This window comes from Narcine bancroftii, chromosome 5 (assembly GCF_036971445.1).
Source record: "Narcine bancroftii isolate sNarBan1 chromosome 5, sNarBan1.hap1, whole genome shotgun sequence".
NCBI lineage: Eukaryota > Metazoa > Chordata > Chondrichthyes > Torpediniformes > Narcinidae > Narcine > Narcine bancroftii.
The window spans coordinates 227,315,789-227,387,877 of NC_091473.1; the positions used below are offsets into that span (position 1 = coordinate 227,315,789).

At 43.1% G+C, this 72,089-nt stretch overlaps 2 long non-coding RNA genes across 2 annotated transcripts; one reads left to right on the top strand and one right to left on the bottom strand.

The window, feature by feature from the left end:
• Positions 1 to 2,421: 2,421 nt before the first annotated feature.
• Positions 2,422 to 21,911, top strand: LOC138762936 (uncharacterized). The gene is made up of 3 exons (XR_011357247.1): positions 2,422 to 2,481; positions 15,475 to 15,568; positions 21,629 to 21,911. It is a non-coding gene; the product is annotated as an uncharacterized lncRNA (long non-coding RNA).
• Positions 21,912 to 25,904: 3,993 nt separating this feature from the next.
• LOC138762937 (uncharacterized) lies at positions 25,905 to 48,284 on the bottom strand. The gene is made up of 3 exons (XR_011357248.1): positions 48,190 to 48,284; positions 39,883 to 39,961; positions 25,905 to 26,062 (listed from the first exon to the last, which is right to left on the bottom strand). It is a non-coding gene; the product is annotated as an uncharacterized lncRNA (long non-coding RNA).
• Positions 48,285 to 72,089: the final 23,805 nt, after the last annotated feature.

Sequence of the window (72,089 nt, forward strand, 5' to 3'; positions counted from 1 at the left end):
AACCTCCACGACGCGCAGTTCTTTTCTAAAGTCAATTTGGTGCGGGGATACCACCAGATCCTGGTTCACCCCAACGACATTAAAAAGACCACCATTATCACCCCTTTTGGCTTATTTGAGTTCCTCCGGATGCTATTCGGGTTGAAAAATGCAGCCCAGACATTCCAACACCTCATGGATGCGGTGGGTAGGGATTTGGACTGTCTTCATCTACCTGGATGACATTCTGGTGGCCAGCCGCAGCTGTGAAGAGCACAAGGCCCATCTCCGTACCCTGTTCGCCCGTCTGGCAGAGTTCAGCCTCACAGTCAACAAGGCCAGTTTGGGAAACAAACATTGCAGTTCCTGGGCAACACCATCTCAGCGTCTGGGGCAGCTCTGGCACTGGAGAAAGTGGCAGCCGTCCAGCATTTCCCCAAATCCTCCACCCTTAAAGGCATACAAGAATTTGTGGGGATGGTAAATTTTTAACCATTGATTCATCCTCAATGCTGCCCACACCATGCACCCTCTGTTTGCACTGATCACCGCGAAGACAACCCTAGCCTCGTCAGAGGAGGCAGATGAGGCTTCCACTGTTACAAAGCAGGGCCTTGCCGAGGTGATGCTACTGGTACACCCGCGCCCTGAAGCACACATGGCACTCTTGGTCAACGCTTCCACTACGGCAGTTGGGGGGATGGGGTGGGGGAAGTACTGGAACAGTAGTTGGATGGGCAATGGTGCGGCTTTTTTCAGTAAGCAGTTGCGGCTGCCGGAACTTAAATACAGTGCGTTCGACCGAGAGCTCCTGGTGCTGTACCTGGCCATCCGCCACTTTGCTATTTCTTGGAGGGCAGGACTTTTAATGTTTTTACTGATCATAAGCCCCTCACCCAAGCACTGGCAATGGCCAAGGATGAGTGGTCGGCCAGGCAACAGTGTCACTTTTCCTATGTGTCTATACACCGTGGACATCCAGCACAGGGCAGGCAAGGACAATGTGGTCACGGACGCATTCTCCTGCCCGGCCTAGACTACGCACTACTAGAGCAGGCCCAACAGCATGAAACCGAAACACAAGCTCTCTGGACTGCCATCTCAGGTCTGCACCTCGAGGATATCTGACTTCCTGACTGCCCAGCCGCTGCTCTGCAACACCTCCACTGGTTCACCGCACCCGGTAGCTCCACAGGGGTGGAGGGCAAGGGTCATCAGCTCCATCCACGATCTCGCCCAGTCCTCAGTAAAGGCAACCATGAGGATGGTGGCGTAACTATTCATCTGGCATGGACTCAAGAAAGAGGTGGCAGCGTTAGCCTGCAAATGCATCAGGTGCCAGACATCTAAAATTCATAGGCACTTATAGGCCCCTTTCAACATTTCGACTTGGCAATGCGGGGGTTCCAGCATATCCACGTGGATGTCGTGGGTCCCTTGCCAGTGTCCAAAGAGTCGCACTACCTGTTTACTATAGTGGACAGAGCAAAGAGATGGCCAGAAGCCAGCCTGGTCCGCGAGGCGTCAGCGAGCCAGTGGATCACTTGTTTTGGGATGCCGGCACTAATCACAAGCAACAGGTGCTCAGTTTACCTCCACGCTATGGACTCACCTGGCGAGACTTTTAGGGATAACACTCACCACACCACGGCCTAACATCCACAGTCTAACGGGTTGGTAGAGAGGTTCCACTGCCATTTGAAGTCCGCTCTGATGGCAAGGCTTTTCAGCCTGGACTGGGTAGAAGATTTGCCCTGGGTCCTCCTCAGGATCAGTACAGCACCCAAGGAGAACCTGCAAGCCTCGTCAGCAGAGATAGCTTACGGCCCGCCACTCTCCCTGCCAGGAGAATTTTTCAGCCCGGAGGCTGATGCGACACACAAGGAAGGTGAGCGGCTCATGGACCTCCACAAAAGACAACCTAATCCCACCTCCCCATCACACCACGGCACCCGACCATCCCAAAGAACTGGATGTGGCGCAGTTTGTATTTGTCCAGAGAGGACCACAGGGGGCCTCTTTGCAGCACCCGTACGAAGGGCCATACAAGTTTCTCCAGCAGTCAGGTGGAACTTTCACCTTAAATGTTGGGGGGGGGGGGGGTGGGGGGGGAAGGGAGAAGAACTCTTTACGTGGACTGCTTAAAAGCCACTCATTTGGACTTATCCCAGCCAGTGCAGAAGGCCGTGCCCAAGCGCCAGGGCCGACCGCCAAAGCAGCAGGATGTGTAGCCAATTCTGGGGGTTTTGTGGCAGCGCAACCAGCCCTGCACGTATCGCCACATGGCAGGGCAGCCATGGGGAGATGGCATAGTCAGGGGTTCTCTGATTCCAGCCTCCCTTCCAGCACGTGCCCTGGGCAGCCATTATGACATCACACATGTGGTGACGGAGTCCGAGCTGCCCTTAAAGGGGCACGCAATGAATTTGAATAAAGTCGTTAACGATCTTTGAGGTGGTGACTGCATTTTTCTCCAGCTGCTCACAGCGCCACAAGCCAATGGTAATCAAAATGTAGCATCTTAACTGCCTCCAGCTGTTAAGCAGGAGGCATTCAACAGAACTGAACAGAGCGAAGGATAAAATTATTATTATTTTCTGTTCTGGGACATGCATTCACTTGTTTTAAAAAACAAGAGTAAACCTCACACCATTTACAACGAAGGCTTCATTTTGTGAACACCAGAGAAACCTGGGAAAATTCTAAGAATTTAAAATACAGATTCCAGGTTCTCATCTTCAAATCATATTGTTCTCTGTATATTCCATGCATTACTGCTTGACAAATGGTTTGTGTTGTCAGCAGAATCACAAATGGCAGTGAGAAAGTGTGCAGGAGGAAAAATAGATGAGCTCGTTGAATGGTGTCACATCAACCACCTTGCGCTCAACATTAGCGAAACCAAGGAGATGATTATGGACTTGAGGAAGGAGTCAGGGGAAGACAACCCAGTCCTCAAAGGCTCTGTAGTGTAGAGGGTCAAGACTTTCAAATTCCTGGTGTCAACAGCACCGAGGATCTGTTCTGGAGCATCCATGTTGATCCAATCATGAAGGTGGCCCACCAGCAGCTATACTTAGCGGTGCTTAAGGAGATTGGTATGTCACCGAAGACTCTCACAAACTTTTATATTTGTACCATGGAGAGCATTCTGGCTGGTTAAATCACTGTCTTGTTTGGAGGTACCAACAAGAAAAAACCCCAGAGGGTTGTTAACTCAGCCTGCGACAGCACAGGGAAAAAACTTCACTCCATTAAGGACATCTACATGATACGGTGTCTTTTAAAAAAAGCAGCCTCTATCCTCTATCCTCCAGCCACCCAGGCTATGCCCTCTGCTACCATCAGGAAGGAGGAACAGGAGCCTAAAATCTACCCCGCTGCCATCAGATTCCTGAACGATCAGTGAACCAAAAGACACGGCCTTACTTTTCAAGCACTATTATTTAAAAAAAATAATAACATGGTTGTAAGATTATTCATAATATGAACGTTTGCTGTGACGCTGCCACAAAACCCAAATTACATAATAGATTCTGTATGTGGAAATCCCTCAATTTCCTACCCACCTTGTTATGAAAATAAGGTTTATTTTGAATGTTCAGGGAAAAATACTTTTGAAATGATTCTATAGTAGGTTAGCATGTTGATTATTATCACTGTGACCCAAAAGGACCCAATGCTTAATCATTACCGTACGTTAGTGTAGCCAGTAAAAACACGGTACTCCTTTCATTGGCAAAATTCTGACAAAAGCTCAATTATTTGACCAATGATTCACCAAGGTGGAGGTTAATTATTAGCTACTGATTCAGTCAGGCCAGTATTATTCCTAGCTTGCTCACTGCACAGCTTCTGGCAGCATTCAGATCATTCCTAGTTTCTCAACGTAGCTGCACACAGAACAGCAATGGAACGGGAGATTGTATGGGGCATTCTTTGAGGTTTTGATTTCTTTTTGCACAAGACAGGCAGCCCATATGGCCATCAACAGATAGATCGGTGCAGGAAAGGGCTCAGGCCCAAAACATTGGTTACCCTTGTACCTCATGCAGATGGCGTGCAACTTGCCGAGTTCCTGAAGCACTGCAATCGCAGCATCCGCAGAGATTCCTGTTTAAATCTGGTCAGAGATGGAGGACTTGTTTGGAATCTGGTTGGCAGGAAATTGAGGTCTTGTTGGAATAGGGGGAAAAGTGGACCTTTGGAGTCTGGGAAGTTGCAGGCCGGACAGAACAGGAGGTTGGTTGGATGGCGGGGGTGGGGGAGGGTGGAGAAAGAGAAATCCACGATTAGTTAAAGAGTTGTGGAGAGGAGGCCAAGGCTCCTCCAGGGTATGAGAGAATGGAAGCCTGTATGGATTGAGCAGTCAGGATGGAGGCTTCAGATGGCAGGTTGGGAACATGGGGAACACGTAACTAGACTCTCCATGGCGAGGTGGGTGCATTATAACCAAAAACTGCTCATTTGGAGAGTGAGCAACCCAAAATTATTTTCATGCCTATGCAGCTTTGCATGGTCTCACCTGAAGCACATCTAATATGGAAATTGTGTCAGAAGCACATGAATAACTTGACGCCAGAATGTCTGATCAAATTTCTGGTGTAGCACGATCCAATTCAGAAAGAGACAATAGTTTTCTGCTCCAAAGAATAATCAATTTTCAAACATGCATCACTGAAAGAAAGATTACAGGTAATGCTTCTGAGTGCCCAGATTCTATTCTTCACCTTGTTATCACTAAATACCTTGACAGTCTGCATTGATTCCTCCAAGGAAGGCAAGTTCAAAACAAAAATGAGCCAAACCCACTGAATCCATGAGATCTGTGGAGCCTTATCAACTCCGTGCCCTACCTCTCATTTGACTAACATTTTATTATTTGACATATTCAAATCTTGGAAGCAGCAAGTTACTTTCAGTAAATTAAAGATTCAGATTTAATACTGTTTACATACACAAGAATAGTTTTCCTTTGTTTGCCCTCCAAAGGCGTGCCATTAAAAGTACAAAAACTGCGCAAGAGTCCCTTTCAGAGATCTTAGTGACTGTGGCTCTCAGCACCTGCTTTAATGTGGCCTGTTGTTCAACAGTGAACCTGGGTACAAGGCCCTAGATCCAGTCCATACCTCCTCAATACCTGGTTCCAGATCCCAGAATCATTAAGAAGCTGTCAAGTTTTACATTGAAAACTGAAGTGCAATCTGAGTGACCTCCAAAGAGATGCTGCAGATATGAATTGTTCCTGCAAAAGTACCTTCCAACATGCACGTCTTTCGAGTTTATTTGCTCAGCAAAATAGTTTACTTACAAATAATCGTCAGCATTTGGAAAAAGTGCATTCTTGGTTGGGTGGCACTTGTATAAAGAGGCGAAGAAAAAAAATCATTTCAGTTCATTTAATAAATGGAATAGCCTTAAATCATCACCATTTCTGTGTAACTCTAAAGGAGGTGGATATACATTTCCAGTCAACAGCACATACCATGGGTGAGATTTCAGGCTGGGGCATGTAATATTGCCAGAACTTCATTGAGGCTGTGGAAACTATCAAGTCTGGTGTGCATCCAAAAAGAAAATTCAGTGTTATAATTATCTGATAATTTGCTTTATTTGGGAAAAAGTATCTTTTAATTTAGGGAGTAAAACCTAAAAGTCTACAGACACTGATTGAACAATGCTGGAGAAACTCAGCAGGTCAAACAATGTACTTTATATAGCAAACATACAGATACATAGGCTCAGGCCTGAAACGGTGTTTTTCATCAAGGTATGGATGAAATGTAGGTATCACCCCAGACAAAATGGTGGGGGATGGGGGGGGGGGGAAGAACACCTGCCCACAAGCAGGAAGCAATAGGAGGATAAGGGAGGGCAGGCACACTACTCAATAGGGGAGGGGGGAATGACTGAATGGAGAGCAAAGGCATGGTGAGCTGAAGGAAAGTCAGAAGGGTAGGGAAGAGAGGGAGAAGAGGAATGAGTTTGATTATTTAATTTAGGGACTTTGCATGCAGTTATAACATGTTCAACTTACTTTCTGAAAATGAAAGTTCACCTGATAGTGCGCAAAATATCCCATTGTTATTCAGTGCCATCTCTATTGCAATTAATGAGCAAGAGTGAATTTTTTTTGTTGTGGGTAGTTATCAGACTTCCAAGTCAACAAAGGAATGAGACAAGTGATTTGTACCTCAGGTCTTTGCTCATTAGAGATTGTTCAAAATTCTATGGAGAATCAGAAAATTTAACTGTTATTTTTGTAAAAGATTAATACAGAAGATTTGAAATTAAGGGATGGATTTCTATTCATATTGGGCACCTAATGCGAGAAACAAAATACTCTGTAGTTTAAGAATGGTGCTACAAAGCGAGAATGGGTGGTTACGGCCTGTGAGGCGGTGCAGAGTGTTACAATTAGGAGCGCGCAGTTACTTGTCTCCAATAGATCTGCAATTTCCAACTTGCGTAATGTTGGCCTGCTGCCGATTGAATGTGGAAAGGTCTTTCAGCCCATCATCATCCATGTTAGCTCTTTCAAAGCTGCCCTACTCATTCCCTGGCATTCTTACTTGTTTGGAGACTGTCCATGCCAGGAATTCAAACGTGGTCCTTTACTTCATTTTCTGGGTATTAAATAACAGTAAATCCAAAGGTATGTAGGGTCATACGAGTAATGTCTGAATAGGTGCTCTGCGCCCAAGGTCTTGGAAGCCACATTTTATGGTAATTGTGGCAAGTTACATTGGGCATTTTTAAAAATCACATTTTGCAAGCAGATCAAGACAATTATTCCAATAGATTTTGGAAAGGCTATTGAGAAAGAAGCCGTTTTGAGATGGGAAGTTGTGTTTGCATGCAAGTGTTAAGATTGACTCAAGAGGCTTTGGCAAGGAGGGCGAGGGTAAAGCAAGAAAAGATCACAAGTTAAAGAAACAGAAGTAGGCCACTTGGCCTATCAAGTCTGCTCTGAAAATTCTCCAAAATAAACTAATCACTTTTGTTCCAATTTCCTACCTTGTCCCCATATCCCTCAATACCTTGACTAATTAGATACCCATCAATCACCCCTTTAAACTCTCCCAATGATCAGGCCTCCACAAATGTATGAGGCAACAAATTCCACAGATCCATGAACCTTTAGCTCAAGAAATTTCTCCTCATCTCAGTTTTAAATGGGTACCTTCTAATTCCAAGACTGTGCCCTCTTGCCCTGGATTCACCCATCAAGGTAAATGTTTATTTATATCTACTGTCCAATCTCTTCAGTATTTGATAGGTTTTTATGAGATCTCCTCTCCTTCTACCCTTGCCATTTCTAACTCAACTCATGAATTCTACTGCATCTGACCCCATGTCCCTTCTTTCTAGGGATTTAATATATCACTGCTTACCACCAGGGTCATGTCACCCACTCTACCTACCTGGCCATCCTGTACACCCTTGGACATTCAGCTCCCAATCACATTCATCATTAAACCATATCTCAGTGATGGCCACAATGTCTCATCTTTCAATGTGGTGCTGTCCAACAAGGTCCTCTGCTTGATTCCTAATGTTCTGTGCATTCAAGTACAGTACTCTTAAACCAATATCTGTCACTGTACAATAGTAAGACAGCAAAATCAGCAAGTTGTCCCATCTTTTCACCTGCCTGTCTTTGGCCTTTTTTGCTGCACATTTTTGACCAACTTTTCTTGACCCCCAACTCCCTTCTACCCCGAGCTCTACACTCATTCTGATGCCCAACCCCCCATACACCAAACTAGTTTAAACCCTCCCCAATCACTCCAGCAAACCTGCCTGCCAGGATATTGGTCCTCCACCAGTTCAAGTGCAGCCCATCCTTTGTGGAGAAGCCCAACCTTCCCCAGAAGAGATCCCAATGATCCAGCAATCTGAATCCCTGCCCCATCTTTCTTCAGCCACACATTCATGTTCTACAATATACTGTTCGTACCCTCTCTGGCATATGGCAGCGATCCTGAGATCGCCCTTTGTCTTTTTAAAAAAAATATACAATCTCTTTCCTAAATCCTTGTATTCCCTCTTCAAGATCTCATCTATGTTATTAGTCCCCACATGGACCACAACACCCAGCTGCTCACCCCTGCCCTTACAGAATCTGACCATGACAACTGGAGGTAACACACCATTCAGGAGCCTCAATCTCATTCATAGAATGCTCTATCCAATCACCTAAGAAAGAGTCCCCAGTTATTATAGCTCTCCTCTTCTCCACCCTTCCCTTCTGAGCCAAGGGGTCAGCCTCTGTGCCAGAGACATCACCACCTCTACTGGTCCCTGGTAGGTTATCCCCACCAATAATATCCAAAACAGCATACCTATTATGAGTGGGAACATCCACAGGGGTACTCTGCACTATGACTCATGCCCTTCCCTGTCCTGATAGTCAACCAGCTACCTGCCTTCTGAATTTTAGGGGTTAATGTCTCCCTGAAACTCCTGTCTACAATTGCATCCCTCAAGATCTGCAGTTCATCCAGCTCCCTAACTCAGAATAAAAGGAGCTGCAGCTCTTACAGGTGCAGTCATCTGGGACAACCCCCCCCCCATCCCTCCCACGTTTTTTCTCTCCCCCCCCATCCCTCCCACGTTTTCTCTCACCCCCCATCCCTCCCACGTTTTCTCTCTCCCCCCCATCCCTCCCTCGTTTTCTCTCTCCCCCCATCCCTCCCTCGTTTTTTCTCTCCCCCATCCCTCCCACGTTTTCTCTCTACCCCCCATCCCTCCCACGTTTTCTCTCTCCCCCCCATCCCTCCCACGTTTTCTCTCTCCCCCCATCCCTCCCACGTTTTCTCTCTCCCCCCATCCCTCCCACGTTTTCTCTCTCCCCCCCATCCCTCCCACGTTTTTTCTCTCCCCCCATCCCTCCCACATTTTTTTCCCCTCGCCCCCATCCCTCCCACGTTTTTTCCCTCCCCCCCATCCCTCCCACGTTTTTTCCCTCCCCCCATCCCTCCCACGTTTTTTCCCTCCCCCCATCCCTCCCACGTTTTCTCTCTCCCCCCCATCCCTCCCACGTTTTCTCTTTCCCCCCATCCCTCCCACGTTTTTTCTCTCCCCCCATCCCTCCCACGTTTTCTCTCTCCCCCCCATCCCTCCCACGTTTTCTCTCTCCCCCCCATCCCTCCCACGTTTTCTCTCTCCCCCATCCCTCCCACGTTTTCTCTCTCCCCCATCCCTCCCACGTTTTCTCTCTCCCCCCCATCCCTCCCACGTTTTTTCTCTCCCCCCCATCCCTCCCACATTTTTTTTCCCTCCCCCCATCCCTCCCACGTTTTTTCCCTCACCCCCATCCCTCCCACGTTTTTTCCCTCCCCCCCATCCCTCCCACGTTTTTTCCCTCCCCCCATCCCTCCCATGTTTTTTCTCCCCCCCATCCCTCCCACGTTTTTTCTCTCCCCCATCCCTCCCACGTTTTTTCTCTCCCCCATCCCTCCCACGTTTTTTCTCTCCCCCCCATCCCTCCCACGTTTTTTCTCTCCCCCCCATCCCTCCCACGTTTTTTCCCTCCCCCCCATCCCTCCCACGTTTTTTCTCTCCCCCATCCCTCCCACGTTTTTTCTCTACCCCCATCCCTCCCACGTTTTTTATCTCCCCCCATCCCTCCCACGTTTTTTCTCCCGCCCATCCCTCCCACGTTTTTTCTCCCCCCCATCCCTCCCACGTTTTTTCTCCCCCCCATCCCTCCCACGTTTTTTCTCCCCCCATCCCTCCCACATTTTTTCTCCCCCCATCCCTCCCTCGTTTTTTATCTCCCCCATCCCTCCCACGTTTTCTCTCTACCCCCCATCCCTCCCACGTTTTCTCTCTCCCCCCCATCCCTCCCACGTTTTCTCTCTCCCCCCATCCCTCCCACGTTTTCTCTCTCTCCCCCATCCCTCCCACGTTTTCTCTCTACCCCCCATCCCTCCCACGTTTTCTCTCTCCCCCCCATCCCTCCCACGTTTTCTCTCTCCCCCATCCCTCCCACGTTTTCTCTCTCCCCCCATCCCTCCCACGTTTTCTCTCTCCCCCCCATCCCTCCCACGTTTTTTCTCTCCCCCCATCCCTCCCACATTTTTTTTCCCCTCGCCCCCATCCCTCCCACGTTTTTTCCCTCCCCCCCATCCCTCCCACGTTTTTTCCCTCCCCCCCATCCCTCCCACGTTTTTTCCCTCCCCCCATCCCTCCCACGTTTTCTCTCTCCCCCCCATCCCTCCCACGTTTTCTCTCTCCCCCCATCCCTCCCACGTTTTTTCTCTCCCCCCATCCCTCCCACGTTTTCTCTCTCCCCCCCATCCCTCCCACGTTTTCTCTCTCCCCCCCATCCCTCCCACGTTTTCTCTCTCCCCCATCCCTCCCACGTTTTCTCTCTCCCCCATCCCTCCCACGTTTTCTCTCTCCCCCCCATCCCTCCCACGTTTTTTCTCTCCCCCCCATCCCTCCCACGTTTTTTTTCCCTCCCCCATCCCTCCCACGTTTTTTCCCTCACCCCCATCCCTCCCACGTTTTTTCCCTCCCCCCCATCCCTCCCACGTTTTTTCCCTCCCCCCATCCCTCCCATGTTTTTTCTCCCCCCCATCCCTCCCACGTTTTTTCTCTCCCCCATCCCTCCCACGTTTTTTCTCTCCCCCCATCCCTCCAACGTTTTTTATCTCCCCCCATCCCTCCCACGTTTTTTCTCCCGCCCATCCCTCCCACGTTTTTTCTCCCCCCCATCCCTCCCACGTTTTTTCTCCCCCCCATCCCTCCCACGTTTTTTCTCCCCCCATCCCTCCCACGTTTTTTCTCCCCCCCATCCCTCCCACGTTTTTTCTCTCCCCCATCCCTCCCACATTTTTTCTCTCCCCCCATCCCTCCCACGTTTTTTCTCTCCCCCATCCCTCCCACGTTTTTTCTGTCCCCCATCCCTCCCACGTTTTTTCTCTCCCCCATCCCTCCCACGTTTTTTATCTCCCCCCCATCCCTCCCACGTTTTTTCTCTCCCCCCCATCCCTCCCACGTTTTTCCTCTCCCCCCCATCCCTCCCACGTTTTTCCTCTCCCCCCCATCCCTCCCACGTTTTTCCTCTCCCCCCCATCCCTCCCACGTTTTTCCTCTCCCCCCATCCCTCCCACGTTTTTCCTCTCCCCCCCATCCCTCCCACGTTTTTTCTCCCCCCATCCCTCCCACGTTTTTTCTCCCCCCCATCCCTCCCACGTTTTTTCTCCCCCCATCCCTCCCACGTTTTTTCTCCCCCCCATCCCTCCCACGTTTTTTCTCTCCCCCATCCCTCCCACGTTTTTTCTCTCCCCCATCCCTCCCACGTTTTTTCTCTCTCCCCCATCCCTCCCACGTTTTTTCTCTCCCCCATCCCTCCCACGTTTTTTCTCTCCCCCCCATCCCTCCCACGTTTTTTCTCTCTCCCCCATCCCTCCCACGTTTTTTCTCTCCCCCATCCCTCCCACGTTTTTTCTCTCCCCCATCCCTCCCACGTTTTTTCTCTCCCCCATCCCTCCCACGTTTTTCCTCTCCCCCATCTCTCCCACGTTTTTCCTCTCCCCCCATCCCTCCCACGTTTTTCCTCTCCCCCATCCCTCCCACGTTTTTCCTCTCCCCCCCCATCCCTCCCACGTTTTTTCTCTCCCCCCCATCCCTCCCACGTTTTTTCTCTTCCCCCCATCCCTCCCACGTTTTTTCTCTCCCCCCATCCCTCCCACGTTTTTTCTCCCCCCCATCCCTCCCACGTTTTTTCTCCCCCCATCCCTCCCACGTTTTTTCTCCCCCCCATCCCTCCCACGTTTTTACTCTCCCCCATCCCTCCCACGTTTTTTACTTTCCCCCCATCCCTCCCACGTTTTTTACTCTCCCCCATCCCTCCCACGTTTTTTTCTCTCCCCCCATCCCTCCCACATTTTTTCTCTCCCCCCATCCCTCCCACGTTTTTTCTCCCCCCCATGTTTTTTCTCCCTTCCCAATCCCTTGCACATTTTTTCTTCTCCCACCCCCCCCACCCATCTCTCCCAATCCAGAGCAATTCACTGCCCTAGCTAAATCCATTATCTAAATTAAAGTATTAAACTGACTTACCTCTCTGGTGCCAAATAGGCAGCCTCTGCTCATTTAAACTCCATCTCTGGGTACTCATTTTAGCTATTCCTCCTTTTATTGGACCCTGCCAATTAATTCAATTACCCACTCAACACAAACCAAAACTCAGCTTAACCCTTTGCCCTCTTTGCCCTTTTAAAACTGTTCTCCAAACACCAACCACTGCAGCACCTTCGAATGTCCGCCTGTAGTCTTGGTGGTTTAGTGATGGCATGTAGGACAGTGGCCAGCTCCTCCTGCAGGACATGTGAGATGAGGGAAACCACCTGGTGACTTTAGCTATGCTCATTTCTGTTTGACCTTTCATAGGAAGTTTATCATTCAGCTGGAGAGAGTGCAAACAAGATTCAGGAGAACTGGAAGGCTTGAGGTATCAGAAGAAAGTGAATAGTCTTGGACTTTTTCCCTTGTTGTGGGGGAGGGTAAGATAGATGTATATAAATTCATGTGAAGCATAAATAAGGTGAATAATCATCATCTTTTACCTGGGGTAGGGTTGTTTAAAACTGGAGGGCATAGGTTTCAGATGAGAAGGGAAAGATTTAAAAAGACAATCAATAAGAAGCTGGAGAAACTCAGCAGGCCAGGCAGTATCCATGGAGAGAAATGGCCAGTCAACATTTTCAGTTTACACAAAAATGATGGAGAAACTCAGCAAGTCACACTATGTTCTTTATGTAGCAAAGATAAAGATACATCACCTATGTTTCGGGCCTGAGCCCTTCACCTAGGGATGAGGAGAATGCAGGCAGGCACCCGAATAAAATGGTGGGGGAGTGGCAAGGGAGGGGCACATGTCCACATACAAGAGGTCATAGGTTGACATGGGTGAGAGGGCACAAGATTAAAAAAATAAAAGTGTTAGAGGAAAGAGATAACTGTGAATGGAGAGGGGGAAAGGGAGGAGAGCTGGAGGAAAGGAGGCAGAGGGATGGGGAAGAAAGGGAGCTAGGGGAGTGGTCTAACAGAAACTGGAGAAGTCGATGTTAATAACTTCCAGTTGGAGAATGCCCAGGAAGAATATTAGGTGTTGATCTTCCATTATGGGTGGCCTCGATTTGGCAGTGCATAATTCATAATTGAAATGTTGCTTCACTTGGAAGGACTGTTTGGGACCCCGAATGGTAGTGAGGGAGGAGGTGTGGGTGCAAGTGCAGCATTTCCTGCGGTCACAGGGGAAAGTACCAAGGGGGTGATTGGTGGGAAGGGATGAGAGTGGATGATGAAGTCACGGAGGGAGCAGTGCCAGCAAGCCAACATTTCATATTAGGATTAGGATAGGATGGGGATGGGGGGAATCTAGCATATTGGGGAGGGGCTGTGGAGGGGGCATATGTTAATAAGTAAGAGATTGTTATTTCTTGGTAAGAGGAGCCATAACTCTATTAGAATAGTAGGAGACATAAAGTCACACAATGTGGAAACAAGTCCTTCAGCCTAATCTGCCCACACTGACCAAAATGTTCCACCCACATTAGGCTCACCAGCCTGCATCCATATCCTTCCTACATTTTCCCATACCTTAATGAAGGACTCAAGCTGGAAAAGTCGGTTCTGTATTTTTACCTTTGCTATATAAAGGACATTGTTTGACCTGCTGAGTTTCTCCACCTTTGTGTGTTTTTAATTCAACCACGGTGTCTGCAGATTTTCGTGTTTTACTTCTACCCGTATCCCTCTAAACCCATCCTACCCTTGTGTCCATCTAAATGCTTCTCCAACATTGTAATAGTGCCTGCCTCAATCACTGCTTCAGGCAACTTGTTCCATACACCAGCCACCCTTTGTGTAAAAAGTAACCCCTCAGGTTCCTTTTAAATCTCTCCCCGATCACCTTAAACCCACAACTATAGAACAGGAGAGTAATAGTTCAGAAGTTAAACAAAGGCAAGATTGGCTTCGATGGCATTTGGTGGAACATTGCAAAGTTTAATTATGAGAGACTGTTTTCAGTAAAGGGGCATTTGGAAATAGGAAGGCCTTTAAAAATCAGGTAGGCAAAGTTCAAGGCCAACCTGTTCCTATAAAATTCCTGGTAAGGCTAGCAGGATTAGGGATGATGAGGGATATTGAGGTTCTGGGCAGGTAAAATGGAGGTATATGTTTATTATAGGCAGCTGAGTTCAAATGAATACCTTAAAGAATATTAGTGATGTAGGGGTACACTGAAGAGGGAAATTAGGTGGGCAAAAAGAGAACAGGTGATAGCTTTGATAGATAAGGTACAGGACTGCTGTCAGGTCCTCTCCACAAACGTTGACTCTCACTTTATGTGCTCAGGTGCTGCCTGACATGCAGAATTCTTCCAGCAGTTTGCTTTTCACAGTTACTAGAATGGTTGCCCCTCTGCGCCAGAGACCTGGGTTCAATCTTGACCTCAGATACTGTCGGCATGAAGTTTGCAAATCCTCCCTGAGGCCATGGGTTTCCTCCAGGCACTCCAGTTTCCTCCCGCATCTCAAAGGCGTCCAGGTCGGGACATTAATTGACCACTTTAAATTGCCTGAATGCGAGTTAGAACCTGGAGGAGTTGAATAGAATGTGGGAACGTGTGTTTTAAAATAAGATTAATCTGAGATTAATATAAATGGGTGGTTAATGATCAGAGAGGACTTGTTTGGCTGAAAGGTGGCTTTTCTCTTTGACTCTGTGACTCTGTACTAAGTTCTAAACTATATGTTACCACACCTTATTGCTTCAATCCTTGACTGTTTTGAAATTGTTTAAATTTTATGTTGTCCATCAATATTTTTTCTCTAAGACAGTTGTTCTCAACCATTTTCTTTCTACTCACGTACCACTTCAAGTATTCCCTATGCCATTTTTTGCTCTGTGATTAGTAAGGTGGGATGTGGGTGGAAAGAAAAAGTTTGAAAACCACTGTTTTAATTGTACCTCATTGACTCATTAAGTGCACAGTTTCATAACTCCAATGGAAATCGGCCAATGACAATTTTTCTCAAGCCAAATATTTCAGTAACAATTGGATCTCGAGCAGTGGTTCTCAACCTTCCCTTCCCACTCACAGACCACCTTAAGTGATCCCTCACTAATGTCAGAGCACCGATGGCCTAGGGATTACTTAAACTGGTACGTGAATGGAAAGAAAAAGATGGAGAACCACTGCCAAAAGGCAGTTTACCAGGACATGCATTACAGCATATGTTATAGGTCTTAATTTCTGCACCATTGAAGGTGTAAATAAGAAAACTATAATCAACTTAATTAATATGACATGGAAATTTTTTTAAAAATCCTTATCAGAGATACACTATTAATATTGTACACAATGATCAAAATCACATTTTTGTTCAATGTTTTAAATACCCTTAAAAGTATCCCAAATCAATTCAGAGCCATGGTATTTCGAACTGAATTCCTTTTCCATTATTACACAAGGAATCATTTCTACAGACGGCTAATGGATGAAGAAAGAATGAAGAAATCCTCTTACAATCTCAGGCCATCTAAAAGCTATTCGCAATAAATCTGAGTAAGTTATAACTTTATCAACACCAACAGGGTACTAGCCCAATAATGTTTAATGACACAAACTGTTTTCAAAAGCAAAATATTGCAGATACAAAATCGGCTAAATTGGAAATGCTCAGCAGGCTAGATAATGGTGCTGCAATATTGATAGAGATGATTTAGTATTAGTTGCAGATACTCTAATCTATGTGTTCTGAAATATAGATGGAGACATTGTTAGTTCCTCGTGTAAACTGCAATTGGGAAATACAAAGCATGGAAAACAGTATGCAATACAGTTGCATTTTTCCAATACTTGTTGCTGGTGAGAGAAGCATTTAATCTCAAATTAAAATAATTGTATTATCAAGCTAAGGGATCTTTTAGAGAGAAAGGGATATGTTTTGTTTTCAGCCCTCATGGCCTGACTGTGGAGCTTTGTTTCCCTGCAGTGCAGATCAGGTGTGGTATCTGAGTCACCTCGCCACCAGCTGAAGGGGCCATTAACTAGGTACAGAGTTGCACATCTATTTGTTTGAACCTGCCCCACCCACTGAATGTGATTCTGCTCCAAAAATACCAGCTTATAAAAAAGAGTAGTGTAATAGATGAGAGAGAAATGTGCGACAAAGATGCATCATTTAATCGTTAGCCCATGCGGGCGGCTCATCAGTGAAGCTAATAGATTTACTGCCTTGCAGCTTCAGGGTCCTGTGTTCAATCATGAGCTCCAGTGCAGTCTGTGTAGAGTTTGCACGTGACCTTGCTCTAGTTTCCTCCCATATTCCAACAACATGTGGAGTGATTGGTTGATTAGCCACTGTCAATGGTCCCTTGTACCAGAAGAATCTGAGGAGAGTTGAGAATGTGGGGAGAATAGGGTTAAAGGGTCTTGGACCTGAAATGTGAACTCTGTTTCTCTATCTATAGAATCTCCCTGACATGATGAGTATTTCCAACATGTACTACTTTGGGTGTTAGAGAGGGTTATACACACAGAAATAGGCCCTTCAGCTCACCAAGTCTGTGCCAACCACCATTACCTATTTACAGTAATTTGACATTAATCCTACTTTTTATTCTTCTCATCAATTCACCCTAGATTCTATCACACACCTAAACATCTCATACTTAATATAAGTAAGGCAGAAAACTGTAGAGTTACAGAGAGAAATAATTGGTACAGAGCAAAGGTAGAAATAGTCTATGATTTTCAGGCTTATTCAGGAGTCTTGTAACAGCGGGGAAGAAAATGTCCTTAAATCTGATAGTCTCATACTTGTGAACCTGACCGGAGGAGGGAGGGGAAGGTGCAAGGATCAACAGAATGCGGCTGTGGTGGGATGAGTATTTAATAGAGAGAGACACACAAAACCTGCAGATGCCGGAATCTTGGAGCAAATGATGAGAAGTTGGTCATGCAGCCTCCATGGGTAGAAATAGCCAGTCAATGGTCAATTCGAGGTGAGTCCCTTCAATGTATATGAAGGGTAAAAGAAGTTGGGGAGGGGGCTACTAAACATGCAAGTTATTGTGGCTGCCACAGGGGTCCAGGTTTCACGCAATTCAAAGTTGAGCTTTAGCTGTATCTAAGAAATGTTTGTCTATTACTTGTAAATCTAATTTGGTGTTGGAAAACTGAAATGAAACCTTGTATCCCTCTTGAAAAGATAACATAATCTATGGGATAAATATCATTTATTTTTGAAAGTTTGGAGCCAATATTTACAAACGGACGGTTTGAAGATATGACCTCTCAGTCTGTTCTGGTGATGGTTTCACAGCTGCAAAGTTGAATTATATGTTTAAGTGATGATCTCCTTTCTTTTCTTTCTTTATTGGGTATTGTAGGGGGAGGAAGGTGGGGAGGTAGGGGAGTAATGGGGAGGGGGGTTGTTGGGGGTCATATATTGTCCACATGTATATTTCCTTTTTATGTATTTTATTATAATTGAATGTAATTGTGGTTTTAAACTTTTAAAATAAAGTATTCAAAACAAAAGTTCTTTATTTGTGAAATGGCAACTAATGATTGGCAGACAACTGTTACAAACTGCTGCCCAAGATGGAGCATGAGAAAGAAATGCCCTGGAATTCAAAACAGAGCCTTTCTTTCTCAGCACTGTGCAATTGAGAATCAGGTTTTTGTTTTCCATTAGTGAAGCCTAATTTCCAGGGTGTTTTACAACACTCGGAAAATGTGATTAGTTCGTTCTTGTGGTGAAGCAATTCCATATGAGAATACCTGTATGAGACGATATAATTGAAAAGCAAAAAAAATATATGTTGATGCTTACGATCATAAATACAATTAGAAGATGATGGAAATACTCAGATTCTGGAGAAGGAAACAAAGTAATTGTTTTGGGGGAATAACCTTTCCTTCAATCTGAGCTTACTGAGAAACACATATTTTAAGGCATAGGGTTTGGGGACAGGGTGGAGAGAACAGACAAGCTAAGATAGAGTCAAAAGGGGTTTTATACACAAAAGGCATGTAATTGCCTGCTCGTCTTTTTTTAAAAAAAGGTGAATTTACCTTTTATGCTGACAACCAAAAACGCTTTTATGAAGGGGTGAATCGCAAGCCGGCTTCCAAAGCTGAAGGAGACAGGGCGAGAAGTGCAGTAGCGCCACCCGGCATCGTGACGCTGCCATGCTGGGAAGGGAAAGCGACCTATACAGAAAATGGTAACTGAAGAGCAGATAAGAGTGTGCTAGTGGAGATCTGCGCAAGCAGTCTTGGGACTCAGGCCGATCTCCTGCACAACGCAATTGCCTTTTTTTGTCTTTATGGGTTCTTTAAGACTCGCGCTCTTGGGTCGCAGGCTGGCGATGTCATCGCGATGTTATCAACCCTCCCCTTTGGAGACGCATTCAGTAGCAATCTTTTTATTGAGGCGGTGGAGCGAAGTCGCTCCACCTCTGAGTCTACCACCCCCCCCTTATGTGGATGGGAGATGCAGCAAGTTCCACCAGTCTATTCTCCTTCGGGCCTTTTATGGAGATAAGTGAAACAATTTAAAGATACAGAATATCTGCATTACAATCACTTTTTTTCACTATAACAGGGCCTACAGGAAGACGGTGATTCAACTAATCATGTTGGCTGGGAGAGGTGTTTCTCTTTGGCTTGGCTTCGCGGACGAAGATTTATGGAGGGGTAAAGGTCCACGTCAGCTGCAGGCTCGTTTGTGGCTGACAAGTCCGATGCGGGACAGGCAGACACGGTTGCAGCGATTGCAGGGGAAAATTGGTGGGTTGGGGTTGGGTGTTGGGTTTTTCCTCCTTTGTCTCTTGTCAGTGAGGTGGGCTCTGTGGTCTTCTTCAAAGGAGGTTGCTGCCCACCGAACTGTGAGGCGCCAAGATGCACGGTTTGAGGCGAGATCAGCCCACTGGTGGTGGTCAATGTGGCAGGCACCAAGAGATTTCTTTAGGCAGTCCTTGTACCTCTTCTTTGGTGCACCTCTGACACAATGGCCAGTGGAGAGCTCGCCATATAACTCGATCTTGGGGAGGCGATGGTCCTCCATTCTGGAGACGTGACCTACCCAGCGCAGTTGGATCTTCAACAGCGTGGATTCGATGCTGTCGGCCTCTGCCATCTCGAGTACTTCGATGTTAGGGATGAAGTCGCTCCAATGAATGTTGAGGATGGAGCGGAGACAACGCTGGTGGAAGCGTTCTAGGAGCCGTAGGTGATGCCGGTAGAGGACCCATGATTCGGAGCCGAACAGGAGTGTGGGTATGACAACGACTCTGTCTACGCTTATCTTTGTGCGGTTTTTCAGTTGGTTGTTTTTCCAGACTCTTTTGTGTAGTCTTCCAAAGGCGCTATTTGCCTTGGCGAGTCTGTTGTCTATCTCATTGTCGATCCTTGCATCCGATGAAATGGTGCAGCCGAGATAGGTAAACTGGTTTGAGGCTTGTGTGCCCGATGGAGATGTGGGAGGGCTGATAGTCATGGTGTAGAAGACTTGTTAATCACAGCTGTAGACAGAAGGGGCAGAATGAGCACAAAATGGACAGGAAAAACAGAGCTGTACCACCGAATCCACTGCATTCAATACATTCACAGAGTGGCCTCCTCATTGTCACTAGGCCCTTTCAAGTTTCCGTGTAGAATGGCGTTAACCGGGCAATTTCCCCGATGAGCACCCCACTAACACGGCAGCTTGAAAGGGTCCGACCCGGTCAGCGTGGTCCAAATCCAAACGGGTCCCTGACCTACCTCAGAGGCAGTCAGGGAGCCCAGTTAAACTTATCTAGATCGTGTCCACCAGCGGCTTGAAAATGAAAATGACCAACCTGGTTGTTCCGGTGACATCAGCACTTGCGTGTATGCGTCACCCGGCTGCATCTACTGAAATGCACAGTGCTTACATCCTGCTGCTCTTCCAATGACTGCAGCATTCGCCTGACAGCAGTGGTCATAACAGTTGCCTGTTATACTGCAGCACAGCAGAGTTGCTCAGCCAGCATCTGAAGATCGCTCCCATTCCCATTCGCCATTTGGATTTTGATCCGTCACTTCCAGTAGTACTTCTGGTGAGTGTGTGACGCATCATTGCAGGGACAGGATCTCCCTTAAATCGCTGGGTTAGCGATTTAATGGGTCGATCCCCTTGCAGCTTGAAAGGCACTGGAAGCACCTTTGCCCCACTAATCACACCTGGGTCCAAGGAGGGCTACTCAGGTGCTGCAGCTTAAAAGTGCCTACTGAGGCCAAACATAGACTGGGCAAGTATTTCACTGAGCCACTGTGGTAGGAGTGGGATTCAACTTGCCAGGCATAAGTTCCTGCTCACCCATGATAGGTTCCGTCAGGCTCTTCAAAAAATTATTTAAAAATCAGGTTAAACCCATGGCAGATCAAAAGAGTCACACAGTCTTTACAACCATGTAGGTGTAAATGGAGATCTGTCACTCCAATGGTCATTTGGCACTTATCCCTAATCCTTACCAATGGGTAATAAACGTAGAAAATATTCAAATGTGGACCAACTTTTCAAGTTAACAAGCAGGCAAGAGAAATCTGTGAGGAGGTGAAAAGGAACAATGTTGTCAAATGTTACATAAGCTGGCTTATGTAAAGTAACGCACTCGCTAAGTATGGTTGTGTTATGGAGTAATGTGCCACAGAAGCCCATTCACCCTTTGGTTCCATTTGACAGATAAATTTGCAAGTGGTTCAGTCAAAGTTTCCAGTAAATATTGTCAATAAACAAAGCAGTTGAAGCTGGAACATTATCTCCCAGCACAATGGTGCATTAAAGGACAGAACCCAGCCCTTTTCCCAGGACAAAAGCCTTCCGTTAACAAAAGATACCATGGTTCCACATATTTATTTATTTATTTCCATTATAGTTTGATGCTTTTACATCAACAAGTTTTTAAAAAAAGATTTTCTCTTCATCTCTACAGAGAGTGAATGATAATGAGTTCCAATTTCAGTGATTTACTTGCCGCAATTTTGGTGTCCTATTGCCCAGGCCTACTTCTTCTCAGTGGTGGAGATCAAGTGCCTCCTTGAACAGCTGCAGGCCTTTTGGGTTGCCAGCGACCATAAGGAAGCGATCTACTTTCTGGACAATGTGCCATGGGATGTGCCTTGCAACTGAGGGGAGTTCCTATGTGACGATTGCGTGGATGTCGCCCTCAGACAAGGGTGCAATTCACCTCCCCATGCTGCCCCTCAAGCCAGTCAGCCACTCCCTATGGCTCCGTCAGATGGCCTGAGGCTGCAGTCCAGGCCGAGCTTCTTGTGGGTTACTTATGGCTAATTGTGAGGACTGAGAGCCAGTGAAAGCCGGAGTGGAGCGACACAGGGGCATTGTCATTTGGCTTCGGCACATCAAAATCTACAAGGTCACAGGAAAGTAGGCACAGCAGTCGACCACGAGCCTGACCTGCCATTCAATATGATCATGGCTGATTCATACTGGCTTATCCAACCATTTCCCCACATCCCTCAGTCTTTCAAAGATTTATCTAAACTCCACTTTAAGATTACGAAAGAGGAAAAGAACTATGCCAGGTCATCTTTATAAAATGCCATAATATTTGTTGTTTTTGTTTGAAGGCATTCTGAGTGCACTGGGACCATTGAAATGACATGCTGGATACTACAGAGAGAAATGACCCTGATTGGCCTGTTGACCCTGCTTTGCTTCAGCAAAAATGGTTGCTGACGGGGATCTACTAGCAGAATCATCACCTTGCCACCCACGGCGGGACTATTACAGCAGCATGCTGAACGTTGGATGGTTTTGGAGTAGCCCACAATGAGGTGTGGTGTCGCCCAGGTTAACCTCTTGATGTCTGTAGTATTGCACTTTAAATCGATAAAACTGCAATAAAGTAGATCAATGGACCTCAGGATTTCGTGTGAGTGTTCAGATTTCAGATTTATTATCAGAGTACATACATGAAATCACATATGACCCTAAGATTCTTTTTCCTGTGGGCAAGGCAGAATCACCACTTATTGGTAGTGCAAAAGAAATTGTACTCAATATACAAATGTAGACAAACTGACTGTCCAATACAGAGGGGAGAAAAAAAAATCAATAAAGTGCAAAAGTAAGAATCCTTAAATGAGTCCCTGATTGAGTTTATTGTTGAAGAGTCTGATGGTGGAGGGACAGCAGTTGTTCCTGAACCTGGTGGTGTTAACCTGGTAGAGCATTCAACTCATGTCATAGGTTGCACTCAAGACCTCTCACCTGTGCCAATAATGGGAATATGCAACTTGTTGGAGGACGACTGGCACTGAGAAAGTTATAGAGGGCTAAAGAGCAGTGAGCATGACAATACTTGTTTTGACCTTCCTGAAAGGCACATTCATTCAGAAACAATCCCTAGTGCAATCTACCCCAGGGAAAGTCATGTTTTTTGTGTTAATTGCTCCTGGTAAGTGTGCACTAAAGCACCTCTTGGCTCTGGTTTTAATTGTAGTTCCTGCAACCTGTGAACAGTGTACAGAATTCAAAATTACCACTAAAATTTAACCCTAAACCTGCAACCTCCAACCAGGTTGTTGTTTGTCACTTAGCTGAGGTTGCCACATAAAAGTGATAGTACTTCAGATGTACTTAATTAGCTTTGAGGGCTTTGGGACATAATGATGTCATGGAATGGTGCTTTATAAGTACAGCTTTCTCAATCAGGAAAACAAACCTGTGGCTGAAAGACAGGATAGTGAACCTGTTCTCTGAGAAAATAACAATTGACTTTTCCTCTCCTCCACCACCAACACCCCCCCCCCCACCCCCCCACTGGACAGTAAAGATGTCCAGTCCGCATTTGGCTTTCTCTTGTCATCCTTCTGTTTTTCACATAAGCATATGGGGACTTCCTTAATCCTACTTGCCAAGATCTTCCCATGTCCCTTTCTAGCTCTCCTCAGTCCTTCCTGGCAACCATTATGAGCCCTTCCTGCCTTTTGCTTCCTGAACCTTAAATATGCTTCCTTGGAACTAACTGTCGCCTGACTTTTGTCATCCACGGTTTCCTTATCCTACCATCTTTTCCTTGTCTCAGCGAGACAAACCTATCCAAAACATCCTCCATGTAACATTGGTGCTTTTTCGTGAAAACATCTGTTCCCTACTTACTCTCCCAAAGTTACTGCCTCATCCCATCGAAATGAGTCTTCCTCAATTAAACCCCTTTACCATTTCTTCTACTCCATAACTATGCCAAAGGACAGGGAGCTGTGATCACATTCATTAAAATGCTTCCCCACCCAGATGTCTGCCACCTGACCAGTACTAGATCCAGTATGGCTTCTCCTCTACTCAGTTTGTCCACATACGGTGTCAGGAATCATTCTTGGACACATCTGAAAAATTCTACCCAATCTATCCATCCAGCAGTAAGGAGATGCCAAGTGAATATGAGGGGAGTTGAAATCTCCCATAACAACATGTGCATCATAGTTTTGTCACGAACGAGTTCCGTGACCTGGGTCTGTCCATAAGCCAAGTTTATATGTAAGGCGGAACAGGTACTTATGGTTCATATTTAGCGTTCATGAGGTATATTATAATACACACGTGCCAATTATAATACACGTATTATAATATTATAATACACACGTGCCAATTGGGGGCATAACGCACACACACGAATTGGGGCACAATTGTGTGCATGCGCGAATTGGGGGAACAGCCAGTTCGCAAGTACGAGTTGTCCATAACCCGGATGTTCGTAACCTGGGGACTGTCTGTATATATGTACAGTCAGGTGGTAATAAACTTGAACCCATGACTGAATCAGCTACCTCCTTCACTGTCAGAAGGCAGATCAACATGATAGTGGAAAGTTCAACGACTCAAATCCTTAGACCATATTGTAAAACATGAAAGTCTGAAGACACTGTGGTTGAAGTAAAGCTAGAGAAATTCAGCAGTCAAACAATGTACTTTGTATAGCAAAGATAATAATCAACATTTCTGTCTTGAGCCCTTCATCAAGGTTTAGACCACATTACATGCCATTGCCCAAGATGGGTGTTTACCAGGAGGTTTCTGAATATCCCCATCAAACAATGCTTGAAGCTTCAAAACTGGGAAATGACTCTTTAACATTGTGCATCTAAATAGAACCAGGTCCTTTGGCCCATCTTCTCCTTACCCGCCATGTTAGTTCCACATGCCTGAATAAGGTCCGTGACCCGCGCAATCTAACCAGCTATTAACACTGGTGCAGAGAAAAAAAATGACAGCAGAACAGAGTGGCACGGACCTGCATGATGCTTAACAACTCCCATTGTTTTCTTGTTACTGATAGCTCAGCAGTTTCAGAATTTGACTGGCAAAACACAACCAGAACTTTAATTAGAGGGCTCCATTATTATCTACTCTTTGGAGTTCATTATTCTAACAGAAGGCAGGATGTTATGAATTTGTTTGTCAAACCAGGTAATAACCAAACTGAAAGCCAGCTCTTTCAGCCCAGCAACAATTTACACCTTTATCCTTTGAGCCACTGGCTTACCTCAGTTCACCACTCTCTGAGTAAAGAAGTTACTCTCAACTTTTGCCCCTTAACTCTCAACTCGTGTCCTCTTGCTTGTATCTCCCCCTTTCTTAAAGGAAAAAGCCGCTCCATGTCAACTCTACGTATGTCCCTAATAATTTTAAATACCTCAATCAAATCCCCTATCAGCCTTCTACATTGCAAATAATAAAGACCTAACTTATTTAACCTTTCCCTATAACTTAGACCCTGTAACCCCGGCAACATTCTAGTAAATCTTCTTTGCTCTCTCTCCAATTTGTTGACATATTTCCTATACTTTGGGGACCAAAACTATACACATACTTTGGCCTCACCAATGCCTTGTACAATTTTAGCATAACATCCTAGCTTCTATACTCAGTGGTCTGATTTATAAAGGCCAACATGGCATAAGCTTTCTTCTTTCCATCATATACAGTGCAAAAGTGAGAAATTAAAGTTGATCCTGGAACACAGGAGTGGTTGAAAGAACTAATTAAAACAAAGAACAAGAATCAATTGTTTCAATTAGCACAAGGACCCTCAGATTGTTTGCATATTGAATACAAATGAGAATCCCAACAAGAATTAGCTCTTTATCATTGGGTCTATTCTCAGATTTGCTTAAGGCATCATGTTTCACTCAGAATGTTGCATCTGCGATATGAATATTGCTTTTGCAGATTCACAGGCTGTTTACAGATTTCAAACGTCATGCAGATCCAGGCTCACTGGCAAAACTTAATAACTATCACGTTAGTAATTGATCACTGGCTAGAACCAAATACGGTGTGTAATGCCATTTGCAACATTAATTTTACAAAAGATAAAAACTAAAATATGAGGTTATGTTTGAGAAATATCTCCAGTAAGAATGATTAGCCTCATAGGACCCTGCTGGCAGGTTTTCTGGCTAGTTCAGTACCAGCAGCTTTCTTACACAGATCTGCAAAGCTAGTAGGCCTTTGGGGATCTCCAGACCATTAGATCTGTGCTGGCTTTTCCAGCTGACTGTCTTCTACTCCCTTCGGGTGTACATATATATGTTTTTGTTTAATCTAAGAAAAAGCATTAGTAGGTAACTGTGGTAAACCACTGTATATATGTTTGGATGTGCTAGGACATGCCCCTCGCTGACTGTGCCTGAGGCTCCTCTTACTGACCACTGAATAAAGGTGACTGTGCCACAGTCCCTTCCTCAGTCCAGGGCAGTCTACCAGCATGGACGGACCTCCATTCTGTTGTGAATAAAAGCCTTCTAGTCTTTGAAGTTATTGATGGTGTATCAGTAATGCTTAAGGAATTGGACACCATCTAATCAAGATTTTATTTCGTGATTCAATAAATTGGTTTGTTTAATCACATGCCACAGCGAAAAAGTCATGCTCTATTGGTTTAGTTGTATTCACCCTGGCTTTAGGAAAGGCCTTATGAAGGATAAGTGGAAGGGAGTCAGTTATTCCAAATGACAGCTCAAGGTAGGAAGTAGTCAAGCCTTTCCCTTTCTCTCCATCTAGGAAAGACAAACAAAAACATTACACATTCTGAAGTGACAGTCAGCAAAGGTTGGCAAGGAAGATAGATGCAGAAAGAGAACCTGCCTCTTTATACTTGGGGCCAACTGGGTTCAGGGAAATGAATGGTGTATTTAGTCTATGTACAAGATGGGCTGAGAATTATGACCATGGTGAGCTGGCATAATACAAGGAATAAAATACATCAGAAATCTTTGACAAATATGATACAGTTTATTTCCATATTGTCAGTAAACTTAATGTTATCCCCTTCTCTAGTCAAGGGACTCAGACATAAGCCATTAACTCTGTTTCTCTTTCCACAGATGCCACTTAGCTTGCTGAGTATTTCCAATATTTTCTGTTTGCACAGAGAAATGGACAGACTGGCGCAGTGGGTGATGAAATTTAATGCTGAGAAATACAGTGTTAAATGAAAGTGTGAGAAAAACCATGATAAACTAGGGGACAGGATTTTAAAAGAGGTACAAGAACAGAGAGATCTGGGGAATGAGATATAAAAACAGAGAGATCTAAGAGGTGATGCTGAGAATTCATTGGAAATGCCTGGGGTTTATAATAGACTACAAGAGCCGGGGATCATGATGAATGGCTTTTGCCATTGTGGAGTATTGTAATCCCTTTCTGAGCATCGCACTTCTAGAAAGACATTTGACTTTAGAGTGGAAATATTTGATATAAAATTAACTTTTTCCAGTGGTATAAATTAAAATTTTGTTTGCTGTCAACTTTTAGAGAAGAATGCATGAGTTTCTAATGTTTTCCCACCTACACACACACACACACACACACACACACACACACACACACACACACACGCGCGCGCGCGCACACACACACACACACACACACACACACACACACACACATTTGCTCATAGTGAGGTTAAGTTAGAGTTAAGTAAGGAGTATTATGTTTTTAATAATTAATAATAAAAATTATTATTCTTTTTTAAAAATTCATTGTTTTGGTGAATTTCTGGTTAATGTGGGAACACCGCAATGTTTGTACAAAACACACATGAAGTAGCACAAAATCAGCATTTGCTGTACATAAATCAACAGATGAAAAATATATCCATACCACTCAGACACTCAAACCTGCAGTAAATCCCCAACTCTGGCTTAAAAATATTCAATATGCTCTACTCCCAAAGCCCTTTGAGGAAGAGGGTTCCAAAGGTCACATCCAGCTGAGAGGAAGATTTTTTTCTCACCTCTTCTTTTAGACTCTATGTCTTATGCTCCTCAGAGCAACAATGACATGTTATTATAAATTAAATTTAAATTAATTTACAATATGACAGAAACTGATCCTGGCCATTGAAACCCCCTACCTCTCAGTTGCATACAATTAACCTACCAACACCATATATTTTCAGAGGGAGGAATTTGGTTTTTTTTTTGAGAAATGGGACAGCAGTTGTGAAACAAATGAGTTTCCCAGGGACTTCATGAGGTATAATGGAGCACAAGGATGGAGTAGAATGCACTGACGATAGACCAAGAGTGCAGGCAGGGAAAAAGAAGTTGATAGAGAATCAGAAGAAATCTTTAAAATGTTTAAATTTTAACGAGACAGCATGGCCGAAGGCCCCGCTGGCCCATGAAACCTGTGCCGCCAAATTAATTCACCAATCCCCCCATACGTTTTTTTGGAAGGTGGGAGGAAACTGTAGAACTTGAAGGAAACCTACGCAGGTCTTGGGGAGAATGTCCAATCTCTTTACAGGCAGCAGGGGATTCGAACCTGGGTCGCCAGCGCTGTAATAGTGTTGGCTAACCACTATACTTACTGTGTCACCTATTCTCTCTATTAATATTCTCTCCATTTGCATTCTCAAAAAGTATAAGCCATAAAATAGACTTTCCTGGGAAAGTCAAACTGAGTAATCAACTCATTCTGAGCATTTGCTTCTATCTTTTAATTTATTATTATTCTCCATGCAGAGCAAATTATTTTCCATCCTGGCTTTAATCCCAGTTTTGACTTTGCCATGGATGCAATATTCTCCAGTGAATACTTTGATTCTTAATGAAGATGGCAAGTCCTTATAGCAAATCAAATAAAAAGAGATAGATGGAGTCAAACAGTGTGGCAACACACATCTTCTGTCCAACTTGCTCCTACCAAACAAAATGTTCCACCTACTCTAGCCCCACCGACCTGTGCTTGGCCCACATCCCTATCCATTTTGCAGTGGTATCTGTCTCAACCATATCTTCCGGCAGCCCATTCCATGCACTCACCAACCTCTTTGTAAAAAGGTTACTCTTCAAATTCCTGTTAAATCTCTCCCCCCTCACCTTAAACCTATGTCCTCTGGTTACTGATTCTCCCACTCTGGGCAAAAGATTCTCTGCATTCACCTGATCTATTCCTCTATTTGTTCAGTTCTATGAAATCATCCTTCATCTGCCTGCACTCCAAGGAATAATGCTCTACCACGTCAACTTCTCCCTATAACTTAGGTCCACCTAAGTCCTGGCAACACAATCTTAAACCTTCTTTGCACCCTTCAAAACTCGACAACCACTTTTGCATTGGACAGTGAGCAAAACTGAACACAATGCTACAAATGGGGCCTCATCAAAGTCTTATAGAACTGCAACATGACCTTCCCATGTCTTTATTCAGTAATATATTGAAGGCAAATATGCCAAAAGTATTTTTGACCACCCTACCTACGTGTGACTCCACATCATGGTACTATGCACCTGTACTCAATGCGTTCTTAACACAAGCTAAAATACATTTAACATGGCAAGGCAAGGAATTGTTTGTGCAGGACATTAAAGGTTGGCCAAAAATTATACAGCGATGTTACAGATTGCACAGTTAAAGAGTTTAGGTTAAAATGAGATGTTGAGGATTATGAATCTTTGAAATTACTTGCCACATAGAGTTGTGGGTAGAGTGCTAGACATATTTAAGGCCGAGAGAGAAAGATTTCTAATCAGCAAGAGAATGAAGGGCGAGAAAGTGTGCTTGAGGAATGTTGGCTTAGCCAAGATCCCAGTAAATGGGGGAACAGGTTTGAGCACTGAGTGACCTGTCCCTGATTTTACTTCTGGTCTGATTTCAAGCACTGGACATAAAGTGCCAGAATCAGCCATTGTTTTAAATTTTGTCCCTCTCTAAAATATTTCATTGAAAATGTATACATAAAATTCACACAACAACTGATGGTATTTTAAATATTCTTGCAGGAGGTATTGTGTTAATTTTGAATGGGGCAACACTGTGTGTCTTGAACTCTCGTTGCATCTGTCTTATATCCTGGTATAACATCTGTGAAGGGAAAACAAGTGCAAATGTCACCATGGGGGTCCAATCCCTTGGCTCGCTGCCAATGGTAACTGCTGGTTATTGCCTCACTTCAGATCAGAAGGTGGGTAGTTTGACCAGGCAAACACTGGTTGCTGAGTTTCCAAACTGCCAACATTCTGACCATTCACTTGCTAGTGAACTCAGTCCCAGTACTGCATGGCCAGGAGCTAGATTCCCCGGGAAACCTCTGCTTTGGGTGACCTTGGTTCTGTCCTGATTTGTTTTTACTTCCCAGGCATTCGGGAACCCACTGTCTGAATGATATCATACAAGATATGGGAGCAGAAATAGGCCTATCGAGTCTGCTCCACCATTTTATCATGAGCTCATCCATTCTCCCACTCAGCCCCCTTCCTCTGCCTTTTCCCCATAACCTTTGATACCCTGACTATTCAGATACCTATCAGTCTCTGCCCTAAAAACACTCAACAACTTGGCATCCACAGCCTCCTGTGGCAGGAAATTCCAGAGCTTCGCCACTCTCTGGCTAAAGAAATTCCCCTTCATCTCTGTTTTAAATGGGTGCCTTTTAATCCTGAAGTTATACCTTCTTGTTGGAGATTCCCCTACCATGGAAAACAACTTTGGCACATCTATTCTGTCCAGGTCTTTCAATATTTGAAATGCTTCTATGTGGTCCCCCTCATTCTTCTGAACTCCAAGAGTACCATGGGAAAGAAAAGAGGCTTTGGCTCAGCCTGGGACTCAGGGTGCAGAGTAGTGGTTCTCGACCTTTTTCTTTTCACTCACTTACCACTTTAAGTAATCCCTTTGCCATAAATGCTCTGTGATTAGTAAAGGATGGCTTAAAGTGGGATGTGAGTGGGAAGGGAAGGTTGAGAATCACTGCTCTAGACCCAATTGTTACTGAAATATTTTGCTTGAGAAAAATTGTCATTGGCCCATATCCTTTGGAGTTATGAAACCATGCACATAACGAGTCAATTTGGCACAATTAAAACAGTGGTTTTCAAACTTTTTCTTTCCACCCACATACCATCTTAAGCCATCCCTTACAAATCACAGAGCACCTATGGCATAGGGAATACTTAAAGTGGAATGTGAGTGGAAAGAAAAAGGTTGAGAACCACTGATGTAGAGGATGGGAGAGCTATACAAGGCCTGATAGATACAATTATATAATGAGTAAATTAGCAATAAGTGTCAAACCTTGGGAAAATAAATGTTAAAAGAGAAATAGAAGGCAGGGGCTTTGTTTAAAAGAGGATTACCTTCATCTTGCCTCCAAAAGAGAGTTTAAATTTCCTTAAACAAAGTCCTACCCTCCAAAGTATCTTTGTGTGTATCTGATTATTAACAATGTGGAGGAAGTGAGAGATCATGGAGTCCAGGACCATCGAACCCTCAAGGTTGCTGCACAGGTTGATAGGGTAGTTAAGAAGGTGCATGATGTGTTGGGCCTTCATTAGTCAGAGGATTAAGTTCAAGAGCTGTGAAGTAATGTTGCATCTCTGCAAAACTCTAGTTAGCCCATACTTGGAGTATTGCATTCAATTCTGGACACCTCATTGCACGAAGGATGTAGATGCTTTGGAGAGGGTTGAGAGGAGATTTACCAAGGTTTGGAGTGCACATCATATGAAGCAAGGCTTTTTTTATTTGGAATGACAAAGGATGAGAGGTGATATAAGATTATTAGGGGCTTAGAAAAAGTGAACAGCCAGCACCTTTATCTTCAGGTCACAACAGCAAATACCAGAAGACATCTGCTTAAGGTGAGTGGAGGAAAGTTTAGTGGAGATGTCAAAAGTAGGTTTTTTTTACACAGAGTGTGTTGGATGTCTGGGGGTGGTGGTGGAGTCTGATACAACAGGGCCATTCAAATGGATGCAAGTGAAATAGAGGGTGATGGGTGTGAAGAGGAAAAAATTAGATTGTTGAGGAGTAGGTTTACATGGGTTAGCACAAAATCATGGGCTGAAGGGCCCATACTGTGCTGAAATATTCCTTTGTCTATGTTTTATAGGCAGAAAATCAGCTTTATGTTAGGGTCTGCCAGTGCCAACAGTCCGCTTTAGTGTTTCAACAGGTATAATAGGAATGTAGCTCAGCCCACATTTCAGATGGCTTAGATGAACATAAAACTGGGAGGGGTGGTTAAATGTGTCCACTCAGGAGATCCAACCTGACAGGTCGCAGCAATGATGAAATATATTGCATAGTCTCCATTCCAAATGAGTATTATCTCAAAGGATGCATACTTACTATGGGAGATGTTTTCAGTTTACTATTAGGGTGGAACCATTCAGTTGCGTAACGTTTCCCTTACTTACCACTTTATTTGTTTCCCGGCATCCAAAACTACTCCTATAGTCATGCTGGGTCACCAATAAAGTCCTTGAATCAGTCAGCTTAGAAACAGGCTCATCGCATCCACACTGAGCATTAAACACTCACCTGTCTACGCCTCTCATCATCTTATACAAAGTTATGAGAGGCAGGGATTGGGTGGGTAGAATCTTTCTCTCAAGATTTTTTAAAAATCTACTAATACTAGAGGACATGCATGGAGGGGGGGAAGATTAAAGGAGATGTGTGGGATGGCATCAACATCCCTCCTTCAGGAGGGGTCATGTGATGGAGTAGTGGTCACTCGAGAAACCAGCCCTCTCCAGGAAAATAGGAAAAAGTTAGAAAAAAGGAAAGCTTAACAAAAATAGAATATAAGAAATAGAAGATAAAGATACAGAGAAGAGAAAGGAGATGGTTTCCAAGAAGGAGAAAGTAAAAACAACTGGAAAAAAAGAAGTAGAAAAGTCACCAGAGAAGAAAGAAGAAGGTCTTACCTGCACGAAGGAACAGGACACTGTGGTGGCGAGGAGCACCCGACCCGCGAGGTCAGTGCCTGCCCTGCGGAGTCACGATCCACCAGCCAGTGCACTACAAAAATGGCTCTCGGAGCCAAACATAACTGCACAACTGCGCATGCATGAGGAGTCGTGCATGTGCAGTGCGCAATCAAAGGAGAAATAGGACACCGGCGGGAGGGGGGCTCAGCAGAGGATTGGGCTGTCACAGAGCGAACAGCTGAGGGATGCCTGACACCAGGGCTCTCAGCTGGAGGACAAGAAAGACAGCAGAAGAGGGAGTGATGAAACAGGCATGGGAGATAGACGGAGGGATGACCAACAAGAAGACCAATGTCGGGAAGCACAACAGATGAGCAGCCCAGGAAGGGAGGACCAGCAACAAGAGGCCCAGCAAGGAGAGGCCCGACAAAGAGATATAAGCAGCTCATCAGGAAAAACAGAAGAGACACAGACACAAAGAAGAGAAGAAGACACAAACACAGGTACAGACACAGAAGAAGAGGAAGAAGAAGACCAAGATCCTCACAGAGAAATGGAAGGTAAAACTGATGGACAAAGAGAAATGGAGGGTAAAACTGATGGACAAAGAGAAATAGAAGGTAAAACTGATGAACAGAATATAGATAAAGTCTTTTTTTTTAATTTTTTATTTTTCACACCATAAATCACATTAGCCATGATATACACTATTTCTTTTTCACACATATACAGTGACTTTTTCTTCCCCCCCTCCCTCCTCCCAAGCCACCCCCCCCACCCCTCCTCTCATCCATTTTAGGTATACAATCTAGATTGCATTAAGCCAGTCAGACAATGTTGTCATTCAACAAAAATACACCAGAAATTCTACTGAGTCCATTCTTTTCTTTCCTTCTCCTTCCATCAACTTAGGTAATGTTTGTCCCCGGTAGGTTTTCGCTATTGTATTTAATGTAAGGCTCCCGTACTTGTTCTTTTCTAATGGAACACATTTATTCATTTAAATTTAGTAGTTTCTTCCTTTTAATTTGGTTATGTATTCCATTAATATTTAAAGTCATATAGTTCAGCGTAGCCCTTTTATATTTTGTTTATCTTCTCTTTCCGTTTTTCCATCATTACCTTTCCTCCTTTCCCATTTCTGTTTTCTTATTTTCAACTCTTTATAAGACAACATTCCTACAACATCCAACATTTTCCTTATTCTCCTATTTCTATCTTATTTATCCCCAATCTCCCCTTCCCCTCCTGAGTTGTCCTTTATCCCTTGTCGGACAACCACATCTCCCCTCTCCATTTGGAATTGCGAATCCACTCGCAAGCGTCAACTGATTTTGCAGTGACCGCTATTTCCCCCCACCCCGCCCCCCCCCAGAAAAGATTTCACTTTTCATATGTCACAAAGGTCACTCTTTTAATTCCCTCCTTATTCTCTCTATTCCATTACCTTCCCTTATTAATTCTTGTCTATACTATCTATATTTTCCTCTAAGTACAGATACATTCACGTATGCACATTTTTTCTATTCACACTTGTACCTCTTTACCCGCATACATATCAATCGTGATCATTTTTACTCTCATTACCCGTCTTCCTCCCTCAGTCTATTTTTGTAATTGTTCTGCAAATTTTCGTGCTTCTTCTGGATCCGAGAATAGTCTGTTTTGTTGTCCTGGAATAAATATTTTCAATACCGCTGGATGCTTTAGTATAAATTTATACCCTTTCTTCCATAAAATCGCCTTTGCTGTATTGAACTCTTTTCTCTTCTTTAGGAGTTCAAAACTTATATCTGGATAAATGAAGATTTTTTGCCCTTTATACTCCAGTGGTTTGTTGCCCTCTCTTACTTTTTCCATTGTCTTCTCCAGTACCTTTTCTCTTGTAGTATATCTTAGGAATTTTACTACAATAGATCTTGGTTTTTGTTGTGGTTGTGGTTTAGAGGCCAATACTCTATGTGCCCTTTCTATTTCCATTTCTTGCTGTAGTTCTGGACATCCTAGGGTCTTAGGGATCCACTCTTTTATAAACTCCCTCATATTCTTGCCTTCTTCATCTTCCTTAAGGCCCACTATCTTTATGTTATTTCTTCTGTTATAATTTTCCATTGTATCTATTTTTTGAGCTAGTAGTTCTTGTGTCTCTTTAGTTTTTTTATTAGATTCCTCCAATTTCTTTTTTAAGTCCTCTACCTCCATTTCTGCTGCTACTGCCCGCTCTTCCATCTTGTCCATTTTCTTTCCCATTTCTGTTAAGGTCATCTCTATTTTATTCATTTTCTCTTCTGTGTTGTTTATTCTTTTTCTTAAATCATTAAATTCCTGTGTTTGCCATTCTTTAAATGACTCCATGTATCCTTTAATAAGAGAAAGTACCTTCTTTATCTTGCCTTTCTTTTCTTCTTCTATTTCACTGTACTCTTCCTCTTCCTCTTCTTCCTCTGGGTTGGCCATCTGTTGTTTCTTTGTTGCCCTTTCCTTCTCTTCTTTCTTGTTTCCATTGTCTTCTGTGGTCTCTTCTTGCTGCAGGTGTTCTGCAGCTGTCGTTGCCGGCTGTGGAGATCGACTCCCCAGCTGGTCCCCCCTCCCGTCGGTGTGTTTTTTTTTCATGCGCAGTTGCGCACTTTTACTCGGCTCAGCGAGCCATTTTTGTAGTCCATTATTTACCGACCTGAGGGAGCGGGTTTCTCTCTCCGCAGCGGGCCTCTTCGGACAGGTAAGGCCTTCACCTTTTTCCTCCTTTGTCTTCTCTTCCTCTCTTCTTACCGTTGCTTTCGATTTTTCTTTTTTTGTCGCCATCTTCTTTCCACCTTTATACTCACTTTTCTGTAACTTTTATTTCTGTGCCTTTGTGTTTTCCTTTGTTTTTCCCGACTTTTCTGGAGAGGGCTGGAGTTCACCGTCCGGCCACTACTCCATCACGTGACTCCCCCTCGATAAAGTCTTTTTTGAAGAACAAATGAGATCATTAAAATAATGGTGATCATTAGAATTTAAGGCAATTAAAAGGAAAATGAAAAGAACAGAAGATAAAATGCAAAGGTTAGAACTGGTAATGACAGAAATAGGGAAAAGAGTAGAGAATGTGGAAGAGTGGGAAACGGCTATAGAAATTGAAGTAAATGACTTAAGAGAAAAATTGGAAATAAGTGACAAAAAAATTAAAGAGACACAAGAGTTGTTAACTCAGAAAATTGATATGTTGGAAAATTATAGCAGGCGAAACAACAAAAATAGTGGGCCTGAAGGAGGGTGAAAAAGGCACTGACATGAAGGAATTTATAAAAGGATGGATCCCGAAGGTCCTGGGAACGACAGAAATGCAGGAAGAAATGGAAATAGAAAGGGCTCACAGAGCATTAGCTCCGAAACCACAGGCACATCAAAAACCAAGATCTATCTTAGTAAAATTTTTGAGATATGTGACAAGAGAAAATATACTGGAATGGGTAAGGAATAAAGTTAGAGAAGATAATAAACCATTGGAATACAAGGGTCAAAAAATATTTTTTTACCCAGACATAAGTTTTGAACTCTTAAAGAGGAGGAAGGAGTTTAATACAGCGAAATCGACTTTATAGAAAAAAGGTTATAAATTCATATTAAGATGTCCAGTCATGCTTAAAATATTTATACCCATGGAGCAAAACAGACTGTTCTTGGATCCAGAGAAAGCGCAAGAATTCACAGAACGTTTGCAGGACAGAAGAGATGAAGAGATGTAACAAGATTGAAGAACGGTGATAAAGTATATATAAAGATGTAAAAACAATGTATATGTAAAGAACTAAAGAGGGAAAAGAGAAGGGAAGGAAGGGAGTAAGGGGGAAAAGAAGAAGAGAGAGAGCTTTGTTATATGTGTTTAAAAAGAAGTGTTTTCTGGAGAGGGCTGTGTAGAGGGGGAATAACCGTCACTGTAAAATCAGTTGACGCTGCGAACAAGATTGCAATCCAAATGAACAAGGGAGTTGTGATTGCCCGGCGAGGGATATGGGGCAACTCAGAGAGGGGGGAAACTTTTGGGGTTAAGGTATTAGTGGATGTGGGGACTGCAGGGGTACTTTATGTCTTCAATGTGTTATCATACATTAAGTGTAATAACAGAAAACTAAGAGATGAAAATGGGGGAAAGGGGGATGGAGGTGGTGAAGAGGTGGAAAAGAGGTGTATGCAAGATATAAGTTGGTCATGTTGAACGATATGACTATAAACATTAATGGAATACATAACCAAATTAAAAGGAAGAGGCTACTAAATTTATTGAAGTAGGAAAAAATAGATTTTGCATTTGTGTAGGAAACACATCTAACTCAAGCGGAACATAACAAACTAAAGAGTTATTAATTCCTCCTCTCATGGAAGTAATGAACCAGATAGAAGAAACACAAAACTTGGCAGATTCATCTAAGACAGCAATAATTACAGCAATACCAAAGACGGGGAAGGATCCATTAACACCAGACTCATATAGACCAATATCTCTACTTAACTCAGACTATAAGATAATAGTGAAATTATTAGCAAACAGATTGGCTGATTGTGTACCTAAAATAGTAAAACAAGATCAAACTGGATTTATTAAGAAAAGACGAACAGTGGAGAATGTCTGCAAACTTATTAATCTAATCCACGCAGTTCAAGGAAATAAGAAACCAACAGTGCCTGTTACTCTAGACGCAGAAAAAGCCTTTGACAGAGTAGAGTGGAATTACTTATTTAAAGTATTACAGAATTTCAATCTACCAGAAAAATATATAAATTGGATTAAAGCATTGTATAATGGACCGTTGCCGAAGGTAACAGTAAATTGATATGTATCAAGTCACTTTAAATTAAGTAGGTCAACTAGACAGGGATGTCCGTTATCCCCCTCATTGTTTGCCTTAGCAAAAGAACCATTGGCAGAACTGATAAGAATAGAATATAAAATAAAAGGGATAAAAATAAAGGAGAAGGAGTATAAAATCATCTTATTTGCAGATGACATCATAGTATACCTAACGAACCAGAGGTATCAGTAAAAGAATTACATAAGAAATTGAAAGAATATGGAGAAGTATCGAGGTACAAGATCAACGCAAATAAAAGTGAAGTGATGCCAATGAGTAACGCAGACTATACAGAATTTTTAAAAGAATCACCATTTAAATGGCAAGCACAAGCAATCCGATACCTCGGTATCAGGTTAGATAATAACTTAAGCCACTTGTACAAACTAATTTATCAGTCCCTAATAAAGAAATTGCAGGAAGACTTAGAACATTGGAAAGAATTACTGCTAACGTTGATAGGTAGGGTAAACTGCAATAAAATGAATGTGTTCCCAAGGATACAATACATATTTCAAATGTTACCAATTCCTTTAACAGAAATATTCTTTAAGGAACTAAAGAGAATAATAAGGAAATTCTTGTGGAAAGGGAGAAATCCAAGGGTAACATTAGATAAATTATCAGGGAGGTATAATCAAGGTGGTTTGCAGTTACTAAATTTTAGAAATTATTATAGAGCCACACAATTAAGGCATTTATCAGATTTTTACCAGACAAGGGAGAAACTAGACTGGACTAAGATAGAACTAGATAAAACAGGGGAAAAGGTACTGGAACATATACTTTATAAGTGAGATGAAAAGCTGGTGCAATATAAAAACTCACCAGTACTGCATCATTTACTTAATACATGGAAGAAGATCCACTTAGAAAGGAAAAAAATGAATGATCAAATATCAAAATTACTATTGATGCAAAATCTACTAATCCCTTTTACAATAGACAACCTTTCCTTTAGAGAATGGGAGAGAAAAGGAATCAAAAGAATAGAAAATTGTTTTTTGGGAAATAATTTATTAACATTTGAACAGTTGAAGTACAAATATGGAATCACTCATGGTACAATGTTTGCATATCATCATTTGAAAACTTATTTAAAGGATAAATTGGGAAACAGCTTGTGATTACCTGAAGGAAGCAGCTTTGAAAACATAATTACAGACACAATGATAATTAAAAGATTTATAACCAACATGTACATTAAGCTGCAAGATAAGGAAAATGAAATAACCTATAAACCTGAGCAGAAGTGGGAAAAGGATCTAAACATAAAGATAAAAAAAATGAAGTATGGGAAAAATTATGTTCTGGAACTATGAAGAATACAATAAACACAAGGTTATACATGATACTTCATAATTGGTTACACAGGCTCTATATCACTCCTCAAAAATTAAAAAAATGGGATTCAACATGATCAGATAGATGTTTTCGCTGTAAGAAGGAAATGGGAACAACATTACATGCAACTTGGGCATGTACGAAAGTAAATACCTTTTTGGAAGAATTAAATCAGATACTAAATAAAATTACAAAAAATAACAGAGATATTTATTTTAAGTAACATAAGAAGTAGAGAATTAGGCCTCAAATTGGATAAAGTGCAAAATAAAGTCATTATGATAGCCTTAGCGACAGTAAAAAAAATATAATGTCAACTTGGAAACTGGAAGTGAGCATGAGTATAAAAGCAATGGTACATGGAAATGAATAAATGTATTTCAGTGGAAAAAATAACATATAATTAAAAAAATAAAGTCACAATGTTTGAACAAATTTGGGAACCATACATGGAACATATTAGAGATAGCTTGCCTACGACCTCCATCCCCTAAAATGAGAATGAAAATGATAAGAAGACAAAACGACTAGATTTGGTGTGTAATAAATAGATGACGCATTTTTCTTGTTTTTTTTTCCTTTCTGTGAAAATATTGTTTTATGGTTTTATTGTATTGTAAATGTTGAATATTTATGGGTTTTGGAGGGGAGTGGGAAGAGGGGAGGGAAGGAAAGAGAAAAACTGTAAATTTAATGAGAAACGTTTGTACATATTTTGGTTGATATGTGTGAAAAATAAAAAAAATATAATAAAAAAATCCCTCCTTCAGTAATAATGAGCCCTGGCTTTGGGATGAAGAGCAACAGAAGGGATTTTTGGACTTCTGTGAGATAAGAAGGACAGCGAGATTTTTCTAGTCTTGTAGCCGTATGTCATTGATACAGATTTTGAGCTACCGGAAGTGTACATTTTTTGCATATTGACGAAATTTGAATACATAAAGACAAACACGCTGGAGAAACTCAGCGGGTCACGCATCATCCATAGGAAATAAAATGTAAGCAATGTTTCAGGCCTGGGGCCTTCATCAGATGCTGCGTATCCCGCTGAGTTTCTCCAGCCCGTTTAGGTACTGCACTCTACAGACTTTTCTTAACAGGCATGAACAAATATCTTTGGGCATTGCTTGTTCCCACGTTCCTACTAGGACAGATCTCCACATGCAACAAATTGCAAACCCCTGCTGGCTACTTTCAGGGCTATGACAGCCACCCCCACATTGAGATTACAAAATCGACTCTGTCACTCCCTCAGATTGACTTTACAAAATCGGCTGTGTCACTCCCTCAGATTGACTAACTATTGCACTTCAAAGCTGCATGCCTTTGCAAGTGCTGTCCCGAGGTTCTCTTCAAAAAGGCCTCAGAACCTTTTTGTGCTTCAAGCTATTAACAAGTGTTTCCCAGGTACAGCTAAAGAAGTTGGAAAGCCCATCAGGATGGATTGAATCTGAAGTCCAAAGTTCAGAAATCAAATACAACCCTGAGATTCTTTTTCCTGCAGAGGAGACCGAATCACCATCCATTGGTAGTGGGGGAGAAAACTGCACTCAACGAACACCTGTAAACAAATAAAGAAATGTAAATTAACTGACTGTGTAATGCAGAGATTTTTAAAAAATCAATAAAGTGCAAAAATAAGAGTCCTTAAATGATTGGGTTTGTCATTGAGGAGGGGGTAGCAGCTGTTCCTGAACCTGATGGTGCAGTCTTGTGGCACCGATACCTCTTTCCTGGTGGTAGCTGTAAAATCAGAGCATGTGCTAGGAGTTATGGTTCCTTGATGATTGCTGCTTCTCTCCGACAGCAGCGTTCCCTGTGGATGTTCTCGATGGTGAGGAGGGTTTTGCCTGTGATGTTCTGGGCTGAGTTCACTACTTTTTGCTGGGCTTTATGCTCAGGGGTATTAGTGCTCTGCATACCAGACCGTGATGCAGCCAGTCAGCACACTTTGTTGTTGGTATCACTGATAATGTTTAACCCTTCTATGTAAGAAGATGTGAAATGTCTACAGAACAAGGGTATGTTCGGTCAGGAACCCAATGATAACTCTCGGAACAATTTGAGGACAAATCCATATCAAGCTCCATGTCTAGCATCTTGGCATTATGCAGATGAAGGTAATGGTAACTTACTCACTTAGAAAGACAAAGGGATTGAAAGCATAGTTATCCAGATTCAGCTGAAAAACCCAGTCTCTGGAGATGTCAGTTCGGACATGGAAGCAGACTGCATCACCATTCCAAAGGGCCCTTATGGATTGTGGCCAGATGGGAGCAGATAAACCTTTTCTTTCAGTTAACATCCAGTAGAAGTGTGAGCACTGGAATTCTGCCCCAATCTCTAAAGTACCACGCATGGTTTCCAAACTGTAACCCATGCATTGGTGGAGGAACTAGTATCGGACAATGGGCTGCAGTTTGGTTACACCCAACTTATAAAATATATGCGAAGCAAAATCGAAAAGGAACTTGCATCTCCTTACTTCCCAATTCAAATGGTGAGGCAGGAGGTTTGTTCAAACTGTAAAACAGTCCACCTCACTGACAAAAGGCAAAGGAGGAAAAACCCAACACCCAACCCCAACCAACCAATTTTCCCCTGCAGCCGCTGCAACCGTGTCTGCCTGTCCCGCATTGGACTTGTCAGCCACAAACGAGCCTGCAGCTGACGTGGACTTTTTACCCCCTCCATAAATCTTCGTCCGCGAAGTCAAGCCAAAGAAGAAAACAGCCCATGGTCAACAATATGGAATTTATTTTTACAACATGGTAGAAGCCAAAACTAAATTTTAAAAAAGTAGACGTACAGCCTTTTCGGCCCACAAGCCCATGCCGCCCAATTACACCCAATTAATCTACACCCCCGGTACATTTTTAATTTTGACCTCCGGTTGCTGGCACTGTAACAGTTTTGCGCAAACCGCTACTGTAACTGTGCTGCCAAATTACACCCAATTAACCGACAACCCCGTGCGTTTTGAAGGGTGGAAACCCAGAGCACCTGGTGAAAATCCACACAGGTCATAGGGAGAACATACAATCTCCTTACAGACAGCACCGGATTCAGGCCCAGGTTGTTGACACTAATGGTATTGCTCTAACCACTGCCAGATCCATGCAGCAGAGAATTAACATCTTTCTCTTGATTCTCCACAAGTGGGGGTACTCCTGCTGATGAATTGCTGGCTCAGAATGAAGTTGAACTTGGTGCAGCTAAACAAGGAGGAGAAAGTGGTGGAGAGAATTTAGAGTCATTGGTGACATTTCCAGACAGAAAGTTAAATGAGAAAGTGGTAAAATTCTTAGATTTGTTGACCGGGCATAGGCCATTCAGGTGGGATTATCTGAGATGTCATTGAGGTTTGTGGAGCCAAGAATTATTTGAAGGTTATTACACAAACTGAGTCATGAGACGTGATGTTCAAGGAGGTCACAACAGAACTCTAAAAAGTAGCTGACAAGGTATTGATTGAGAGCCCAAGATTTAATCCTGCTGGATGTTCAGTCATCATCCAGAGTGGGCAATAGGATGACATCAGGCTCACTGGTACCAAGAAAGTCCTGGCATTGTGACCTTTGTGACCTTTCACTCATGCCTCAGTTTTCATTGGTGAGGTACTGATTCTCAAGTTCAGGTTTATTATCATCTGACTGTACGTATACAACCAGATGAAACAGCATTTGTCTAGACCACAGTGCATGCACATAGACACACAATACTCAGTATATCAAAATCACATAGTAAATCACTAAATTCTGTAGACACCATGGTTGGAATAAAAAGCGCACAAAATACTGGAGAAGCTCAGCAGGTCAAACAGTGTCCTTCCTCTATGCCGCAGAGGTAAAGATACAGAACCGACGTTTCGGGTTTGAGACCTTCATCAAAGTATGAGAAAAGAGTGGGGGTGGGGGGAGGCAAAGGTAGGTGGAGAAAGGAGAGAGGGGACAGCAGCAATGAGGGGCGGAGTGATGACTAGGGTGGGTGGGAGAACTGGAAAGACAGGAAAAGGAGGAGGGGAAAGAAAAGGCGAGCAGGTTTAGTGGAAGAAAGTAAAGTCAATGTTATTGCCATGTGGCTGGAGAGTGGCCAGACAGAAAATAAGGTGTTGATCCTCCAATCTGTGGGTGGTCAGGGTGGGATAGTACATAAGGGAATGGACACGTGTGAGTGCGTGAGTGTGACCCGGAATTGAAATGGTTGGCCCCTAGAATCACATATATACATGAAAATATAATTTCAAAATAAATATATAGAAGCATTTTGGGATAATTTACTTGGCTACAGGATACTGTTTATCAATCTCACAGGCAGCTGGGAAGAAGCTATTTCCCAGCTTGGCAGTCCTGATTTTGATGCCTCTGCTCCTCCTTCCTGATGGTAGAGGGTCAAGGAAACTGTGCGTTGGTTGGAGCAAACCCCCCCCCCCCACCAGTAAGTCCAGTCAATAGAAAAAACGGAGACCCTTCGGAACTGGCCTCGAGCATGAATCACCTCCTTCAGGAAAACTTGGAAGGAAAGGAGGACCTGGAGGATAAAATGACGTTGTTCTGTGGCCTTTCCACATGACCTCACAGGTTTGACCTTCATCAAAAGGCTCCAGACATATTGGATGGCCCCTCATTCCATGCACAGACTTATCAGCTGTATATTTGCAGCTTTTTAAAAATTGTTATATTTCTTCCATTTATTTATTGCCCATTCCAAATTATCATTGTAAAGATTGTGGCGATAAGTCTCTTGAACCATTGTAGTTTTCTGGTGAACATTATCCCACAATGCTACTGGGTAGGAACGTTGAGGCCCAATACTAAAGGAAAGGCTAAATATTCCCAAATCAGAAGGTTGTTCTCCTTGCAATGAAGTGGTGCTCTGTGCACCTGAGGCCTGATGCTTCTTACCAGCATAGGTTGCTAGTTGGAGATGTGTTTCTGAATAGCCAAGGCAATTAAAAGTGGCGAAGGGCGAAACAGTTAGTGTGGCGGTTAGCGCAGCACTATTACAGCGCTAGTGACCTGGGTTTCAATCCGCTGCTGTCAGATGTTTCTCTCTGTGTATCCGTGGGTTTCCTCCGGGTGCTCCAGTTTCCTCCCACACTCTGAAGATGTACAGGATTGACAGGTTACCAGGTTAACTGGTCACATGGTATATTGTGCAGAATTTCAAATGGTACATACTGTACGTAGCCACTCTACACCATTGGTGGAGAGACTGAATATTTAGGCTGTGGATAGGGAACCAATTAAATGATCTGTTTCGTTCTGGATTATGTTAAGCCTTTTACATTTTAAATTTAGACATACATACAGCACAGTTACAGGCCCTTTCGGTCCATGAGCCTGTGACGCCTAATTACACCCAATTGACTTACAACCCCCAGTACGTTTTGAATGGTGGATGGAAACCAGAGCACCCAGAGAAAACCTATGCAGACATGGGGAGAATGTACAAACTCCTACAGACTGTGCCAGATTTGGACCGCAGTCCTGATCGCTGGTGCTGTAACAGTGTTGCACTTACATTTTAGAAAGTAACAAAATTGAAATTATTTAACTTTTATCCACTGTAAGGCAGGCAGGAGTCACCACTTTGTCCAGTGCCCCTCACAGCACCCCTCCAAGTCCTGAGCCTGCTTAACTTCCAAGATCAGACAGTCTCAGGCGTATTCAGGCTATTTGATGCTGTCGTGTAGTTCTTTGATACTCCTGGTGTGATGTTGTCTGATGCTATAGCCCTTGCTGCATCTAACGATCTCAGCTACTATACTGAGCTGATTGAGTCTGGCTTCTTCGATGATGTATCCTTAGGAGGAGGTCAGGTCAAATTACAAATGTTTCTTTCGCACATTGATAAAAGCTTCTTCCAGGAATATTCCTTCATCCACACCTGCTTCCCCCATTGTTTAATTATCCTCCACCATTCATGACTATATGTGGCAGGAAAGCGGAAATCAGACCTGATTTGTTGATTATAAGATAGCTTGCCCCTGTTCGTTGTCTGATCTTTTGACTGTTCAGTACACCCTTGATCATATGATTCAACTTAACCTGGTTCCCTCCTTGTTTTTAGATGACACCTGCTCCCTGTACGATCTCCTCACTCAACCAGGGATAACCTGGTGGCTTGATAAAGATTTCTTGGCTGATGAGATTACAGGTTATGGTGTACATTTCTGCCACAGCTGATAACCCATGGCATTTTATGGATACCCAGTTTTGAGCTACCAGATTAGCGTAATTCTAGTGAAGACAAGACGTTTTCTCAACATCTGTGTGGTGGCCACTTCCTTCAATATTCTCCTGGAGACATGCACCTGGACCAATACATTAGTGTGGAGAAGGTCAGAAGTCATGTTGATTCATTCACCATCAGCTACAGACCGAATCTAGTAGTGTATCTTCCAAGCCTTGACCAGCTTGGTTCTGTGACGATGCTATCAAGCCCCTCATCCAGGATACATTCAGTGCTTCTTGCTAGTGTTGTTTATCAAGAAGCTAGTAATGACCTCCGCAGCAGCAGGAAGAGGTGAGGTGGCAATCAGGAGTCCAGCCAGATAATGCATTTGTGTGGTAGGTGAAATCATATTGCAATAAATTCACCCTTAGAATTGATTCCTTCTTTGACACTCAGTCTAAATCAAATCACATTTGTCATCCCATAAAATGAATGTGACTGTTGCAGAAGTTCTCATCTTGAATCCAGATAATTACAACATATGAAGCTTTCACTGAATCAGTCTACTGGAGATGGCAGAGGCTGGGAGAAAAGAAATCAACTGCAGGAAGGATTCCAGCCCAAAATATTGACAGATCTTTATCTCCCACTGATCCTGCTGGGTCTCACAGAGTTCCCCCAGCAGGATGTGCCTCTCTAGTCTATTCTGAGTGCTTAGACAGGAACTTATGGACTTCTTATCCAATCATTAACTTCCTCTATGGTCAATGGAGGATTTGATTGACAATGACATTTTGGAAAATTGAAAACCTGGTCCAAAGTTGAAGGTGTCTTCAATAAAAAAAAATGTCAACTTTGGATCAATTTTTATACTTGTAAATTACATTTGTGAGCAACATTGGACTTTACCAATGTAACATTTACCTTTCCTTTTTACATCCATATTCACCAATGCAACATTTCACATGGAAAACTGTGACCCAGATATCACTTGTATTATTGCTACAAAAATTTCTAAGCTTAAAGGCTAATTTCATTGATAGAGTTACTATTCCAAGTAGACCTCAAATATCCTCTGCAGGATGCAAAACTCATGGAAAAATACAAAATGATTACTCACTGATAAAAAAGGCTATCATTCAATGAACCACTCAATCCACCAGTATGCATGAAGTTAACCAGTTAACCATCAAATTATTTATTTCATGAGAAAAGAACAAAGTTCACTTTTGGAGCAGCAGGAATGTAACAACTGCTTTAATTTTTATGAAAATTCATATCCTTCCCAGGTTTAAAATTGAAACCATTCCATAAGATCCATTTTTCTTTGTTCTTTGAACAAGCAGATACCTAAATGCATCTCCCTGTGGCAAGGCAGCTTATTTGAAGCAATGGAGACAAATAGGTATTGCAGGAAATTTAGAAGAGGGCAATGGAAGGTTGAACTTACTGAGTATTCGACACATTTTCAGCTTTATTTTTGCTTGAGTTCAAAGTTCAAAGTTTAGGGGCGACACAGTTAGTTTAGCCCAGGGGTCTCCAGAGCCGCCAGCAGCCCTTTCATCCCTCTGCCGTGGCTCCATGTGGCTTTGAAAAAATAATGTGAATACAGTGGCACAACGTGATTACAACGCCAGCGTTCAGGACCGGGGTTCAAATCCTGCGCTGTCTGTGAGGAGTTTGTATGCTCTCTCTGCATCTGTATCATTTCCTTTGGGTGTTCCGGTTTTCTCCCACCCTTCAAAACATACCAAGGGTTGTAGGTTAATTGAATGCATTTGGGCTGCACAGTCTCGTGGGCTGAAGGAGCCTGTTACCGTGATGCATATCTAATATTAAATTTCAATTTAAAATTCAGATTTATTGTCAGAGTACAACCCTGAGATTCTTTTCCTGTGGGCCAGGTAGAATTTCTACTTATCAGTCGCAGAAAACACTGCATTCAAGAAAAGATATGTATACAAAAGAGAGGAATCTAAACAAAGAAAGAAATCAAAACAAATCTGTCAAGTAAGAGTCCTTAAATGAGTCTCTGGTTGAATTTGTTGTTTAGGAGCCCAATGGTGGAGGGTAGCAGCTGTTCCTGAACCTGGTGACATGAGTCTCATGGCACCTACGCCTATTTCCAAATGGCAACAGCGAGACCAGAGCATGTCCTAGGAGGTGTGGATCCTTGATGTTTGATATTGCTCTCTGACGGCATCTGCTCCATGTCGATTTTCTCAATGCTGGGGAGAGTGTTGCCTGTGTCCACTGCATTTTGTAGGGCTTTCTGCTCAGAGGTACTGTATCAGTGCCCCCATACAAGGCCGTGATGCTAAGGTTTCCAATATCATACCAAGCCTCCACACACTCCTGAAGAAGTAAGAGCACTGATGGGCTTTCTTCAAGGTTCACATTAGTATGTTTGGTCTTGGGAATGTCCTTGGAGATAGTGACTTCCAGGAATTTAAATTTACTCACCCTTGTCCGATTCCCCCAGTGTATCATAAACCTTTGGTTTTCGCTTCCTAAAGTCCACAAATCAGCCTCTTGTGTAATTGTGGAATTTTATATAAAAATTGGACCCTGTGTTTTCTTGCAATACCACAGAATTTACATGTCAAAATGTACTTTGGGATGTCTGTCAGTTTACATAATGGTAGATTTGTTCTTTGTTCATTGTTGAAACAGAATTCTTCATTGTGGGAACAGTTCATGATATGCTTTGACAGATATAGTTTCTTGCAAACCTTAATAACTAATATTAGCTATTTTCACATGGCTATCAGGAATAAACTTAACACTCCAAATTTGGTCGCACGACGCACTGCTTTGGTTTCTTATTATCACAAAATATTAACTGCTGTCTGCAGCTCCACCAGCCAAAGTGCACAAACTGAACCTTTTACAGCCTTGTCATTCCTACGTTATGAGGTATTCTTCTCTCCCTTGGCGAACGCCACGTCCCACTGATCCACGTTATTTACTCCCTTTTTACAGAACAAAGCAGGTGATGTCATTGTTACTCAGCTGTGAAGTCCAGGTAATGTTAGACAAAGCAGCATTTGGGGTTCTTAAAGTTTGTTTACAATGCTTCAATCTTTAGTGTGGTTGCTATAGATGGGGCTATCATTTAGAATCCAATTCATTGTGGAAGTTGGAAAGCGTGTGATTACAATGGCTACTTTGGCAACAGAACAGGGTTCAAATTTTGCATCAGAGAATGAGGCGAATCTCTAGGTTAAACTTCACCGCCAAGGCATGCCACACTTTTTGGGGTGTAGCCCTTCAGGAGCCACAGTAACAGAAACCCCATTTATCCTCTTAGCTAGAGCACAAGAGCTCTCCACAGTGTTTTGACCATCATTTATTCCTCAAACAACACTGAGTAAAGAAAAAGTGGATTATTTAGTGCTTATCTAATTGTCATTTAAGGGATCGAGTTGAGAGCATATCGGATACCACACTTCCAACTTTAAAAAATGGGCTGTTTCAAAAATGAGCAGTACCCTGGTAACTCCCTCCATTGCCATGCCAGGCCATGCTGAACTCACCCTAAACAGTGTGAGGATAAATTTTTCAATGCATACCGTAGAACACCATAAAAAAAAACAACATTCATGTAATTACCCCATCCTGTAAGCAGTGAGGCAATTCATGGAGCCAGCCAACTGTTAAATGTGTGTGAGGCATCTGTGAGCTTGTGTCACCTTCTATATGGAGAATTCCAAAGCTCTTTTGTAAATCGACCAGAGGCCAGTTGGACAATGTTTGTTGTCAAAGTAGCCGTGTCATGGCAACATGATTAGAGATGGGCCTTATAAGTTGCTATGGAAATTACATTGAACAAAACAAGCATGTGACAAAGGGATACACCTCCATAATTTAGTTGTGATATGCCTTTTATTTCTATCTTGCATTTTCTTTCCAAGGGACTGAACAGATGAAGGATGTAGTACAAGATTTTAGGGCCTTTGTATTATTTTTTGAATAATCCAATTAAAGGAAATTAACACCAATTTTAGTAGTTACGTGTGAAAACACAACAGAGAGAAGCTCAGCAGGTCAAACAGTGGGACTTTACATAGCGAAGATAAAGGTACAGAACCAACGGTACCTAGATAAGGGGCTCAATCCTGAAATGTTAGTGACCATGTATTTCGGTGAACAAATCAACCTTCAGATAAGTTGGGTCCCAATTTTCACCCGAATTTTCATGGTTTTATTATATATCGGGTGTATAAGCTGACCCCCTCCCCCCCAAAAAAAAATTGCATTGACTGAGCTGTTGGGTGTTGCCGGAAGGTGATTATGATCATGGAGTCCTGCAGAATGACCCAAGGTGAAGCGAATTTTAAGCTAAAATAATCAGCAAGGGAATCCAGCAACTGGGCTGCGGTAAGGACATTTGTTGGAGGTTGGGTTCTTTTTTTGATGTTTCAGGTTATTTTATATGCCAAATCTACATCGAGTGTTTTTTTTTAGTTGAATTTAAGGTCTCATTTTTGTATCTGGCGTATAAGTCAATCCCTGATTTTTTAGTGCTTTTTGAGGGTTTCAAGACTCGACTTGTATGCCAAAATATACAGTATATTTATCTTCATATACACTGTTTGACCTGCTGAGTTTCTCCACCATTGTGTTTTTACTTCAACCTGACTGCAGACTTTTGTGTTGTACTTTGGTAGTCACAGGGTCACTTTGTGTTCTTCCAAAACAGCAATTGTTCTGTTCTTGGAAACAGTACCTCCTTAAATTAATAAGCCAAGCTTGGACCAGAAATCAGAGCAATTAAGATAAAGGTTATGCCCATTTTGTCAATGAAATGTTCCAGTCTGCCAGGCTATTATAAATCAGTAAAAAGGTGTGTACGATAGGATGGGAACAGTCTTCTGCCCACCCATTGCATAGTTGAGTGTGAGGGCACTGGCTCTGATTTGCCTCAACAGGGAAAATCCAGAATAATTTAAACCCCTCCCCCACCAAGGAGCTGGTTTGTTTCTCAAGGCTGAAGAGAATGAAAAGCAAGGATTAGGTCACCTTGCCCCAGAGCCATTTCCATTCCACTACCATATGATATCTGCATTAATAAGAAGCATGTCCTTTTATCTCTGGTGTTGCCTCAAAATATTTACCTCATTATAGAACCATAGAACATAACCGCACAGAAAACAGGTCCTTTGACTTTTCTAGTCTGTGCCAAACTATCATTCTGTGTAGTCTCACTGACCTGCACCCAGTCCAAAACCTTCCATACCCCTCCCATCTATGTACCTGACCAAGTTTTTCTTAAATACTAAAATTGATTCCCCATTCACCCTTTGGCTAGAAGCTCATCCCTCACTTCCACTATTCTCTAAGTGAAGAAATTCCCCCTAAACTTTTTCCCCTTCACCCTTAACCCATGTCCTCTGATTTGTACCTTACCAAACCTCAGTGGAAAAAGCCTAATTGCATTTACAAATTTGCATTTATAAATTTTGAGATATTATGTCTTGGTCTTTCCCTCTTTGTCCCTTGCATTCAAATCATTTGTAATCAATATTACAACAAGTAACAATAGTCCCACATCCTCTTTCTTCACTCTCAACTCTTCAAATGCATCAAAAGTGCCAGGTTTTCTAAAGCTGCCCATTGGGTTTGCAGTGAGAAGAGGTGCAAGACATAAACATCTAGTCTTGGCAATGTCCACAAGGTTACATTATAGTGGGATTCCAATCTTTTAAATGCCATTCACAATTCAGGAGAGTGAAATTAAAAGACTAGGGATACAACAATGCGATAACATGAGGCCCCAATATTGCTACCAAAATAATGAGCTTTGCCTTCTGCTGTTGATAATGCCATGCAAGGTACGCTGTTTATATTATCCATAAACCTATCTGGCAAAGGCACAGTTCAACTCTGACTCATTATCAGAGCTGGTATTACAGAGAGAAAAATGACTCTGAAAACAATATAGAAAGCTTTCAATCCCAAGGTTTGTTTACATGTGGTGGTTCACCAGCGGCCTACTGCAGGGGGCAACCTCTGTACCTGCAGGAATGTACCACCGGCCTACTGCAGGGGGAAACCTCTGTACCTGCAGGAGTGTAAGGGACAGGACAACACCTGGACGGCTGTCAATCAGTCGGCCTGAATGGATCAAGCCCCACCCGGTCGGGTGTCAATCACCTTCCGGGATATAAGCCTGCACCAACCTCCCGAGGCCTCACTCAGACTTGCTGCAGCCACTGCCAGCCTGGCTCTGTGGAAGTCTTTGTGGATTAAAGCCTGTTTTATCTTTATCTTTGTGTGTGTCTGATTATGGCTAACAGTGCACCGCAATACAATGATATTTATAAGTCTCCAAGCTAGAAGCTCAACAAAAACAATCTCGAAAGTCCAGCCACCTCATTTCTCCAACTATGCAAATACAATGCTTGAGAGAAAAGCCAAGGGCAAATTTACTTTTGTTTGCTTAACCTGGTGCACAACCAGGTTAGCAGCTCACAAGGTTGTGAGTCATTGAAATTAAATATCAGCGTGGATATGATTTGGATTTTAGTGGGCCTCCTAAATTATGAAGAAAGATTTATTCAAATATTTGAAGTGATTTCCCTTTGTTTTTTAAAACCAGTTCTATATTGTGACCAAACTCTCAAAGAATTGCCCATCCACCCACCTTTTGGATAAGAAGACATTGTGGTTGGACGATTTCAGATTTATTGTCAGAGTACATACATATGACATCACATACTACTCGACGTATGCATGTAAACAAATAAAGAAATGTAAACAAACTGTCTGTGCAATACAGAGAGAGAGAAAAAAATCAATGCAATGTGATGGTAAGACCCCTGAAACGAGTCCCTGATTGAGTTTGTTGTTGAGGAGATTGAAGGAGGGGTAGGAGCTGTTCCTGAACCTGGTGGTGAGAGACTTGTGGCACAGATGTTCATGCATCTGTGGAAATGCCTGCATCTGATGCAGGAAGCTCCCACCTCAATAAGTTCACGCACGTCGCGACGCTGAACTCTTCTTCTGCTGCCTCCATATCTGAGCCCACTTCCATAACCATGACTCCCCACTCAAGCCTTCTTCCTCCTCCTGGACACTTCGTCCCAACCAGCTACCCCGCTCCAGACCTTTTTATTTCTAACTCCCACCAAGACATCAACCATCTCAATTTTACCACCCCCCTCATTGCCTCAGAGTGCTCTGCCCTCAACTCTCTCTGCAACAATCCCAACCTCCACCCTCAAACCCGCAGCTAAGGATGATGCAGTTGTGGACTGGTAAGCTTTCGTCAATGCTGCAAAGTGATGCGTGTAGCTAATTTCCCAGGGGAATGTCTGTCCTTATGCTTATGCTTAGGTAGGGATCAATAGGTTGGTTTGAAACCTTTCAACTCATATCATTTCTTCAGCACTTGCCACACCAAATCATGTAAAGCTCAGTAACTAAGAACACTTTGCAGAAACAATCAGCAAGTTGCTTGCAAGAGAATGCTAATCCCCTATCAACAGCATTGGTAGACATTCCTGGGTTAGAGCAAGGCTACTTCAGCACTAGGAACTGGTTTTGAATCCACAGGTGTCTATAAGGAGTTTGTATGTTCTCTCCATGACCTCCGGGTGCTCTGGTTTCCTCCCACCCTCAAAAATGCTTGGGGTTATTGGTTAATTGGGTATAATTGGACAGCACACGTTTCAATGGACAGAATAGGCTTCTACTGTGTGGTAAATAAACTAAATTAAAATAAAAGTTACTGCTGCCAAACAAACCTGTTGTCAAGCTGGAGAGAGTGCAGAGAAGAATTATGAGGATGTTGCTAGCATTCGGGGGCCTGAGCTATAGGGAAAGGTTGAGCAGGCTAGGGATTGATGAGGGTGATCCTTGGATGAGGGGGTGATTTCATAGAGTGTACAAAGTCAGAAGAGGCATAGATTGGGTGAATGCAGAGAGTCTTTTGCCCAGAGCAGGGGAATTGGTAACCAGGGGACATAGGTTTAAGATGAGCGCAGAGAGATTTAACAGGAACCTGAGGGGTTAATGTTTTTACACAGAGGGTGGTGGGTGTATGGAATGGGGTCGCAGAGAATGTGGCTGAGAAAAAAATTGGACGGATACATGGGTGGGGTGGGCTTGGAAAGATATGGGCCAAATGGAGGCAGGTGGGACAAATGTGGGTGGGACATTTTGGTTGGAGTGGATGTGGAGGCAGCAGAAGAAGAGTTCAGCATCGCGGCGTGCGTGACCTTATTGAGGTGGGGGCTGTCTTTAATGACATTTTGTCTCTTTTGATGTAAGAATGCCAGGATTAGGCTTCCTGCATCCAATGCAGGCATTTCCACAGATGCATGAACATCTGTGCCATAAGACTCTCACCACCAGGTTCAATGCTGACTCTCTGAGGTTAACGAAGGGCATTGGCAGGAAGAGTGCAGCTCTAAAATGGAACCCTGATTTTATCTCAGCGGTCCACACTGATTGACATTGTAACCTGCACAATCTGCCTACCTAGAGCAGGTGTTTGATGCCTGCTTGCTAACAACGTCATAAAAACAGCAGCACCAGGTGTAACCGTACTATTGGTGTGTGGAGACCACATTGGTTGCTGTTTGGAATCAACTCAGCAGTCATTTCAACCAGGAGCACACACAGTGAAGTTAAATTCAGCAGGTGGATTCTCTATTGGACATCGAAACATCTGTTATGTATTTTTATCGTTGCTATATAAAGGACACTGTTTGACCTGCTGAGTTTCTCCAACATTGCGTGTTTTTACTTCAACCACAGTGTCTGCAGATTTTCGTGTTTCACATCAGGTAGAGAGAATCGTCTCAAATTTCTACTTCAGAGTACCTGCTTATTACACCTGTGGAATTTAAATATTTTAGTGTGGATGACATACACAGTTAGAAAAACACTACAACATACACACAAACAGTTGCCACCACACATGAGTGCACACACCATGTTCTGTATGGATGATGTGAACCACCATCCTGCTCCATTTCATCGGATGCAAGGATCGACAACGAGATAGACAACAGACTCTCCAAGGCAAATAGTGCCTTTGGAAGACTACACAAAAGAGTCTGGAAAAACAACCAACTGAAAAACCTCACAAAGATTAGCGTATACAGAGCCGTTGTCATACCCACACTCCTGTTCGGCTCCGAATCATGGGTCCTCTACCGGCATCACCTACGGCTCCTAGAACGCTTCCACCAGCGTTGTCTCCGCTCCATCCTCAACATTCATTGGAGCGACTTCATCCCTAACATCGAAGTACTCGAGATGGCAGAGGCCGACAGCATCGAATCCACGCTCCTGAAGATCCAACTGCGCTGGGTAGGTCACGTCTCCAGAATGGAGGACCGTCGCCTTCCCAAGATTGTGTTATATGGCGAGCTCTCCACTGGCCACCGTGACAGAGGTGCACCGAAGAAGAGGTACAAGGACTGCCTAAAGAAATCTCTTGGTGCCTGCCACATTGACCATCGCCAGTGGGCTGATATCGCCTCAAACCGTGCATCTTGGCGCCTCACAGTTCGGCGGGCAGCAACCTCCTTTGAAGAAGACCGCAGAACCAACCTCACTGACAAAAGGCAAAGGAGGAAAAACCCAACACCCAACCCCACCAACCAATTTTCCCCTGCAACCGCTGCAATCGTGTCTGCCTGTCCCCCCATCAGACTTGTCAACCACAAACGAGCCTGCAGCTGACGTGGACATTTACCCCTCCATAAATCTTCGTCTGCGAAGAAAAGAGAAAGGGGAGACCTCAAATACTTCTGGAGAACTTAGGAGTCTAGACGAAAGTAGTTCCAGAACAACAGGTGAGTGCAGAGCAATGTCTCTCCATGAGGAAGGGCATTCATCACCCTCATCTTCAAACAAAAAGGGGAGAAGGAGGATACCAGGAATTAGAGACTCATTTCATTGCTAAATGTAGACTACAAAATCCTGTCCAAGGTAATTGCCAATAGAGTCAAGTCTATCCAACTCCCCCCTACTTACTACTCACTGGAATATGGAAATACAAAGTTATGCCTCCTGGAAAAGATAAAACGTAACGTTAGATAGAAATATGTCATGTTTGTTAAAATATGGCAACATTATTTGCATCATACTGGCTTAAGGATATAATTAACTTCCCCGAAAAGGTTTAAATAATATAGTCAGGTTAATAGGGTCAAATTCCTGAAGATCAAGACATGAACTAATTAATCAAGGCTCAAACACCCCTTCATTTTTTTAATGTTAGCAGTGGCGGGGGGGGGGGTGCGTGATATTTGGGCAATCATATGAGACTCTAATTTTAAAATACTATTTATATGATGTATGTAATAATGTTCTATACAAGTTTTGGAAAAATTAAAATAAAATATTCCAAAAAAAAATCTGTCCATAGTTTCAGAAAGGCTGGATTATACATATTCATTAGTTTTCTCACAAATGCCATTGCATCAGATCACTTTCTTGCAGAGCGTACTGAGTATACTCAGGGAGCTGACACGCAGCTAATAGTGCTGGGTACCCACCAAGTAAATTCCATGCCTCTGCAATATGCTTAGTGAGGTGCCTTTGACGTCACATGGAGTTATAGAGTCATAGAATAATACAGTGTGGAAACAGGCCCTTCAGCTCAACATGCCCATAGCTTACAAAAAATTGCCAGTCACATTTGTTCCCCAAGCCTCCTGGCCCTTATTCGTCTAAACCAGTGGTTTTCAATCTTTTTCTTTCCATCAATGTGAATGGGGAAAAAAAGCTTGAGAACCACTGCTCCAGACCCAATTGTTACTGAAATATTTTGCTTGAGAAAATTTGTCATTGGCCCATTTCCTTTGGAGTTATGAAACCGTGCACATAACGAGTCAATGAGGTATGATTAAAGCAGTGGTTTTCAAACTTTATCTTTCCACCCTCATACCACCTTAAGTAATCCCATACTAATCACAGAGCACCTATGGAGTAGGGATTACTTAAGGTGGTATGAGGGTGGAAAGACAAAGTTTGAAAACCACTGGTTTAAACCAATCCTCTCCAAGAATCTGTCAAAATGTTTCTTAAACATTACAATAGTAATGTTTAACTACCTCCTATGGCAGCTTGTTCCATGCACTCACGTATTAAATCTCTCCTCCTCACCTTAAATGTATGCCCTCTTGTAACTGATTTTATGACCTCGGTAGGAGACATTGGGATGGGGGTGGAGTGCTGGGTTGTGGATGTGGGAAGCTGCCAGATGGAACTATCAGTGATTCTGCAATGATAAAGGCTCATTGTAGTGGTGGGGGTGGTGGAGAGGGAAAGGTGTAGTGGTGGGGGTGGGGGGGAGAGGGAAGGGTGTAGTAGGGAGGGAAAGGGAAAGGTGTAGTGGTGGGGGTGGTGGAGAGGGAAAGGTGTAGTGGGGAGGGAAAGGGAAAGGGAAAGGTGTAGTGGTGGGGGTGGGGGGGAGAGGGAAGGGTGTAGTGGAGGGGAGATTTGCAGATAAGGTGAGAGAGAAATGAAAGGACAGATTGCCTAACCCTTACAGCAATGCTAACCCTGGGGCCAGACTTCAAAATAAATTACAGTGAGGAATCTGAGAACAGCTTCCCCAATCAGCAACCCCAATCCCCTAAATCTCTAGACATGACTGCTCCTTCTACAGCATCTCTTAAGCAAACTGATACATTCCCTAAGCTCTCCAGTATAAAAGCCAGAGCAGGTGCATAAAGGCAAGTGGAATTGGACTCGGAGAATGGAGATACGGGCCAGAACATCGTACAGTCTGTATTGAGGCTGCCGAAGTCAGTCAGGCGAAGAGAAAGCTTCCCTATCATTGGTCCTTATAGTCAGGACTATTCCTATCACAACACCAGTGGTCTCAAATCCAGTGGTGTCTATAAGGAGTCCGTATGTTCTGTCCCTGTGGTCTGCATGAGTTTTCCCCAGGTGCTTCACTTTTATGCCACCCTCCAAAATGCACAGGGTTGTACGCTGATTGTATGCAGTTTGAAGACATGGTATTCAATGGTCAGAATTGACTTCTGCTGTGTTGTTCATCAAATTGTGTTGTTAATAGTTGCCATGCTGCCTACATCCTTTTCTTTGGCTTGGCTTCGCGGACGAAGATTTATGGAGGGGGTAAATGTCCACATCAGCTGCAGGCTCGTTTGTGGCTGACAAGTCCGATGCGGGACAGGCAGACACGGTTGCAGCGGCTGCAGGGGAAAATTGGTTGGTTGGGGTTGGGTGTTGGGTTTTTCCTCCTTTGCCTTTTGTCAGTGAGGTGTGCTCTGCGGTCTTCTTCAAAGGAGGTTGCTGCCCGCCGAACTGTGAGGCGCCAAGATGCACGGTTTGAGGCGATATCAGCCCACTGGCGGTGGTCAATGTGGCAGGCACCAAGAGATTTCTTTAGGCAGTCCTTGTATCTTTTCTTTGGTGCACCTCTGTCACAGTGGCCAGTGGAGAGCTCGCCATATAACACGATGTGTTATCCTAACACATCCTACATCCTAACACTAACGCAAACAAACGTCCAGGCTGGATCTATGGTTTGGTCTCGGCGCCCCCAGTGACTTTCACTTCCAAATAAAGCACAATACCTAGTTTTTGCAGGTGCAATTAATACTCCGTGATTTTACCATTCAAATGCTGTGCATGTCAACCCAGGATAATAATGTTAACCCTAGCTCTGTAACCCGACACGCATTTACATCCAAAATGTTGATTACAAAATGCTTCCCCGACCTAATGAATATTGCCAGCAGTTGTAAGGTAAAACATCATGAGATGGGAATGTGTAAGGAGTTACCCTGTACAGGGCTGTAACAAGATGTGAATGCATCCTTGTACTTACAAGATAAGAGAGACATTGATGGATTGAGAGGCAGGAAGCTAGCAGGGAAAGGATAGCAACAGTTTTAGTCATTGGACAAGTAATGATATGATGATGTTCTAAGCATGTATCCAAGGGTATAAAAAATCACCATTTTGCTGATAACGGCAGAATGCATTCTCCGACTAACATTGTTAGTTGCAAGTGTTACAATCCGGTAATAAAGAACAAAGAACCCTGATTTCGACTCAGTCTGGTGTTTGTCTGACTCATTCATGAACAAAGCAGACCTAACACAGTTGATTTTATTTTTTTTAATTTAGACCCTTCCGTCCCGTGCCCCCCAAATGGACCAATTAATCTAAAATCCCTGTATGTTTTTGAGGGTGGGAAGAACTGGAGTAGACACCGAGAGAACGTAAAAACGAACCTGGGAGTAATGTAATTAGTGCTGCATACCCCTTTATCCTGGACTCAGGCTATAGATTAGCAATGCATTATTATTACTTGTCCTAGATATACTCTCACTTCGAAGAGAAGGTAACTCACATTAACAATGCACAGGGGAATATTTGTTTTGCTTAGTACAGTTCACATCATTAACTTGTTTGTGAAACCAACAAGAGGTCACAGACTATCAAGCAATTTTTTTATGGCACCAATTCACAATTTCAAAATAAATCTTTTAAAAATGTACTTTTTTTGTTCTGGCTTGTGAATAGCATTGGCAAAGGAAGGTTTTACTGCCCGTCCTTGAGAAGGTGACAGTGAGACCCCTTCTAGAACCATTGCAATCCATTGGATGAGGACAGTCCCTCAATGCTATTGAGTAGGGGGCTCCGGAGTCAACCATAGAACATGACAGCACAGAAATACAATGGTGCTGAGAGGCTCCTGAGTAAGGTAGGAGTCAAACTAACCAGTGCTCCAACTTTTGATCCAATATCCCCTTTGAACCATAGAACATTGTAGATCAAAAGCAGGCCTCTTCGACCCTTCTTGTCTGTGCTGATCCGTTTTTCTGACCTGCACCCAGTCCATAGCCCTCCATACCTCTCCCACTGCTGTGCTTGTCCAAATTCTTCTTAAATGTTAAAACTGAGCCCGCCTTCACTGCTCATTCCACACTCCCACCACCCTCTCAGTGGAAGAGTTCCCCCTTACGTTCCCCCTAAACTTTTCCCCTTTCACCCTGAGCCCATGTCTTCTGGTATGATGAAACAACAGCAACACCTTTTCAGGTCAGAATGGTGAATGACTCAGGGTGGAACTTGGAGGTGATGGCCTTCCCATCTGCCAGACTCCCCCCCCCCCCACCTCACCAGTGTCCTTCTTGATGGGAGAGATTGCAACTTTGAATCTTCCCCAAAAACCCCGCACCTACCCCATTCCTAATCTTATCATGGAGGGAAGGAATTTGAGGAGGGAACTGACACTGACAGCATGGAATGAATCTGCCAGATTTCCATCGACTTGTCGAGGACTGAGCAGCTCCATGAATGGCCAGAAGCTGCCGTAAATTCAATTAATTTACCCCTTATGTTAAAGTGCTAAAAAACAAAATGGACATTTGTCACAATCATTCTTGATATGTTAGTTTTACCACATTTTCAGTGGGTTTTTTTCAGTTAGAAAGGCAGACTTTTTGCAATAGCCGGATAACGTGCAAAGCCTGAGGTTGTCACTGTATACTGTATACTACAACGATAAACTAAACTCTTGTGTGATCGGGCCAAGGGAAATACCCTGAGAAGCTGAGCACAAGCTGTCAGGACAGTGTCTGGTCTGGAAAAACCCTCTGTTGAATTCAGTAGTTTTAACTGTTTCTTTCTCTTGTGCAGTGAACTAAGTTAGCTGAAGTCTGCCGTCTGTGATGGGGGATCTGGGAGGGAAGCTGACTTGAATCGTGGACCTGGCACTTCTGATTGAAAATGTTTGATGAAAGAACAGGTCAAGATGCTCCTGAGATGCCTTGTCTGGTTTCTGGATGTCGTCATTCAATTTATATGTGTATTATTTATGTAAGTTAACCTTGTTTAGAAGGAGGGGTTTGATTAAATTGGGGGGGGGGGGGGTCCTTTATTTTTTTTTAGGTAAATGTGCTTAATTGAAAATTGTAAATACTGATCATATTACAGAAGATAAAGTTAATATCTGAGAAGTATAAATTCCCTTTCTTTTTATAAGGGAGTGTTGTTTATAACTTTCCTTGAAAGAAAGTACAGAATATTTTTGTCTCAGTTTTTATTGTTTGTTTTTACCCCCCACCCCACCTTACTGTGGGATTCTTCTTTCTCTTTTCAATATTTTCTTTGATATATTATGAAGAATGAGTCAACTGTTAATTCAATCCAATCCTAGATTAAATGTTTTGGATAAGATTAAGTTAAGAAACAAATTATGGTTATGTTTTCAATTTACAATTTATGTATGTTATGCATATGATATGGTTCAAGCAATTTACTAGATCATTATGTGATCATTCAGAGCCAGCTCTTCAGCGCTTGACGTCCTGTTTTGCAGAAACTGCCAAAATGATTGGCCTGGAAGTCAGCATGAAGAAAACTGAAGTCCTCCATCAGCCAGCTCCCCACCATGACTACCAGCCCCCCCACATCTCCATCGGGCACACAAAACTCAAAACGGTCAACCAGTTTACCTATCTCGGCTGCACCATTTCATCAGATGCAAGGATCGACAACGAGATAGACAACAGACTCTCCAAGGCAAATAGCGCCTTTGGAAGACTACACAAAAGAGTCTGGAAAAACAACCAACTGAAAAACCTCACAAAGATAAGCGTAGACAGAGCCGTTGTCATACCCACACTCCTGTTCGGCTCTGAATCATGGGTCCTCTACCGGCATCACCTACGGCTCCTAGAACTCTTCCACCAGTGTTGTCTCCGCTCCATCCTCAACATTCACTGGAGCGCTTTCATCCCTAACGTCGTAGTACTCGAGATGGCAGAGGTCGACAACATCGAGTCCACGCTGCTGAAGATCCAGCTGCGCTGGGTAGGTCACGTCTCCAGAATGGAGGACCATCGCCTTCCCAAGATCGTGTTATATGGCGAGCTCTCCACTGGCCACTGTGACAGTGGTGCACCAAAGAAAATGTACAAGGACTGCCTAAAGAAATCTCTTGGTGCCTGCCACATTGACCACCGCCAGTGGGATGATATCGCCTCAAACCGTGCATCTTGGCGCCTCACAGTTCGGCGGGCAGCAACCTCCTTTGAAGAAGACCGCAGAGCACACCTCACTGACAAAAGGCAAAGGAGGAAAAACCCAACACCCAACCCCAACCAACCAATTTTCCCCTGCAACCGCTGCAACCGTGTCTGCCTGTCCCGCATCGGACTTGTCAGCCACAAACGAGCCTGCAGCTGACGTGGACATTTACCCCCTCCATAAATCTTCGTCCGCGAAGCCAAGCCAAAGAAGATGTGTACAGGTATTTTAAATTAAACTCAATAAAAATATTTTAAAAAGTGTTTCCAATGATTGAAAACTCCACAAACAAAAATGTGCTGCAATCTCAAGGAATTGCCCCCCACCACCCCCCCCCCCCCCCCGGTTTTTACATACTTGTATCATCTGACAGCATCTCTGATGTCAGATTACTTGTTGACATTGCATCATGCTACTGATACTGTGGACCTTCACTGTAAAAGCTCCACTATTGGGAATTAAAACATTATTTCGAGAACACCTCCTCTAAGCTACAACGCTTATGGAGTGGGAAGGCCCCAGATGGTTACTGTTCATTTTGCTGATGTCAGCCAATGTTACAGACCCCAGAACTCATGCAATAGAAGAGAGTCCTGTGCCTCATCAATAACCATAACAAAGAAAGTGTTGTTGCAAGCTGATAACGATAGAATGACTCTAAAGACTGTGAGAGGAACGATAGGCTTTAATACACATTAGATTTCGGCTGACCCAACTCCATGTGCTCGAACGAATAGAAGGCTCCACTTGGCCGTTTTCCCTGGGGTTATAGCTTGTAGTCCTAGAGGCTATGCCTCTAGACAACATGTATATCCAATTCTCATCATTTTATACACCTCAGTTAAATCTCCTCTGGTCCAAACCTTGCATATTCAACCTTTATGGCCAAGTCACAGGGGGGTGGGTTACATGGGGTCGAGACATCAGTGAGTGGGCCAGCCACTTATGTACAGAGCAGCAGCAGTATATACATATCACTACATTCACCCCCTCTTTAAAAAAACAAGACCCAGTCCTAGAGGTTCAGCCCATCACGTGCCTTCCTCTGCCTCTGTGACCTGCGCAGCTCTGCCAGGAGTGTACTGGTTTGTTCCGTTGCTGGTCAGGTGTCTTGAGGTGGGGAGGGGGGGGTGGGTGGGCAAGGCTGTCGCTGTAGGGGGTGGGGTCTGGTTGATGTGGGGGCAGTCGTGGCAGTCAGCTCGGCAAGGCAAGGGTCCCAGGCGTGTGGTGTGGGTGCCCAGGGGGCGTCAATAGCCTGTACCAAGTCCCTGTAGAGGCCGAAGTGTTTGTATGTGGTAGCTGAGGCCGGGGGTAGATGGGTGACTCCGTCACACGGCAGGTCCCAGACAGGGATTGTGTCCTCATGGCCATCGGGGTACTGGATTTGCATGCAGCAGCTGCACCTCTTCCACCAACCGGTCGGTCTTATGACCCCTCATGTGCTTCCTCAGCAGGATGGGTCCCGGAGATGAGAGCCAGGGTGGCAGAGTGGTTCCGGTCGTCAACCTCCTGTGGAAGGAAAACGCGTTCATGAGGGGTCATATTTGTAGCAGTGCATAGGAGGGATCAGATGGCATGAGGTGCCTCTGGCAGGACATCTTGCCAATGAAACACCACCAGGCCTCTTGACTTAAGGGCCAGGAGGATCGCCTTCCAAATGGTGGTGTTTTCTTGCTCCACTCGGCTGTTTTCCCTGGGGTTATAGCTCTGGACAACATGTATATCCAATTCTCATCATTTTATACACCTCAATTAAATCTCCTCTGGTCCAAACCCTGCATATTCAATCTTTCCTTAGCTAAAATTTTCTTGGCAATATCATCTTAAATGGTGGCTCGGTTCGCCTAGCAGTTAGTTATTACAGCGCCACAAACATGGTTTCAATTCTGGCACTGTCTGTAAGGAGTTTATACATTCTCCCCATGTCTGCGTGGGTTTCCTTAGGGAGCTCTGGTTTCCTCCCGCCCTTCAAAAGTGTTTGGGGTTTGTAGGTTAATTGGGGCAGCACGGGCTCATGGGCCGGAAGAAACTGTTACCATACTGTATGTCTAAATTTAAATTGAAATAATTTTGTTGCCCTCTGTAGTGAAATCTTATCTTTCAGAGGTAATAAATAACCAGTGTATGCAAACCCACAGTAAATTCGAAAAGCAAGACGGATTCAAATCTGATTTCATGTTGTTCCATTTTAATTTGGCCTCCATTCACCCATGAGTCAATCAAATAACTACATCTATTGTACAAAGTTCAATCCTTTTTATGTGAAACTGGGTCACATCCAGCTCCATGGATTTTAAGGTGTGTCACATCACTCCTCAGTGTAAATGATGTATGAATCTTGCACAAGAAATGGATGGTCAAGACTCCTTCAGTTGAATCACTTTCTTTCTGACGATCATTTCAAGCCAAGTTCACATCCAGATCAAATTCTCTCATTTAATTTCCTCATGCCCTATCAGTTCATCTAAGCTATATTAGGCCCTACAAGTTTAGTTGGATCACATTATTCTTTTGTGCAACTTTTGCAAGTTTATTTTTGGAATATCAAAGGACAGAGGTGAGGTGGCCTTTAAATATTCTTCTCTCACTCTCAAATAGACAAGTCGGGACATTAACCAGCAGAGACTGTTCTAGCTGACTCTATAAACTCTGGTGGTGAAAAAATATGAAAATCTTGTATTTTCTTTTGCACTTCCTTACAACAGAAACGTACAATGGGCCCAACGAGTCTAGGCTGGCATTCAGGGCAGTCCCCTCCCCTCCTGTAAACCATTCTCTCGCGCATCTCCATCAACTCCCTCTGATTTTCTGACTACCTACTTGCAGTAGGGTTGATTTTACAGATGCCCTTTAGCCGACCGGCCACAAGAGGAATCAGGAGCACGCAAGGGAAGCCCATGTGGCCACCAAGAGCAGTGGAGGTCAGGATCCAAACACAGATCGCTGGTACTGGGAGCTGTCTTGCCTCTGGGGCTAACTCATTCAAGTGCCACAGAAAACCTTGAGTTTTCAAGCTGGATTGCATTTCCGGTGCAATATAGTGGCAGTGGTACTTTGACTGAGGTGTTGTCCTTCCACTAAAATACTCAGCGAAAATCACATGAAACAAAACTATTGATAGAAGACTAAATAGACAAACTAATTGACAGAACTCTCACAACCAGTACCATCAATAATTAGGAAAATTTGCTCTGTGCATTATTATGTGCTACAATTAATGTAACTCCTCCTAATGTATTGGAACTATGAAATATTATAAAGTCAAAACATTTCCACTGATGACACCACAGTTAGAGCAAAAGATTAAGAACAGAACAAAGTACCAGTTCACAATCTCTCTGGGGCATTTCTTTGAATAGATTCAGGTTTTACGAGCTATACCCCATGGTTTTTACAGATCCGGATCTGAACATAGATCACCTGTCCTCAGGTATCATCTCATACTGCCTTTCAATGCCGTCAGCACCCATAGTCTGTGCAATTAACTTGGCCAGACTTGGCCGGCACGGTTAGTGTAGCGGTTAGTGAACCCGTTCGAATCCGATGCTGTCTGTAAGGAGTTTGTGTGCTCTCCCCATGTCTGCAAGGGTTTCCGGCAGGTGCCCCGGTTTCCTCCCACCCTTCAAATCATACGGGGGTTGTAGGATAAGGGGCTATTTGGGTGGCATAAGCTCATGGGCCAGAAGTGCCTGTTACCAGGCTGTATGCCTTTGAAAAAAATTAAAAATTAATTTAAAACTCTACCCTAAATTGTCTTACATGGCAGATCACTAGTTACTCCTCCTGAAGAGTTCTTTAATATTTTCATAACTTTTAATTTGTGTTGATATACCTCTTTATTATCTCATTCACACAAATATTTTCTTGCACCTCCTGGCCCCTGCACTTTTTAAGACGAACTATCTATCTGTGGTGAACCTTTAAAAAGATCATTCTCATCTGTGCAGTCTTCTTTATTAAAAAAAAAGTTGATTAATTGAAAGAAAGGTCATGGAGTCATAACACTCAATTAATCCATATTCCCCTTCTATTTATCTGATCTTTGAAACTCCTCTGTTCTTTGTGCTTTATATTGGCAGAGCTCTCTCATTTCACCCATTTTTCTAACAATCTCACTATGCCGATGCTCTCCGCGGTCACGTTTGTAATTTGCAATGCTGTCAATGTGAGAATGGGAGAAGAATATTTAGCCTTTCATACTCATTCTATCATTCAAAGAGATTGTACCCTAACTCCTTCCTCCCAACTGTGTTTGCTAGATAGTCTCTCTTGGCTTGAAACATTCACCTCAATTTTGAATGTTTCATTTCATGTCACCTCAGCATCATTTCAGGAAACAGAGATCCAAATGTCCCCCATGAAGCCCAGTTACTGATTACCCAATGCCAGTACAGTGCTGAAGTGAATCATTTTCAGGTGAGCTTATCATGGAAAAGTGTGTGTATGTGCAGGTACTCTTGTTGCATAACCCCAATTGCATCGAATGCTAAGAAAATAAACAAAATATATTGTAATACATCACTTGCCAGGGAATTGTATTTTCTTGACGATGACACACTATTTCAATTTTGGTTGGTGCAATTTATGTTTGATCCATCCACAGCCAGGGTATCAATTGTTATTGCTTATAATGTATTATCTCATATGTTGTTTACTATTGAATGGTCAATAACTCCAGCTTCACAAAATGCAACTCCCTAAAAATTAATTGTTAACTCAAAAGGAGAGCTTAAATCTACTTGCAATGCTAGGATTTCACATGAAGAGAGGCCGGATATTAAGCTAAGGTTACGTAAACATTAAAAAGGATTGTTGCCCTGTTACAATAGCACGTTAATTAGGCAGCCGTGTTCCTTCAAAACAGCTAGGTTTATTTTCTTTACTTTCCAAGCTTCATTTGTTATTAATAAAATAGAACATAAAACTGGACGCACTTTGACCTTGCAAATTATAGGTCTATGACGCCAAAGCCAAAATCTACCCTCTCTCCAAATGAAAGGAACAATAAAACCGCTTATTTTTGCGAATGCATACCTTAGATGATTGCGAGAGCATGGTACATGAAACATTATCTTACAGTCAGCACTGTGGTTTAGTTTGTAAATAGTGCCCCAAGGTAGATTAATGTTCCTACATCAAAAAGCTGGAATTCTATCAGGTATCCGTGAAGTTTATTAAAAACCATCACCAACTCTCCTAAGATAATTTGACTAACCCACTGATTCAGTTTAGCTGGGGGTCTGCTCATGTAGGCATATAAATAGCTTTCGGTGTCTGGCATCAACCTATCTCTGGTCTTGGATAAAGGATAGGTCGAGATAAGAGACAGATTAATATCTGCCCTGTCTGCATATGAAATCATAATTATCAGAGCAGGCTTAATCTTTTCTTTTGAGTTAACAATTAATTATTATTAGGGTGTGTTGTGATCGAAACCTGAAGCACTTTATTAACCTTAAGCAGCAGGTCTATTTATTGTAATACTGCAGGCAATTTAATTGTAACCTAAAACTTTACGTCAACACATTTTTCAGAGAAGCTGCACCTCATTATTCTTCGAATACAGAGAATGATCAAAGGAGGAATTTTGATGAAAGCTTCATACAGGAAGAGACTGGGATGTTCTCAGTACAGTGTATAAAGTTACAGGGAGTAAAACCAACAAATGCTGGAAGGACTCAGCAGGTTAGGCAATAAACCGTGGTGTTGGAAAAAAAAATCATCAGTATTTCAGTTTGATGCCCTTACACCAGAACCAGTCATTGACCTGGAAAGTTAACTTTGCTTCCCTCTCCACAGGAGCTATCTGACCTGCTGAATTTTATCAGGAATTGTTTCAGATATCCAGCAGCGGCATTATTTTCATTTTTAACCCTGAATGTTTTATTAAGATTGAGAGACCCAATAGAGCAGCCATTCTCACTGGGGGCCCTACAGCCTCCTCTGGAGGCCTCAGGACATTTAAGTAAAAGCCTTGTTTTCTTTTCACCTCCATTAACGTCAATATTTTTAATGGCTTTTTTCTTGTGTAGTCAGAACTACGTAAGAAATCCAAACTTGATTGCTTCACGGGGAAGGGGGCCCATAAACTTTGAGCTGGGACCTCAGGGGGCCCTCGCCAAAAAAAAGGGTTGAGAATGGCTGCAATAGAGGGACTTGATATGAAACATCCTCCGGTGGCGAAAGAATCGCAAGACGTGAACTAATCACAAGGAGAAACGACTCAAGGAAAAGAAACAAAATGAAGATTGTCTGAGGCAACAGGTAAACATTTCAATTAATGCTCGATGGCTGTTACCTCCTTAAAAATGACTTAAAATGGTTGCCTCTACAATTGGAGCAGTCTTCCTATAGTCAATACTTCTTGAACATCAGGACAAAAAAGTAAGAAGAATTATGCACAGATTGACAAGGGGGCATTAGCGATTGTCTCTTGGATTGGTCATATTTGCAGATTCTTATTGGGGTCTTCACACAGCAGAGCGCCAACCTTTGCTGGCCATTTTCTGGAGTCAGACAATAGATGCAGAGGATGGGCAAAGAGCAGAAGAAACCACAGGAGGACCAGTGAGAAAAGGACTCCAGGACCTCTCGGCAATGTGAGGAAAAATTAGCCAAATTCAGTTTCAGAAGTTCACTGAGGTGAACTTTGAACTTGCAACCTGCAAATACCTTAATACTGCATACTTGAAATGACGTTCTGAAGGAAATACTTTTTTATTCCAGTAGAACAGGAGAAAATGAAGTCAACGTCGGCATCTACAACGAAGGCTATTGCTAAGCAGAGGCAGCAGTGAACAAGCCAAAAAAAAGGCTGCAAAACAATAAGATCAAAAGATTTTCAAAATGTCCTGCTTTCTCTTTTTAAAGACAATTGTCTTTCCAATCAAATCTGGCAATATTGAATGATTATTTAATAATGTTGCTTAACCTGTCAGAATTGAACAGTTGTGAAGGAAAATGGGATGTACAAATGTCAGTCTTATTTAAATATGGCCACACATATTTCAGTGGCATCCTGCTTTATTTCACCAGCTTAACAAATGGGTGAAATCCAGACTTACAGATCCTCAGTCCAATTCTTTGCTCCATTATTGTGTAAAATTAGAGTAAGTGAAATTAATATGTTGCCTCCTGGTCACTGTAAGGTTTGAGAAGACGTTGCTATGTTGCCAAACCACAGCATTTTTGTGTCGCTCATTTGCATTTTTGGAATGGCATTTGGAATGGGATTCTCAAGTTTCAAACAAACAATCTTTAAACAGTGGGATCCAATGGGAAGTGCTTGACTCTGGTGGAATCAAGAGTCTGTTCACACGTACACAAATGTGTGATTCCATCTCGGAAACAAAGCCCATCTTCCTGAAGACTGGGTACAACTACGTCCTTATTATCAATGATGTTAAGGGATGTGGACCTCCCACCAATTGCAAAATATAGATATCACCAAATATTGATTTCACCAATATTAATAAGCATGTCCTGCAACAAGGCATTAAACAGGCATTAAAATGTTTAAATGCCTAAAAAAAAATGACATTGACTCGCAAACTACTTCCACTGAACATGTAAACAACGACTGCTCTCTGTTGGAACAGTCCTCAGTATGATGCCAAATGACACAAGTGAGCTGGAAACTGTTCATCCCATTTATACAGACAAGGGTTGGTATCCCCTCATGGAACTGTATCAAGATATATATGCTTGAAGAAGTTCAAGGTGGGGCTTGAGAACATCCTTAAGAATGCATGGATCCACAGATAGCTAATTGAAAAACAGAGGACTGAGTATAATGGCAGTAAACAAGAACATCTGCAGAGGCTGGGGTCCAGTGCAGTACGCAGTTACGCAGCATCCATCAGAAGTGAAAGGCGATCAGCGCTCTGTAATGGAAGTAAACTTCACCTTGTGAATCTGTATTGGGGGAATCTTAATGAAACATTTTGAATGTTGAAAGGCGTGGACAGGGTAGATGTAGAAAGGTTGTTTCCCATGGTGGAAGAGTCGAGGACAAGAGGGCACAACTTCAGGATTGATGGGCGTCCATTTAGAACAGAAATGCATATGAAGTTTTCAGTCAGAGGGCAGTAAACCTGTGGAATTTGTTGCCACTGGCTGTGTGGAGGCCAGGTGATGGGGTGAATTTAAGACAGAGATTGATAGGTTCCTGATTAGCTAGGGCATCAACGGTTATGGGGAGAAAGCTGGGCAAATAGTGAGTAGGAAAATAGATCAGCTCATGCTTAAATGGTGGGACAGACTCAATGGGCTGAATAGCCTAATTCAACTCTTCTGGCTGAAGGTCTTCAAAGGCAACCCAGATTGGAAGAATCTGTTAAAACAACTTCATTTTCAGTGTAGCACCTTCTTTAGGTTTGGATCCAAGTTTAAGCAACTCATTTTTCACTGAATTGGCAGGTTTACTTTCAGGTAAGTGACGAATGGAAAAGATCACACAGGGTGCTGCAAGAGATAATCTTCTGAGGTGAGGCTTTAATATGCATTTAACAAGCATATAGTTGACTTGAAAGTGTTCAATGGTGAAAATGAATAGCTTCAAACAGGAAATCTTGAACTCATCGATTATTGACATAGTTTTTCAAATAAAGAGGGAAAAGTTTTCACCTTATTTTCATTATGTCCATGTAAAGTAAATAATATTTTAGTTGCCTGGGTATAACATGAAGTACACATCATTTGGATAGTTTATACCTTTGCTAATCAAACATCAATTCAAAAGGAACAACAACCTTAAATAAATTGAACAAATATATTTTATTGTGGGTGAACTCAAGTGAAGCCATACTGAAAATGAACTCTCAAACTATTTACCAATTAGATCATTCTATTCTCCTATCTCCACCCCTGCATTTACTGTTAAGAACAGGTCCAGTTACAGTAAGGCGCATGAATAAATTGACCTCTGGCACTGGACCAGAAGCACCTGACTGCCAAGCAATTAATCACAGGTATATTCAGGTAGCTTTTACAAAAGCAAGCGCAGCCCTTGGGGTCCACTGTGGCTGACTTATTAACAGAAAGATTGTTCCGTGCCATCTTCCAGAGAAAGAAAATGTAAAGAAAAAGCACATTACTCACAATAAATTAAAGAACTAATCTGATCGGTAACCTCCTTCCATTACTCACCCAGATAAACATACACAGGAGGTAAGTTAAATCTAACTTACTGGCAGTCTGCACCCTCAGTGTCACTATGTCAGTTTCACACTGACTATATGAATATCATAAACTTCAAAAAAGAATAAAGTCTCTGCTGAACCTCCGCAAACTCCAGAGGAGGTAAAGGCTTTCTTCAAGATGCTATTTGTGATGTCTTCCACCGCTTTAACAGTTTCTGATCTCCTGGTCTCAACTGTTTCATCTTCTCCATGGACTCCAATCCCTCTAACACCTCTGTCACACAATAGGGTTGTCTGAGGACCCTTCACTTCTTCCTTGAACAGAAATCTAAGTGGTATCTCTACACTGCCACTCTCATTCACCTGGTTGAACTCATGAAACAACTCCTCCTCCAATCCAACTCATCATCTAGTCAAGAATGTCATCATGGGAACTCATATGGGGTCAAAAGCTATGCCTGCCTCTTTATAGGATACATGAAATGGTCTCTGTTTCAGTCCTAAGCATCAAATCTTTTCCCCAAACATCGATGACTGCATTGGTACTGCTTTCTGCACCTACATGGAGTTCAAACATCTTATCAACTTTGCTGCTAATTTCTAGCCTATTTCACGTTCACACCTGACTCTTCCCTTTTTTAACAGCTCCAAAACCGCTCAGCAGGTATGTCACCATTATAACATCTAAGAAAAATAATTGGATGAATACATGGATTGGACGGAGGCCCTTTCTTGGACCCAACACACTAATGGCATCATGAAGAAAGCACGTCAGCCCCTCTACTTCCGCAGGAGTTTGCGGAGATTTGGTAAGACATCAGAAACCCTGGAAAATTTTGACAGATGTGTGGTCCAAAGTGTGCTGATCGGCTACATCACAGTCTGGTATGGGAACACCAATACTCCTGAGCATAAATCCCCTGCAAAAGGTAGTGGACACAGCCCAGGTCATCACAGGAAAAAAACCCTCCCTACCATCGAGAACATCTACAGTGAATGCTGCCATCGGAGAGCAGCAGCAATCATCAGGGATCCACATCACCCCGCACATGCTCTGTACCTGCTGCTACCAAGAGATGTAGATGCCTCAAGACTCACAGCATCAGGTCCATGAACAGCTACTACCCCTCTACCATCAGAATCCTCAACAACAAACTCAATCAGGGACCCATTTAAGGACTCCTACTTTTGCACTATGTTCATTTTTTTCCCTCTCTATTGCACGGTCAGTTTATTAATTCTATATTTGCTTACATTTTTAAGATGAGTACAGTTTTTTTTTGCACCACCATCATTCTGTCTCACCCACAGGAAAAAAGAATCTCGGGGGTGTATGTGATGTACTCTGAAAATAAATCTGAAATCTGAATCTAGTGGGATATGGTGGTTCAGGTGGGTGGGACATTTTGATTTGCATGAGAAAGTTGAGCCGAAGAGCTTGTTTCCACGCTGTGTGTATCTATAAATCTATAACAAACAATATCCATTGCAACCAACGAATCCCATAGCTTTCCTGACTACACCTGTTTCCAGTAGGCTTATCCTCCTTCATGTTTGCTTTGATAATATCAAACCAGCGCTTTATGATCTCTTCCTATTTCCTTAACTGTGGTTTCTCTTCTACCTTACAACCCTCTTCACTGTGTCTCTCATTCCCTCTTCTCCCAATCAGAACAAGAATAGGGTCCATGCTAGCATCACCTTCCAGCCTGTCATCCCCACACTCAATCAATCACTTTCCACAATATCAACCAGGTCAAACTGGATTCCACCAGAGACACCTCTTCGTTCTCTATTCCCTTTCAGTATTCCATCTATCAGTTGGTCCTCACCCAACTCTGCAATCTCCACCACCCACTTTCCTTCCTGAGTCCTGAACATTAACTATATTTCGGCCCACAAATGCTGTCCAATCTGCTGACTGCTTCCAGCATTCTCCGCTTCAATACCACGTGCTCGCAGCATATCTGTGAAGACTGGATCATGTGAAGAATTATATGGGGTCACTCACAGGAAAGCAGCTCTTTGGAGCAGCAGAGGGCCAGTCATCTGCTTTTTATTTAGGGCGTTTGGAGTCCATGAGGAGCTTTGGTTGAAGAACTTAATTAGCATGAATGGATCTGCTGGATTTGAGGCTTTTGAGGCAAAAAACGTTTCTGGGATCCCAAGATATGAGGGGAAGACCGGCTCCTGACTTCGTCTCTTGAAGAGTGACCATCAAGCAGAGTGCACAGTCACAGAGATGAGAAGTGTGAATTCCTCAATGGCTTTCAGTGTGGCAATGATTAATGTGTTAACTAACTAAGTTAAAGCTGTTTCGCTGTGGTGATTTGTCATGTA